General features: G+C 40.6%; 2 protein-coding genes across 2 annotated transcripts; one reads left to right on the top strand and one right to left on the bottom strand.

Annotated features, from left to right (window-relative positions):
- Nucleotides 1-11840: 11840 nt before the first annotated feature.
- On the top strand, nt 11841-46829 carry LOC122751366 (tumor necrosis factor receptor superfamily member 14-like). Its single transcript, XM_043998374.1, has 6 exons — nt 11841-11945; nt 14601-14709; nt 26007-26162; nt 37925-38015; nt 45605-45764; nt 46741-46829. The coding sequence occupies exons 1-5, from the start codon at nt 11922-11924 to the stop codon at nt 45729-45731; spliced, it is 507 nt and encodes a 168-aa protein (XP_043854309.1). The 5' UTR covers nt 11841-11921; the 3' UTR covers nt 45732-45764; nt 46741-46829.
- Nucleotides 46830-52448: 5619 nt separating this feature from the next.
- LOC122751367 (cell division cycle-associated protein 3-like) lies at nt 52449-55334 on the bottom strand. The gene is given in 3 exon segments (XM_043998377.1): nt 52449-52504; nt 52507-52846; nt 54948-55334. Coding segments are annotated over 3 exon segments (762 nt in total). The 5' UTR covers nt 55314-55334.
- Nucleotides 55335-72089: the final 16755 nt, after the last annotated feature.

The raw sequence follows: 72089 nt of genomic DNA, 5'->3' as shown, positions 1-72089 counted from the left end.
CCTAGACAACAGGTAATCTGATATAGGTTATATATATATATACAACTAATAACATTAATCCTATTTCTGCATTGGTCATGTTATAAGAGAAAAAATCAAAGCACTGATGAAAAACCTCAAAATAGAAAAAAACAACAGCACCAAAAACAAAAGAAATAGTATGGTTCATTCAGCATCTATACTCTGCAGTTCTTTTTTTTTTTTTTCCCTTGGATTTGGAGATCCTCTTCCATCACGAGTTTCCTGGAACTCTTCTGTACCATTGCATTGGTGAGAAGAATATAGTCCATCACAGTAGATCAACACTCAATGTTGATGATACTGTGTACAATGTTCTTCTGGTTCTGCTCATCTCACTCATCATCAGCCCACTCAAGACCCTCCAGGTTTCTCTGAACTCCTCCTGCTCATCATTTCTTACAGCACAATAGTATTCCATTACATTCATATACCACAACTTGTCCAGCCAATTCCCAATTGATGGGCACCCCCTCAACTTCCAATTCCTTGCCACTACATAAAGAGCAGCTATAAATATTTTTGTACATGTGGGTCCCTTTACCCCTTCCATGATTTCTTTGGGAAAAAGACCCAAAAGTGGTATTGCTGGGTCAAAGGGTATGCACAGCTTTATCACCCTTTGGGCATAATTCCAAATTGCTCTCCAGAATGGTTGGATCAGTTCACAGCTCCACCAACAATGCATTAGTGTTCCAATTTTCCCACAGCTTCTCCAACATTTATTATTTTCCTTTTTTGTCATTTTAACCAATCTGATAGGTGTCAGGTGGTACCTCAGAGTTGTTTTAATTTGCATCTCTCTAATCATTAGAGATTTAGAGCATTTTTTCATATGGGAATAGATAGCTTTGGTTTCTTCATCAGAAAACTGCCTGTTCATATCCTTTGACCATTTCTCAATTGGAGAATGACTTGGATTCTTATAAATTTGATTTAGTTCCGTATATATTTTAGAGATGAGGCCTTTATCAGAAGTACTGGCCACAAAAATTTTTTCCCAGCTTTCTGCCTCCCTTCTAATTTTGGATGCATTGCTTCTGTTTGTACAAAAATTTTTTAATTTAATGTAAAATCATCCATTTTGCATTCTAAAATATACTCTATGTCTTGTTTGGTCATAAACTATTTTCCTTTCCAAAGGTCTGATAGGTACACTATTCCTTTCTCTCCTAATTTACCTATGGTATCACCTCTTATGTCTAAATCATGTATCCATTTTGACCTTATTTTAGTATAAGGTGTCAGATGTTGGTCTAGGCCTAATTTCTGCCATACTATCTTCCAGTTTTCCCAGCAGTTTTTGGCAAATACTGAGTTCTTATCCCAGAAGCTGGAGTCTTTGGGTTTATCAAACACTACATTTCTAGTGTCATTTACTACTGCATTTCCTGAGCCTATCCTATTCCATTGATCTACCACTCTATTTTTTAGCCAATACCAGATAGTTTTGATGACTGCCGCTTTATAGTAAAGCTCCAGGTTTGGTACTGCTAACCCACTTTCCTGTGAATTTTTTTTCATTATTTCCCTGGATATTCTTGATTTTTTGTTTTTCCAGATGAATTTTGTTATTATTTTTTCTAGCTCTATAAAATAATTTTTAGGTAGTCTGATTGGTATGGCACTGAATAAGTAAATTAATTTAGGCAGTATTGTCATTTTTACTATATTAGCTCTGCCTATCCATGAGCAATTGATATCTTTCCAATTATTTAGATCTGATTTGATTTGTGTGAAGAGTGTTTGGTAGTTGTGTACATAGAGTTCCTGGGTTTGTCTTGGAAAGTAGACTCCCAAGTATTTTATATTATCTACTGTTACTTTAAATGGAATTTCTCTTTCTATCTCTTGCTGCTGGACTTTGTTGGTCATGTATAGAAATGCTGATGATTTATGTGGATTTATTTTATATCCTGCTACTTTGCTAAAGTTGTTAATTGTTTCAAGTAATTTTTGACTTGATTCTCTAGGATTCTTTAAGTATACCATCATATCATCTGCAAAGAGTGATAGTTTTGTTTCCTCCTTGCCTATTCTAATTCCTTTAATTCCTTTATCTTCTCTGATTGCTAATACTAACATTTCTAGTACAATATTAAATAATAGGGGTGATAATGGACATCCCTGTTTCACCCCTGATCTTATTGGGAAGGCCTCTAATTGATCTCCATTGCATATAATACTTGCTGATGGCTTTAGGTAGATACTGTTTATTATTTTAAGGAAAGCTCCCCCTATTCCTAAATTCTCCAGTGTTTTTATTAGGAATGGGTGTTGTATTTTATCAAAAGCTTTCTCTGCATCTATTGAGATAATCATATGATTTTGGTTGGTTTTCTTATTGATGTGGTTGATTATGTTAATAGTTTTCCTAATGTTGAACCAGCCCTGCATTCCTGGTATAAATCCCACCTGGTCATAGTGTATTATCCTGGTGATCACTTGCTGTAATCTCCTTGCTAATATCTTATTTAAGATTTTAGCATCAATATTCATTAGGGAAATTGGTCTACAATTTTCTTTCTCTGTTTTTGCTCTGCCTGGTTTTGGTATCACCACCATATCTGTGTCATAAAACGAATTTGGTAGAACTCCTTCTTCACCTATTTTTCCAAATAATTTGTATAATATTGGAATGAATTGTTCTTTAAATGTTTGGTAACATTCACCCATAAACCCATCTGGCCCTGGGGATTTTTTCTTAGGGAGTTTATTAACGGCTTGTTCAATTTCTTTTTCTAATATGGGTTTATTTAAGGATTTTATTTCTTCTTCCGTTAACCTGGGCAGTTTGGATTTTTGTAAATATTCGTCCATTTCATTTAGATTGTCAAATTTATTGGCATACAGTTGGGGAAAATAATTCCTAATTATTGATTTAATTTCTACTTCATTGGTGGTAACATCACCCTTTTCATTTTTGATACTGGTAATTTGGTTTTCTTCTTTCTTTTTTTTAATCAAATTAACCAATATTTTATCTATTTTATTGTTTTTTTCATAAAACCAGCTCTTAGTTTTATTGATTAATTCTATAGGTTTTTGCTTTCAATCTTATTAATTTCTCCTTTGATTTTCAGGATCTCTAATTTAGTATCTAATGGGGGATTTCTAATTTGTTCTTTTTCTAGCTTTTTTAAGTTGCATGCCCAATTCATTAATCTCCTCTTTCTCTTTTTTATTCATGTAAGCATTTAGAGCTATAAATTTTCCCCTAAGCACTGCTTTGGCTGCATCCCATAGATTTTGGTATGTTGTCTCATTATTGTCATTCTCTTGGATATAGTTATTGATTGTTTCTATGATTTGTTGTTTGGCCCATGCATTCTTTAGAATGAAATTATTCAGTTTCCAATCAACATTCATTTTACTTTTCCCTGGCTCTTACTTACATGTAATTTTTATTGCATAATGATCTGAGAAGGATGCATTTACTATTTCTGCCTTTCTACCTTTGACAATGATGTTTTTGTGCCCTAATACATGGTCAATTTTTGAAAATGTGCCATGTACTGCTGAGAAAAAGGGATATTCCTTTCTATCCCTATTCAATTTTCTCCAGACATCTATCATGTCTAACTCTTCTAGTAATCTATTCACCTCTTTCATTTCTTTCTTATTTATTTTTTGACTAGATTTATTTAATTCTGAGAGGGGGAGATTCAGATCCCCCACTAGTATAGTATTACTGTATAATTCCTCTTGTAACTCATTTAACTTCTCCTCTAAGAACTTGGATGCTATACCACTTGGCGCATACATATTTAATATTGATATTACTTCATTATCTATAGTACCTTTAAGCAAGATGTAATTTCCTTCCTTATCTCTTTTAATGAGATCTATTTTTGCCTGCACTTTGTCTGAGATAAGGATTACTACCCCTGCTTTTTTTACTTTAGCTGAAGTATAATATATTCTGCTCCAGCCTTTTACCTTTACTCTGTGTGTATCTCTCTGCTTCAAATGTGTTTCTTGTAAACAGCATATTGTAGGATTCTGGTTTTTAATCCACTCTGCAATTCACTTCCGTTTTATAGCAGAGTTCATCCCATTTACATTCACAGTTATTATTACTGACTGTATATTCCCCTCCATTCTATTTACCCCCTTTGTACTTTTTCCCCCTTCTTTCACCCTATTCCTCCTCACCGATGTTTTACTTCTTACCCCTGCCTCCCCCAATCTGCCCTCCCTTTTTATCACCCCCCTCTCTTTTCTTTACCCTTTTCTCCCTTGCTTTTGTCCTCCCTTCTATCAGTCCCCCCCTTTCCCTTCCCCTTTTGCTTCCCTAAAGAAAGAGTTAAGTTTCTTTATCCCAGTGAATGTATATGTTATTCCCTCTTTGAATCAAATCTAATGAGAATAGGGTTGAAACAATGTTCACCCCTCCTTTCTTTCCCTCTATTGTAATAGGTGTTTTTTTTCACCTCTTTATATGATATAATTCATCCCATTCCACCTCCCCTTTCCTCTCCTCCCCATAGATTCCCTTTTTAACCCCTTAATTCTTTTTTGTATCATCACCTTAAAGACAATTATATTTATACCCTCTGTGTAAAGTCCTTCTCTCTGCCCAAATACATTTACAATTCTTAAGAGTTATGAGTATTATCTTCCTGTGTAGGGATATAAACAGTTTAACCTAATAGAGTAACCTTCCCCCCCATTTACCTTTTTAAACTTCTCTTGAGTCTTGTATGTTGAGATCAAATTTTCTATTCAGTCTTTTCACCAGGAAAGATTGAAAGTCCCCAATGTCATTAAATGTCCATCTTTTCCCCTGAAAGAGAATGCCCATTTTTGCTGGGAAATAGATTCTTGGCTGCAATCCAAGCTCCTTTGCCTTCCGGAATATCATATTCCAAGCCTTGTGGTCCTTTAATGTTGAAGCTGCCAGGTCCTGAGCAATGCTGACTGTGGCTCCATGATATTTAAATTGATTCTTTCTGGCTGCTTGGAGTATTTTCTCCTTCACCTGATAATTCTGGAATTTGGCTACAATATTCCTTGGAGTTTTCCTTTTGGGGTCTCTTTCAGGAGGTGATCTGTGAATTCTTTCAATGATGATTTTATCTTCTGATTCTATGATATCAGGGCAGTTCTCCTTAATAATTTCCTGGAGTATGGTGTCTAGATTCTTTTTCTGGTCATGGCTTTCAGGCAGTCCAATGATTCTCAAATTCTCTCTCCTTGATCTGTTTTCCAGATCAGTTGTCTTTCCAATGAGGTATTTCACATTTTCTTCTATTTTTTCATTCTTTTGATTCTGCTTGACTGATTCCTGGTGTCTCATGGATTCCTTATCTTCCAACTGACCAATTTTAATTTTTAAGGCATTGTTTTCTTCAGTGAGATTATGCACCTTTTTTTTCTATTTGGTTAACTGAATTTTTTAAGGCAGTGTTTTCTTCAATGAGATTATGCACCTTTTTTTTCCACTTGGCCAAATGAATTTTTTAAGGCATTGTTTTCTTCAGTGAAATTATGCACTTTTTTTTCCATTTGGCCAGTCAACCTTTGTGCTTCCTTTTCCAAGCTGTTGATTCTTTTTTCTTAGTTTTCTTGTTTTGCTTTCATTTCTCTCCCCATTTTTTCTTCTACCTCTCTCAATTGATTTTTAATATCCTTTTTGAGCTCTTCCAGGAAGGCTTTTTGTTCTTGAGACCAATTTACCTTCCCTCATGAGGCTTCACATGTAGGCAATTTGAGGGTATTGTCCTCATCTGAGTTTGTGTTGGCTTCTTCCCTATTGATATAGAAGCTTTCAATGGAGAGGGCTTTTTTTTTGCTTCTTACTCATTATTGCAGCTTATTTATTTATTTTTTAAGTTGAGTTGAGGTCTGCTCTGGGGGCACCAGGGTCCCTGTTTTGGGCTTCTTGTGCAGGGGTATAGGTGCCGTGTGACCAGCTTTTTACTCTGAGGCCTATATAGTGTGTGCAGTTCGCCCCCCTGCACTTCCTGTCTGAGTGCGCTCAGCCAGGCGCCTGATCCCGGCATCTGATCCGGCCTGCCCGTTCGTGGCCCTCCCGGCTGGTGCAGATAGGTTTTTCCACTGTCCTTCTTGGCCACCAGATTTTTGAGCCAGGTTCAAGGATCCTCAGTTGTTCGGCTGTGGCCCGCAGCTCCTGCTGACTTGCCCCGATCCCCTCGGCGCTGGGTTGCTGCCCTGAGCTGGGCCTCCCTTTTGCTCGAGTCAGACTGACCTTTTCCTGAAGTCTTCTAAATGATCTCTAGTTGGAAGACTGTGTCTCTCTGTCCCTTTGCAGGTTCTTTGGTTTCAGAATCTGTCCAGAGACTTGATTTAATGTTCTTTTTGAGGGAACAGAAGGAGAGCTCAGGCAGCTTGCTGCTTCCTCTCTGCCATCTTGGCTCTGCCCCCTTTCCAGGCTGATTTTAAAAGGGGGTATCCTTGAGTGATGCATTTGGGGAAACTGTTTCTTCAACCCTCTTCTTACTGGAAGGGGAGAGTCAGAAGTAGGTGGGAAAACAGGGAGTTAACATACCAGTGCAGCTAGAGAAAGGGTTGTCTAACAGAGCTCTGTCCTAGGGTGCTGGATTTAAAGTCTTCCAAATTTAAAGAGCATTGATTTTAGAGAGTAAAAACAATACTCTTGGGGCAGCTAGGTGGCATAGTGGATAGAGTACCAGTCCTGGATTCAGGAGGACCTGAGTTCAAATCTGGCCTCAGACCCTTGACACTTACTACCTGTGTGACCCTGGGCAGGTCATTTTTTTTTTTTTCAGCAACAAACATTTATTTTATTTTCCAGTTACATGTAAGGGTAGTTTTCAACATTCATTTTCATAAGATTTAGAGTTCCAAATTTTTCTCCCTCCCTCCCTCCCTCTCCTCCCCCCTCCACAAGATCGAAATCAGGCTATATATGTACGATCCACAAGTGTTCTTTTTATCAGTTCTTTCTATAGGGGTGCATAGTAAGCTTCCTCATTAGTTCCTTGGGATTGTCTTGAATCATTGCACTGCTGAGAGTAGTTAAGTCATTCACCAATGCTCACTGAACAATACTGCTGTCACTATGCACAATGTCCTCCCAGCTCTGCTCACTTCACTATACAACAATGTTCTTTAGTCTTTCCAGGTTTTTCAGGGATCATCCTGTTTGTCATTTCCTGTAGCACAAGTCCATTCCCCTACAATCATATAACACAGCTTTTCCCATCATTCCTCAATTGATGGACATTTCCTTGATTCTCAATTTTTAGCCTCCACCAAGAGTTGCTATAAATATTTTTTGTACAATTTCCCCCCTTTTCTATTTTTCATGTTTCCTATTGTTAACTGTTTCCCTCCCATCCTATTCCCTTCCTCATGATATTTATTCTATTATCCATCTTCTTTCATCCTATCACTCTTCAAAAGGGATTTGCTTCTGTCTCTCCCCTCCCCCACTCTGCCCTTCCTTCTTTTGCCCCTCTCTTTATCCCCTTCCCCTCCTATTTTCCTGCAGGTTTAGAGAGATTACTCCACTCAATTGAATGTGTACATTATTCCCTCCTTGAGACAATTCTTATGAGATTGAGGGCTTTGAGCCAATTCTGATGAGTGTTAGGCTCATTTACTGCCCAGATTAAACAGATTACTACACCTAGTTGGGTGTGTCTGTTAGTCCCTCATTGAGGCAGCTCTGATGAGTTTAAGATCTTTGAGCCTTTTCTGATGAGTATAAAATTCATTTACTTGGGCAGGTCATTCAACCCCAATTGCCTCACCAAAACAAACAAACAAACAAACAAAAAACCCCAATACTCTAAGCTCCTAAATACAGTAGGATTCAGCAATAGGCTAATGAGAATAATTAAAAGAAGAAGCCACCAGGTGATGGGGTTGCCATGCCCTGGTCGAGTTTGTAGTAAGTTTTTCTAGTTTCCCTTCACTTTCCAGGGGGCACCAGATTTCCATCAGTCTTACCCTATATGCTGTTGGCATGTATGCAGAATGCCACACTATCCCTCAACTCATCACTTCCCCCTCCCTCCATCAAGCTTACTACCTAGATCCAAGATCACAGTCTTGGTTCAGTGGGGGAAGGAAGGAGAATTGTGTACATTTATGGGAGTATATTTCCCCCACAGAAAATTGGCCTGCCCTTGTTCTGCCCTGCCACCAGTGTTCCCAAGGGATACCCCCACTATAGTCAGACCCCAAGGTCTAGACCAGAGCTTCTTCACCTGGGGTCCACAGACCTCCAAGGGGTCCATGAAATAAATCTTAGGGGGTTCGTGACTCTGAATACAGAAAAAATGTGGTGTTGTTACTGAGTCATGTCTGCCTCTTCATGACTCCATGGATCACAGCACCCCAGCCCCTTCTATCCTGCACTAGCTCTCAAAGTCTGTCCAAGTTCATTGTCATTGTTTCCATGAGAAAAAAAATCACATTTTTATTTTCACTAACCTTTCATTTCTTTGGAATCCTTTATACTTTAGTGTATTTAAAAGCATGATTTTCAGCAAGGGTCCCCAGGCTTTTCCAGATTGCCAAAGGGGTCCATGATGCCCAAAAGGTGCAGGAGGCCTGCCCTAAACCTTGTCCTCCCCTCATCAAATGGGCAGGGCCCAGGCCTCAGGTTCAGCTGGGTGAGTCTAGTGTTAAGGCTAAAATTCTAGCTAAACTGTCTAAAATATCCAATGAGTGGTTGCCAATAAATTATAAGCTTTAGCAAGAGTTAGACTTTTAAGCATTTATTAAGGAGAATAAGAATTTGGTGAAGAGAAAGAGAAAGGCCTAGATTCCTATCTATTAAAGGGAGAAAGCATTCCTAGCTCCGCTCTCTGCCAGAGTCCACCGGAAAGAGAGTGAGTCCGAGTGCCAGGCTCCCCCTTCTCCCTCCCACAAGCAAACGTCACTTCCTGACACCAAAGATACGTCTCTGAGGTCTTGTCCTCAGAGACGTTCACCTCATGGCGGAGCTTTTCTACAGTAAGTCTCCAGCAGGCGGCATCATTCCAATCGTTACACTAGTTAAGAGAGTAATAAAATTACCTGCCATGGTGACCCTTCTGGGATGCACCTAATACAAAGCAGGGATGGAAGAGGGCATATCAGGCTCCCTGCAGAGGCAGCAGAAAACTGTCAGGCCAAGACACACCTTTAGATCCCCTTCATGTGGCACCACGTAATTATGTCAGAATTGTTTGGTAGGTGGCATGGAAGTTCTGGGATGCTTCAATCTGGGGGTATGATTTCTTTGTGACTGGAAGATAAGTCAGGGCCTGAATCACCATTTACCTCAAATGACAAAAATGAGAGCCATCAGGAGACTGTCAACCTGGGAATCAGACCAGGGTTCTGGCTGTGTGGCCCTTGTAAAATTGCTATCTACAAGGGGCTAAAATTCTAGCTAGATGGTCTAAAAATCTAGTGAGTGGTCACCATAAATTATAAGCTTTAGCAAGAGTTTAGACTTTTAAGTATTTATTAAAGAGCATTAGGATCTAATGATCAGAGAGGAAGGTAAAAATCTAACTATTTCTAAGAGACCCCAGCATCCAACCTACCATAGTGAGGTCAGGAACCAAAAAGACCCAGTGCTTCCTTCCTTCTTCCAGAAGCCTCTTCTCCAATAGGAAACAGGGCTGTACATACACACACAGAGTTCCAAGCTAATTGGCTGGTAGCTCTGATTGACAAGTCCCAGAGGCGGCTCTACAGAGACAAGTTCCTGGGTGCTGGCCGGCCAGCTTTTGGATGTTAAAGTCGAATGTCTCCCCTCAGGCCAGAGCTCAAAATGTTCCTCCCATCAGGGGCATCATTCCAACTCTCACGCCATAAACAAGTCTTATAAACTCTCAGTGGCTTCACCTTTAAATATGAGCTAGAAGGGGCATCAGGGGCCAGAAATTTAGCCCTCCCCATTTCTAGATGATGAAGCTGAAGGCCAGAGAGGGAAGAGATCTGCCCAGGGCCAATGAGAGAGGAAGTGTAAGAGCCAGGATGGTAATTATCATCTTTCTAGCCTCTGATGGAGGGAGGGAGAAAGAGAGAGATAATTATAATGGGAAATAAAGGTGGTGTAAAAATAAACCAGGTTGGGGCAGCTAGGTGGCGCAGTAGATAAAGCACCAGCCCTGGACTCAGGAGGACCTGAGTTCAAATCCAACCTCAAACACTTGACACTTGCTAGCTGTGTGACCCTGGGCAAGTCACTTAACCCTTATTGCCCTGCAAAAACAAACAAACAAAACCAAACAAACAAAAAAACCAACAATTTTTTTTTAAAGCAGGTCAATATTATATGTTCTATATTTGAAAATATGAAAATTAGATGTTGGATTAAACAGATCCCTGGGCCACAAGGAGAGGAGCCCTTGTCTGCTTTGCAAGCTAGATTTTGGCCCCCTGATCATCTCCCATTCTTTGTCTTCCTCATTTTGATTAGGCTGTGCTGTGGTCCTGAGACCTTGTCCATTTTGGGCGGTCCCTGAGTCCTATCAGAAAAAATGTGTATTCTTCTAAGAGATAGTTCAATTAAAAAAACAAATAATAAAGCCAGGTAGGTGTATGTGTACTGGAGGCAATTGTTTTTTAAAAAAGTGTAAACTGAGAAATGTATTTTTTTCCCTTTGTTTTTGCAAAGTGTGCTTAGAGGCTAATTTGGAAGTGGACACTTTTCCTTTCTTATAGTGGTACCAAGGGGCAGACCCCAGGCTCTGCTGAGCTCTGGTCTGATCAAGGGGGCACAGTAATCAGAGCCCTAGCTTTGAAGGCAAGAAGCCTCTGGGTTCAGATTCCCCTTCTAACCCTTACCAACTGTGTGACAGAGGACCAGTCACTTAACCTCTCTGGGCCTCAATGTCCTCATTTGTAAAATAAGAGAGTTGTACTAGGTGATCTCAAAGGTCCCTTGTAATTCTAGAGCTGTGATGCTACCACCCCTGTAGACTACCATCCCCTAAGGAAAGCCCCCTTTGGTGGCTACTCCCTTTGGATTGTGGTGGGTAATGGAGGGAGGAAGAAGGGATGACTGGTTCAGGCCCGAGCTTGTTGGACCTGCCTGTGCTGGGTTTAGTCTGGGCTTCCCCTCCACATTGCCCTATGCATGTCAACTGAATGGAATCCAGAGGCAGCCAGTGCTGCTTCCTGGGCCTTGTCTGACAGTACTAAAGTTCTCAGAAATGGAACCAGGGCAGCAGGAAGAGGATTAGTTTGGCAGGCAGAGGGCTCAGACTGAAAAGTCTGTCTCTGTGTCTTTTTCTCTGTAGGCCCTTGGGCAAGTCACCTTAGCTGCCTCCCCCAGACCCCCTTACAGTGTGAGCCCTTTGTGAGCAGGAACCTCTTTTGCTTTTCTATCTCCAGCCCTTATCCCAAAGCCTGGCACAGTTTTGTTGTTCAGTCATTTTCAGTGGTGTCTGACTGTTTTTGATACCATTTGGATTTTTTTTGGCAGAGATACTAGAGTGGTTTGCCATTTCCTTCTCCAACTAATGTTACAGATGAGCAAACTGAGGCAAACAGGGTGAAATGACTTGCCTAGGGTCACACAGGTAGTAAGGATCTAAGGCTAGATTTGAACTCAGGTCCTCCTGACTCCAGGGCCAGTGCTCTATCCACTGTACCATATGACTGCCCTTATGCCTAACCTTTCCTTGGGCTAAAGAAATTAGGCGTATTTTCAACTTTTCAGTTATCAACAGATTGTTTACTAGCTTACAAATTTATTCTTATTATTTCTACATTTTTAAGGTGTGGCTTCATCCTAGGCTGAGATTGGTTGTTCATTTTTGGGCAGTGCTTCATTTTTTCATTTTCCCTGCCCACATATTTGCATAGTTACATAATAGCTTGCAGTTTCACTTGCCATCTTCTTGGTCAAAGAACAAACCAGATACATCTTCTCTGGAGCAAGGGACTTGGCGAGACTGAGATACACGAAGATGGGAAAGATGAACTTCTTGCAGGTATGAGTCTGGTCCTGCCCTCAGACCATGACCCTCATCCATCTCCGAGAGAAAGAGAAAGAGATTGAGAGAGACAGAGAGAGACAGAGAGAGACTGCTGTAGTCTATATTCCAGAAGTCAGGGAGGAGGATTCAGAATAACATGTGAGTCACCCTGTTCTCTCTAATTTCCATTTCAATAATCTTCCCAGTTCCCTCCTCCTCCCTTTACCCAGCCTTTCCCTTCTATTCCTCTCTTCCCAATTCCTTGACACTCAGTGCCCTCTTCCCTCATTCCTCCGTCCCCAGTTCCTTCCCACCCTCTCCATGCCCTGGGCTAGAGACAAAAGGAATCTAAACTCCAGATTCCCTTCTCTAGAATTTAGTGGTGGATGGAGGGGGACTAGACTAGAGGGGGTGGAGGAAATTAGAAACACACCTGAGGAGAGGGAGGGAGAGGGTATGGCAGCTGGAAATCACCTGTGAAGGGATCTTTGGGGCTAGAGAGGCCAACCAAATATGAATGAAAAACCTGAGAAATAGAGTTTCTGAGTAGTTAATAATCGATTTATTAATTAGGCCAGTAACCAAAGACAAAACCATGGAGATCCTTGAATGCTTAAATACCTTTGGAAAAGGGAGTGCCCCCAACCAGGGAAAATCAACCCTGATTGATGAACAATTAATGAGGGACTAATCTACTGGGGCTAGTCCCTGAATGAGGAAATAAAAGGAAAAAAACCTTAATCCACACAACTAGTAAGTGTCAAGCACCTGAGGTCGAATTTGAACTCAGGTCCTCCTGAATCCAGGGCTGGTGCAAAATAATTGATTATTAACGTAATAGAAAAACAATTACTTCTCTCAAAGTCCTTCATTTTGTTGTTTAGTTGTTTCAGTCATGTCTGACTCTTTGTTGACCTCATTGAGGAAAAGGTCTCCTCTTCCCACCCCCTATCCCCTCCAGCAGGCAGGGTCACGTGATTCCTGGAAACTCTGGGCTGGTCACAATTGGATCTGCTCCTGAGCTGTGTCCATGTGGGGGAAGGAGTTGAAGAGTTGTCCCTATATCCCCTCCCCCATTGACTGAGGTGTGCTGCATTTCAATTAGCTTGTTTTTGGTGATTGTAACCCCAGAGTAATCCGGAATGGTGGCATAAAAGGGGAAGGTCCAGTCGTGTTAGGGATTAGGGGATAAAAAGCCCTGCAAGCCTCCATTTTGTGGTTCACTCCATGAGGGGTGGCCCAATCTCACGAGGTTGACAATAAATGAGCCTTTGACACATCACCAAAGCTGAGTTCCAGAAGTTATTGGAATGATACTTCTCACACAGACACACAGCAGGTGCTTAATAAGTACTTGTTGACTTTTCCTTACCTCTTTGAGGAGGAGCTTTCTTATCTCACAGTAAAGGGGGAAGATTAGAAATGAGGGGCTCTCTGGGGCAGCTAGGTGGTGCAGTGGATAGAGCACTGGCCCTGGATTCAGGAGGACCTGAGTTCAAATCTGACCTCAGACACTTGATACTTACTAGCTGTGTGACCCTGGGCAAGTCACTTAACCCTCATGGACTTAACCCTCATTGCCCTGAAAAAAAAAAAGAAATGAGGGGTTCTTGACTGTTTTGGGGGTGGGCATGGATGCCTTTGGCAGATCAGTGAGGTTTTTGACTCATTGCAATATAAAATAAAAGAAGGAAAGAAACACTAAATGCCTAGTTTGTGCCAAACACTGTGCTAAGCATTTGGCCTCATTTTATATCCTCTGCCCTTCAGCCCCTCCTTTCCCCACTTCCCTGGAGAGAAACCATTTTAGGTGGAGGACATTAGAAAAGCAACCAGGCCAGATGAGGCAATAATTCCCCTGTAGACCCATCCAGCAGGGCTTTCTTCTCCCTTGTACCTTCTCTATGGCCTCAGGTTCTGATCAAGCTTCTGGGAGTCAATCCTGCAATATCACTCGGAGAGGGGCAGAGAGGATGCAGTCAGGAAGTCCTGAATTTGAATCCTGCCTCACACATTTACTAGGTTATCCTTCCAGCATTGATTTCCCTACTTGTAAAATGAGTAAAATGATAATAGCTCCTTCGCAGAGTTGTGGTAAGACTCAAATGAGAAGTGTGCAAAGCTCTCTGGAAACCTTTAAAGTGCTTCATTAAGTGTGAATTAATCATGATGAAATTATTTCTTATCTGCATCCATGCCCCTCTCTCCTATGCCCACCTCCTCATCTCCCCCACCCCCAGCTTTCCCAGGTTTGTGCTTTTCAAAGTTACAGACTGGTTAGATTCTCTTTCTTAGAGATTAAACCACAGGACTCCAGGTCTAGAGCTGAAAGGGATCTTGGAAGCCAATCTCCTCATTTTACAGATGAGGAAACTGAGACCAAGAAAGGTTAAATGACATGTCCAGGGTAGCACAGTTTGTAAGTACTTGAGGCAGGATTCCAACTCAAAACCTCTGGCTCCCATCCCCTGTGCTTTCTCCATTATACTGTGCTGTCTCTCAACCCCCTCGTTTTACATATGGGGAAACTGAGGCCCCAAGGGGGTAAGTGGATATCCCAAGGTTGTCTAGCCAGTGAGTGACAGGGTCAAGCTGAGGGCTCAGTTTTCCTGACACCCAGACCCATGCTTTTCCCTTTGCGCTTATTACCTCTTTCTTTCTTTGTCCAAGATGTTCAGAATGTTGATGATTACTCAGCCTATCTGCTTCATGCAGGCTCTGGAGTGTCTGGCTGGTGAGTACGAGGTGGATGGGCAGTGCTGCCCCACCTGCCATCCAGGTACGTCAAAGAGTTTCTTTCTCTGGGACAAATCACTCTCTTGCCCTGCTAAATGCCTCCTATCCCAGGCTCTCTTTCTTCATGGATCCATTCAAATTCCAGAACCATTGAATCTCAGAGCTTGTTGTTGTTGTTTGTCCTTCATTCTTGATGAGGACCATGACATAGGGGTGATGACATGGCTTGCACCGAACTGGATTTAAGTGAGGGAGGGCTGTGCAAAGTGACCGGCCTCACTCTGTCCTCCAGAACCACCCGGGTCCAGTGGCAAGCTATATATCAGGACAACTGGAGATGGCCCCAGATGTTTAAGGCATTTGGGGTCAAGTGACTTGCCCAAGGTCACTAAGCTAGTAAGTTTCTGAGGCTGGATTTGAACTCAGGTCTTCCTGACTCCAGGCCTGGTGCTCTTTTCACCATGCCACCTTAGCTGCTCAGATTAAGTCTTTCAAATTGAGAGTTTATCTTGTATTTAATCGTCTGCTGTGCCCTGTTAAGGGCTGTTAAGAGATCCCCTGAACTTGTCTTTTTGAGTTTCCATATTTTCCAGAAACACTGGACCCAGAGCATATAGGAGGCCCTTATTATGTCAAGGACAAAGCTCCCCCCTAAGCTGACATTATTTCTTGTTGCACCCCAAGCTGGATTCCCTGTGTGTCCTGGGGAGACAAGACAGGCACCAGCCAGTGTGTGCAAGGCTGGGATAATGCTTGTGTAGCTGCGGTCCTTTGCAGATAAAAGGACCCTCCTATCTTCATAGTCTGAAGGAGACTTTTGCTATCACCTTGCTCCTCCCTGTGGGGAGTGGTCTCATCCTTTTTCCCCACTTTTACTGCACCATCCCCCCTCCCACGTCATGCTCGTTCCTGCTATCCCCTTCTGCTATTACAAAAAAGTACATTTCTGTAAAGACTGGGAACCCATTGGGTACCACCTGCATGTTCATTTCTCTTGTAATTAGCCTGGGTTTCACACAAGTCTCATGATGTCCTTGCCTGTTGATAGTGCTTAGGAACGCTATTCAGGATAAACTGTAAGGCTCACAACCTTTGATCCTGCCTCTTGTAACTCCACCTTCACCGGTGTCCCACCAACTCACTCTCTCCTTCTTGGAATTTCCCTGATCCCCCATAGCAGTGACCACTGAGGGCATCCCATAGAGGGTCTAAGGTTCCATACATGTATTGACCTACATTTAGTGTATGTCACAGTGGGATGGGGTTTTAGGGACCAGTTTGTGTGACCTTGTCCCAGTCATTTAGTTTACTCATCTATAAAACTAGAGGGTAGGACTAGGTGACTTCTAACATTCTTTTGTCTTCCAAGGTTGGAATCCCATGTTCTGGCGTCTCTCTTAGCTCTAACATTCTTGGTTCTGAGGTCCTTCCCAAATCTGACATTCTCTGTTCAAAGGGACCTTCTGCCACATTCTGTGTTCTAAGATTGCCATCCCACCTCTGAATCCTATGTTCTGAGGTCCCTTCTAACTCTAAATTCTGTGTTTTGAGGTCCTTTCTAGTCCTGGCATTCTATGTCCTGGAGTCCTTTTTAATTCTGGCATTCTAAATTCTTGTTCTGAGGTCCCCTTCAGTTTGACAGTCTGGGTTTCATGGCTCCTTGGGATGAAGTGTGAATGCGTACCATCCAAATTTTCATAGTAAACCATAGAGAACAATCCTAAGTTTCATAGATGGCCTTGGGAGCTTCCTGGGCCTAACCTAGGGTGTGCATATGGTGGTGTCAGAGGTGGTACTGGGGGAGAGGGGGCTGAAGTGGAGGGGCTCCTGCAGGGAGGGGTCCTGTGCCTTGTTCTGGATGCTGAGTCTTTGATACCATTAGGTTTTAGGGTTAAGAAGACATGCAGTATAATGAGAGGAACCATGTGTGTGTCTTGTGATCCTGGGACCTACACAGCACACCACAGTGGGCTAAAGGAGTGTCTCCAGTGTAAAGTCTGTCACCCTGGTAAGAAGCTCTTTAACGGCCTTAGGGTCAGCCAGGATCCTGGGTCTAACCCCAAAACTACTGTCCCCTGGGCTTTGACCTGAGTCCTCTAGTTTCCCTGGGGAAAGGGGAGCTGGGTCCAGAGAAAGTCATCAGTTTTGGACCTACCCAGACAAAATTGGGTAGGGGGGGGGGGACTCAACAACCCAGAGAGCTGGAATTAGAACAGGTTAGGAAAAGAGGCAGTGAGAGTGCTGTACTGGGAGTTGGGAGATCTGGGTTCCACTCCAGGCTTTTCCTGTGTGACCTTGGAGAAGTCATGTCCATTCTTTGGACCTCATTTGCTTATCTATAACATGAGGAGCTTGGGCTAGTTCCTAAGGGTATAGGGCATGGTATTTACCTCCTAGGAAACCCAAGGTATTTAATTCACACTCTCATACAACCCTACAACATAGACTATGCAAGCTGGAAGGTGATGTGGGATGGAATTTGGGGTCAAATTTATTATGAGTCATCCAAAAGAATTACAAGACTCAGTGACTCAGTTTTATTGCAATACTGTGAATGACCACAGGGAGAGAACCAGAAAAGTAGAACTGTATCTCTCAAATAGTGAAAAGAAAGACAGTTATATTTATAGTATGGATAAATTGATTATCAGTCTCATTATAATAATCTCCACCTTGGGGAGGTACAGTGGAGGGATTATTCTGCTTTGGAGTTCCTGGGGTCCTAAGCCAACCCCCAAGATGGGTACCTTTTCAGTGGAGGTGTGTTTTTGAGGTTTACATGTCATAAGGTGAATCTGGGGACAAATTTGGCCTTTTCTGTGCATGTCTCTTTCTGGTTCCTATGACTAGTTTCAAAACATATTAATTTTTTTTTTATTTCTGGTCTGTTTCTATAGTCTGTCAATTTCTTTATTGTCTTCAGGTCTCCATGGCCTAGCTCCCTCTGTTCCTGTTATGGGTACTGATTTATGTGGGTTCAATAACCTAGCATCCTGACTTGTAAGTTACCCATTAACTGGGGTCTGACTCCCTCTTAGAGCTCATATCTGAATTAGAGCTTGGGTCCTAGGTTTTTCTGTTAACCCCTTTTTGCCTCTTACATCAGAAGGGACCCTCGGAACAAAATACTTAAAATGTCTAGTATTCTGAAGAGACTTATCAGAAGACCCAGTCTTCAGAAACTTGAGAAAGAGGCTAAGTTAGTCCCCAGGACCCTGACAGCTCCTTAAATGTGCCCATCTATATCTTCCTAATATTAGGCCACAGGGCTAGAAGGGTGGTCTCATTACCTGGTGTTTCCTCTTGACTGCCCAAAACCTCTCCCTGTAACCCCCAGCTAGGCTTGTAGACCCCAGAAATACTGTAGCATTTCAAATTATCATTCCATCCTTCTTCTAACTTCTGATGTTTCCCTGTCACTAGTTGCCTGCCAGGGAGGAATTATGCCAAGCAATTAATTCACACTACATTGTGGATAACTGCTAATGTTGCCTTTTATTAGAGTATTTAAAAAATAAGTTCTTGTTTACCCCAAGGAACGAATTTCCAAAGATGAATTTTCACCCATAGTGATAGGAGGATGGTTTTCAAAAAGAAAGGACAATTCCTCCCTAGGATCACTTTCCTCCTAAAGTCTGGCTGGTTCAGGGCTACTTCAAACTGGGGAAGGGGATATGTATTCCTGTTGCTGGGGACATGGGCAGAAGGAAGGCAGGTGAATGCTGGGTGATGGAGCTGGTCCTGCTGCCCACCTCATCCACTTTGGCTCTCAGTATTCTGCAACTTGGGTTTCTCTATTTGAGTAGACTGTTTTGTATAACTTGAAAATCTTAAACATATCAGATCTCTTGACATTGTAAATACTGGAGGGGCAGCTAGGTGGCACAGTGGATAAAGCACCGGCCCTGGATTCAGGAGTTCCTGAGTTCAAATCCAGCCTCAGACACTTGACACTTACTGGCTGTGTGACCCTGGGCAAGTCACTTAACCCCCATTGCCTTGCCAAAAAACCCCCAAAAAACCAAACAAAAAAAAATAGTAAAGTACTGGGGACTCTCCTTGTTCTCCTTGCTCCTCCCAGTGACTGTCCATGTGCTTCTCTCAGGGTCTTTCCCCTCCTTAGGAAAGGGATCACAAGATAACAGATCCAGAGTTGGAAAGGATCATAGAAGCCATCTCAACCAGGACCCTCATTTTACTGAAGAAACTGACCCCAGAGAAATGACCTGTCCAAGGTCAAAAGGCAGCACATAGCAAACTCAGGATTTGATCTCAGGCCTCAAGACTACAAGTTAAGCACTTGCTCACAGCTTTTCATCTGTCCCTCCTCCAGTCTCAGACACATTCCTTTTCAGAGTCTGAAAAAGTTTTCACCCCAAATATTGACACCAGGTAATGCAGTGGGAAGCATCCTATATGAGAAATCAGAGAACCTGGATTCAAATCCTTCCTCTGCCCTTTATGATGTTGGGCAAGCCAACAGTAAATATTCCTTAAGCACCTATTAAGTGTCAAACACTGTGCTAAATGCTAGGGATACCAAAAGAGGCTCTTGTGAAACTCACAATCTAATGGGGGAGAGAACCTGATATAGATATAAACATGATATAGACAGGATAAACTGGAGATAATATCAGGGGCAGGCACTAGCATTAAGGGAAATCAAGAAAAGGTGACTGATCTTTCTGGGCTTCCATCTGCTTATCTTTTAAATTAGAAGCTTATTACTAGCTCTGTTACCCTGGACAAGTCACTTAACCCTCATTGCCTCACAGAAATAAAATGAAATGAGAGGTTTAGATGCAATAACAAAGCAGGTTCCTTCCAGATCTAAATCTATTCTTTATGCACTTGGCTAGGAGATTTGGGCTTTGGTAGGTAAGTGGTACAGTGGAGACAATGCTAGGTGTGGTGTCAGGAAGACCAAAGTTCAAAACTGACTTCAGGTGCTTCTACCTGTGTGACCTTGGGCATCACTTACCCTCAGTCTGACTCAGTTACCTGAGTTGTAAAACAGGAACAGTAACAGTATCTGCCTCCCAGGCTTGTGGTGCAGATCAGATCAGATGATAGTTGTAAAGCTCTTAGCACAGTATTTGGTATCTGGAAGATGATTATCTACTTGAGAGCCAATGTGGCTTCAGAAAGGTTCATGGATGGGTCAATATGGTGTTTACTTCCCAACCACCCCAGGAGGAATGCCAGGAGTAGGACAGAGGTCTGTATAAAATGTTAATGGATCAGAACAAGGCCCTTGATATTGTGTCATTTGAAAATATATGGGGGTACCAAAAAAAAAAGAAAGAAAAGAAAATATATGCGGGTGTCTGTTTCTGTTCTAGGTTTTAGGGAACTTAGCTGGGGTTTCTATTATATTGCTACTTATAAATTAGAGGCTATATCACCAGTCTTTGACATTAAGCATTTATTAAAACATATTAAATGTTAGTAAAGAGAGAGCACATGGCTCCAAAAGTTCAGAAGCTCTGAATTACCTAGGAGAGAGAGAAGAGAACTCAGGGGAGAGAAGAGAGTTCAGGAGAAAGAAGAGAGTGCTTCCCCCTTGTGCCAAGGGTTTTTATCTTCTCTCAGGTAGAAGTAGGTCACTGCACATTGATCCAAATTAATTGGATGGTAACATGCAAGTCCATTGATTGGCATGACTTGAGGGTGGTAGCCTAGATGAGTTAACTTCCTTTAGGTAGTCAGGAAGGTCAATTTACATTTCCTTTGCAATTCTCCTGACTCTGGGCTGGCCTTAAAAGAAGTCAGGCAAGGCTCCCTCAAGTGGGAGGCCTCTAGGACCCCCTAAACCCATTCTTTTCTTTTTTTTTCCAAAACCCATTGTTTTCTCAAAATATTGTCTGTTGTGAAGGGCTCATGGAGACATGTCAAAATTTGGTTGCCAAAAGAAGTTTATCAGTATTGTACATCAGGTTCTGGATAATGAATGATGTACTCTTGCTTTCCCAGTCACCAATGGAGTAAAGGAAGGCTATGTACTTTCTCCCATTATTTTTAGCATGAATTTTCAGCAATGTAACACCTTCAAGGAGAATGAATATGGCATCAATGTTAGCTACCACACTGATGCTAAGTTATTTAACCTGAAAAGGCTACAAGCCAAGACTCAAGTGTAGGGAGAGGTGTTACAAGATTTTTTCTTCACAGATGATTGTGCACTCAGTGCAGTCTCTGAAGCTGAGATGCAACAGAGTATGGATTCATTTTCTGCTGCTTGTACTAATTTTGCCCTAACAATTAAAACCAAGAAATCATAGGTTTTCCACCACAGGGGATGGGGCAGGCCTGTGATTTTATTTGCCTAGGGGAGAAAACTCCTTCTATCAAGGCATGTGGGAAACTTTTCTCTAACTCTTAGTCTTAGAGCATCTGTCCAGGATCTCTCAGCCACAAAGGATCTGGGGCAGTATTTGAGTCCAAAGGTGGATGGGCTACTTCAGGGTGCTCCCTCACTGGAGCTTTGCCACCACAGGCTAGGTGACTTTTTAGCTAAATTATTGGGGTTTTTCTAAAATATTGCTACTTATAAATTAATGGCTATTGCACCTGTTTTGGCAGTAAGTATCATTAAAGCATTTTAAATATTAGTAAAGAATTGACTGCATGGTATTTAACACAAGCAGAACCCCCCCCCCCCACCCCAGCACCATTTTGTCTCTACATTACCTATACTGGCCTAAGAGGAGAGTGCTCACCTATGGGTCAGCTTCCAGAGCCTAGAGTGAAAGCCAAGAATGGTGCTAGCCTCAGGGTCTGAGACTTTTTCCTCTTTTCCATAGAGGCAGCTCCTTACACATTGATCAAAGCTGGTTATCTAGCATCATTCTGTTCCATTGGATGACATGACCTGAGGGTGGTCCATATTAAAATGAGTTCTACCTCAATGACATCAGGGTCTAATGGGAGACCCCTGAGGGGCAAATGCGCATTCAGATAGGTGTGGTTTAATCCCTTCAGTCCACTGAACTAGACAAAGAGTTTATCTTCATTTCTGTTGTACTCCCTTAAACAGGATTAAAACTCACCCCTATTGACTTCTGAAGTGTGTGTGTGTGTGTGTGTGTGTGGTGGGGGGGGGGGAGAAAAAGCTAAAACTGGGTCCCCAAGAAATTTGTTAATAATTATTTTGTAAATAATTATTTTCTTACAGTGACCATTGGTTGGGAGTGGTATACAAGGGATATTTGTTTACAAATCAAACTAGACAGCCTCTGAGATGTTGCTGCTGCCCTCCAGGATCTCCTAGTCTAGGTAGAGAGAGAAAAAGCAAAATAAAAGATGGTCAGCACTTAAGGTCCTGTGAAATGGGCTGTCATCAGGAACCATGTATTTCCCCTCCCAAGTCATCCTGGACTCTTTCCCTCCATATCCAATTTATGTATAAGCCTTGTTGATTTCATCTTTGCAACATCTCTCAAAAATTCCCCCTTCTCTCCTCTGACACTGCATCCTCCCTGCTGCAGAACCTCTTTGCCTCACACTTGGATTATTGCAATAGATATTTTAGGGTGGGGATGTCTGTCTGCCTCATGACTCTGTCTGATGTAGGATGGAATTTGGGTCAAACTCATAGCCTTAGATGAACATTGTAAAAAAAAATGTTGCTACTTTGATTTGTAGTGGAACGGTTAAAAGTCAGGAATTAATTGTAATGTGTAACATTTTTGAAGAAAAATGATCTCTAGTCAAGTGTGACTTGTGTTTGCACTGCTGCTTTCTTTCTCTCCCCCCCCCCATCTCAGGTGCTGGCTGGCTGTTCAGCACTGGAACAGAGTGGTGGGTGAGAGAGAGAATGTTTAGAAAATCTTAAGAAACTGTCCAGAGTATTTTAAATTATTGGTAAAAGCACATAGAAAGAAAACTGTGCCTTTTTGTACTGACTGTTCAAAGAATTTGGAATCTTGAGGGAAAAAAAGGGGGTGTATATTTTAGATACACTGCCACTTTAAGTGCTTACCTGCCATTTCAAGGTTTGTGAATTCTGGAAGAAACCAAAGAGTAATTGAGTTTGATTAAAAAATGCTGTTAGAATACTGCTAAGTTTTAAAGTTACTTTTAAATTGGTGTATGTGTGTTAAAATTAAAAACAAAGCAATTGATAGTTTTAACAAAAATAGGTATAGTTGTTGTTTCCTCTAAAAGAGAGAAAAGCACTGGTATTAGACTGGTAAATTGTTACACAGAAAAAGACCTTCTAGACTTTTTTTTAAATTTGTAAACTTGCCAGAAAAGAGCTTGTTACAATGAATGGTTTTGCTGAGGATTTATAAGGTTTCTTATTGTATAGAAGTAATTTCTAATATTGATCTTTACACCAGGCAAAGTTTAAACCTGAGAAGAAGGAAAGAAAAACCAAGCAACATGTGTGTCTGTCCTGGTAAATCTTTTTTGCTCATTGTAATTTCATGAGAGTAGAGGTTTGCTATTTAAGATAAAATATTTTGGGACAGAAATTTATATTGTTTTGAGTTTTGAATTCAGGTATGATTGTTCAGATGGTTAAGCCAGTAATCCAAGTACTGGAGAGAAAGCTACATATCAATGCCATAATAGGGTATGTGCTGCTTATAGGTGGAGGTATCTGGGAAAAAGCTGAGAGAACAATTTTGGACTCAATCTAAGGTAGGCTCTTTTTGGCTCATTGAGTTCCTACTGAACAGGAAATGTTTTCCCACCTGGCTATCCCTGAATTTGGCTATCACTGTATGACTTGTAGTCACTTGTAACTTTTACCTGAAATCAAACAGAGCTAAGGATGTTTTATTCTTGCCTTATAATTATGTCCCTGCTTTTTCTTTTATAGCAGATTTCTATAATCAGAGCAAGTAGTCAGTAGAAGAAATGAACACAATGCAAGTATATAAGATCTTACTATTTTCAGTTTAAATGTGTGGTCCCTTGATAATGTCAAACAACAAGGTATATTAATATTTAGGTTTTCCATCTGCCTGCAAATGCTTACATGGTATTATGATAAAGTTAAATTAACTGGATATTTTACTGGTTTAGAAGAAAGTGAAATTCCTCCCCATTTAGATGAGAGGGAGGATGGCAACTAGGATTTTTCCTTTCCTTATTCGAGAGATACCTTTCCACTTTTCTGGTTCTCTCCCTGTGGTCACCCACAGTATTGCAATAAAACTTGGGAAACTGAATCACTGAGTCTTATAATTCTTTTGAGATGACTCACGATCAATTTGATCCTTAATTTTAGCCCACATCATCTGGTGCCGCATGTGAGGAGAAATTTTAGTCTGAGACTCAAACTCTTTTTCTTTTTTTGAGATCTTGCTAAGGTAAGTTTGTGATTTGCCTTTGACACATATGCTAGGTTTTTGCTCCTTTGGGAGATCAGCTGGCTCACCAACAGAGCGGGGATATTTTCTCATGGGTCCGGATAAAGAGATTTGTCCCAGGGGATTTCCCTTTGATCAAGCAATTATTGGTCAAGAGATCTCCTAGTGTGAGAAAATAATGGGATTTGGCAGATACTCAAAGTATCACCTAGAGATTAATCTAAACTGATTGAATTAAGTGAGAGTGATTGACTTTGCTGATTAGTCTACTTCAAGTTAATTAGATTGTAACCACACCTGGCTAGCCCTTAAGAAAGTATTGTTATCAGATGGTAAGGACTTTGAACTCAACTCAAGACCACCTTCAAGTCCAGTGAACCAATGGATTTAGATGATGCCTACCAATCAGCTTGAAGCAGTGTGTAAGGACTGCCTCTGCTCCAGACCTATAAAAAGCTTCCACACTCAGTTTGTTGGGGAGTTCGTGATTGAAGCAGGCTTATGGCAGAGGACTTGAGGAAGAACCAGACCAAGATGGAACTCTATGCTAGGTAGGCCTTTTCTTAACTCCATGTGTTCTCTTTTTTCTAATACCTAGTATGCTTTAATAAATGCTGAATGCCCAAAGACTGGTGCAAAAGTTTCTAATTTAACGTGACCATACATTAGATTTTTTAGACATCACAGTTAGATTTTAAACATCACACTATTGAAACTCAAAAATCTGGGGGACACCCTGCATAGAGTTTTGCTGATTGATGGACATGCATGTGGATGTAGGTGCGGTGTCGGTAATTTCCAGGAGGTTATGAATGGGTCAGGAAATTTTGACAAATTGGAAAAAGGGAGTAAGAAGAAAAATTGGATGAAGCTAAAAAGAAACAAATGACTTCAAGAGAAAGGAGAATTAAGGTACAAATTGGGACAAGTCTGATTGCACTGACCTGGAAAAGAAAATTATGTGGGATGGAATTTGGGTCAAATTGATCATTACAACACTCAGTGACTCAGTTTCATAAGGTTTATTGCAATACTGCGAGTGACCACAGAGATAGAACCAGAATAGTGGAAAGGTATCTCTTGAATGAGGAAAGGAAAGACATATTTATAGTATTGATAAATTGATTATCAGTCTCATTATAATAATCTCCACCTTAGGGAGGTACAGGGGAGGGCTTATCCTAATTTGGAGTTCCTGGGGTCCTAAGCCAACCCCCAAGATGGGTATCTTTTTCTGTGGAGGTGTGTTTTTGGGGTTTACACCTCATATGCTGAATCTGGGGACAAATTTGGCCTTTCCTTCACATGTCTCTTTCTGGTTCCCATGACTAGTTTCAAAGCATCTTCATTTACCATTTATTTCTAGTCTAAATTTCTATGGGCTATCATTTTGTCATTGTTATATGACCTGCCCCTTTTATGTTCCTGTTATGGGTACTGATTACTATGGGTAAAAGAACTTAGCATCCTGACTTGTAAGTTATCCTTTAATTGGGGTCTGAATCCCTCTTAGAGCTCATATCTGAATTAGAGCTTGGGTCTTAAGTTTGTCTATTAACCCCTTTTTGCCTCCTACATCACTTCCAGTCCTATTACACTCTACATACTCTTCCCACATACTCTATGATCCAGTGACACTGGTCTCCTTGCTCTTCCCAACTGGGCATTTTCCCTAGCCATCCTTCATGCCTAGAATTCTATCTGTCCTCATCTCTATCTCATGGCTTTGCTGGCTTCCTTCAAATCCTAGCTAAAATCCCACCTTCTTCCGAGGAGATAATCCTATGCCCCCTTAAATCTAGTGCCTTTCCTCTACTGATCATCTCCAATTTGCCATGTATGGACCTTGTTTGTATGTACTCATTTGCATGCTGTCTCTCCCATTAGACTGTGAGCTCTTTGAAAGCAGGGACTCTCTGTTGCCTTTCTTTGTAATGTTTGCCCTAAACATAGTAGGTCCTGAATAAATGTTGACTGAGTGACTGACCTAATCTCTCCTTCCTCTTGTTCTTTCTTTCAGCATTTGGCTTTCTAACCAGAAGGGAATGTTCATCTACATCCAACACTGTGTGTGGCTGTGCTCCAGGCTATTTCTGCACTGAAATGAAAGATGATGACTGCCAGAAGTGTGTGGTTCACCGAGTCTGCAACCCTGGCCAATATGTAAAGTCTAGAGGTGAGCTTGCTCCATCATCACCCACCCAGGGACTCAGAACTATTATTTCTTCAGGCTTCTGCACTGGAGACCTGAGAAATCCCCAGCCCGCCCTCAGCTCTGGCTGCCTCCCTGAAGGCAGTTGTGGTACAGTGGGAAGATGGTTGGATGTGGTGTGAGAGGACATGGGCTCACATTCAACTTTCCTCTTACTGTCCATGTGATCCTGAGGTTACTTGGTGTCTCTATCCCTCAGTTCCTTCATATGTAAAATTGGACATTGGATAATATCAAGTCTTCTAAAACTTTTTCCTCTTGATACCCTTTTTTTGCATGTGAAATTTTTTACATGAACCTGGGTATATAAGTATATAAAAAAGTTATATATAACTTTTGACTGTTGATAGATTTTTCATGACCCCCACATTCAGTTATGTGATTCCATATGGGGTCATGTTAAAGGGCTAAAATTCTAGCTAGTCTGTCTAAAATATCTAATGAGTGGTCGCCAATAAATTATAAGCTTTAGCAAGAGTTAGGCTTTTAAGCATTTATTAAGGAGAAAAAGAATTTGGTAAAGAGAGAGAGAAAGGCCTACATTCATCTATCTATTAAAGGGAGAGCACATTTCTAGCTCCCTTCTCCACCAGAGTTCCCAGGAAAGAGAGAGAGTCAGAGCGCCAGACTTCCCCCTTCTTCCTCCCACAAGCAAATGTCACTTCCTGACTCCAAAGAAAAGACTCCTGGTCTTACCCTCAAAGACCTTCACTTCATGGCGAAGCTTTTCTACAGTAAGTCTCCGCCAGGTGGCGTCATTCCAATTGTTACAGTCCCTGCTTTGTTTCTTCAAGAAACGGGGTGTTTCCTTGATGAAACAGTAAAAAATAACAGAATATAATAACCCATGCTAACTAACAATATGTTAATAACAATATAGAAAAAGGAGAGAGGAAAGTTTTGTTCAGAGGGGTGGTTTTTTTTTTGTCCTCATGAATTGGTGCTTTGACATTGGTCTTGCAAAGGGAGGGCCTCTGCAGAGAGTACATGTTACAGATGGTTTCATTTAAAGTCTCTGAAAGTCTTTTCTCAGTTGTCCTCTAGGTGTAGTTGTGGAATGGAAGTCTTTTCAGGGGTTGATGTGTGGATGCTGGTAATAAGCCAGGAAAATTTCCTACAAAATTGAGCTTAACACAACTTTAAAATAGCTTTGTCAATAATCAAATCAAACAAAGAAATTTCTCAAAAACATGTCTAAGGGAATTCAGAATTTTAGTTGTTACACATGAAACATATAATAAAGCAAAAATTGAAACATTCTTTAAAATTAATATTACTATAGTCCCCCCTTATGGAGGGTAAATCGAGAAGACAATTGCTGTGATATTAATTTTTTAAAATAATTTTTATCTTTGTTTCATCACTTTTTGCATCATCTTCCTAATTATCCTCATGCCATTATGAAAAATTTAAAAATCTAATATAATTGGTAACAGATGTCAAGGCCAAATTCAACACTATTATTTATCATGACACCTGAGATAATTATGGGGGTTACCATAAAAGAACAGAGAAATGATGGGATATGAGCATTCCCACATTTGAGCAAAATAGGTGGATGGAATATATGTCCATGCCATTGAACATATTGGAGGAAATTGAGTCAGACTTAATCAGATGCATGGGATTGAGATGTCCATGGCATCAGGTATATAGGAGGGGGCATAGAAGCCAGGAGAAGAATGAGATGGGTGGGATCAAAACTTCCAGCCATCTGTATAGTATTGTGAGGAAAAATAAAATAAAATAATAAACCAAGAGAATCCAACCTCAACATTTGTCAAAAGCCGTTCCCTCGGCCATACATTGACTTCATGCATGTCTCCCTTCATGTGACAGTTCAATGTCTGCTCTTGCATGTATTCCTCTTGTTAGTGGATGGCATCTTGGCCAACTGGCATCTGATAACTCAGACTAAAGGTAATTAATGTCTTAAATGATAAGTTCCCATAATCCAAGTCCCATATGGATTTTAAAACTGAGGATAATGAATGATTGCAAAAATGTCAACGTACCTTGACTCAGAATATAATATACAATTATGCAACAATTTCAAATAATGCCTTTTTTTTTACTTAGTATACAATTACTTTTATGAAAAATTGGAACATATTTAAATACAAGTTAAAGCACAACACAATCTCAAAGAAAACTTTTTTTTAAAAAAGAAAACTTTTACAAATATTCCCCTCTTTTTTTTGAATATGCTTATCAAAAATAATACTTCTAGAATCAATTTACACTTGCCATGGCAACCAATTTGCCAGGGAAATGCTTTAAAGAGTTTGATCAAATAATCAGTTGAGAGAAAAAAATAACAAAAACAAACAACTCAGAATATGGGAGCACAATACTCCTAGAATTAACACTGTATTATGAAATCAAAACCATCTTGCATTGTTTCAAAATTAGATAGATGGATGGATAGAAGAAAATACACATGGAAGAATAAAAGGCAATGAAATTCAAACTAGGGAAATCTAAATGAATATGAACTTAATATTAATGAGAGTATTATAAAATATAAACTTGATCACATGACTATAAAAAGCTTTTACAAATATTCTCCTTGTTTTAAAAACTAAGTATAAAACACAATCTCAAAAGCATGAAAAATCTCTGAAAATAAACCCATACCATTAATTTCAAAATATAGATGTAATAGCATAGAAATCCTATGTAACCTCTGAACTGATACTATTACTCTGAGTGAATTTAGAACACTTTTGATTCCGATATCTAAAATCCCCAATACTCATATCGAAACCTTGCTGCTTACTTCTACATTTCTGTAAAATATGTACTCTTCCATGGCAAAAGAAGCGGAGTCTTGAACTATGATTGTCATTCTTATTCAGCTTAAGTTTTTCTTCTTTAACCCCTCTGTATTGTCTGTCGGTCCTTTCATAATACAAATGCTTTAGAAGGTTACTAATTAAAAACAAAAGCAGAATAGCAAAATTATGAACAAAATGAGCTAATCTGGAACTTAAAGGGCTTTCTAAGTTTGAGTCAGAAGCACATCCAAGCTGGGGAAGGGTTGAGCCTGAAGCTGCAAGTGCAGGTAGAAAAAGCTGCACATGCGCATTAGATCTCTGGACTTCCAGGGCAGGGGAATCAAGGGGCTTGGCCAAGGGAGGGGTAGAAGGTGGGGTCTGTAGAGGAGGGGAGGGACCAGGGCAATTTGAATCAGACTTGATTTTGAACTCAGGCCTTGGTTCCCCTTCTGCCACTGCTAGGAGATTAAAAGCTTCTAGAGAAGCCTCCAGTCATGCAAAATTAGAGCAACAATTAGTGTTAGAATTTGGAAAAGCTGCAGAAATAAGAGGCTTCTCTGAAAAAGCATGACTGGGAGAGGGGGGATATTTATATTGCCTTGTGTGAGCACCTTGCTGGCTCTTCTAACAAAAATTAAAATAAAACATTCACAAAACCAAAGCATTAACATGATCTTATCCCCCATTTTTCTGGTTAAACAGACTAAAATCAAAAATAGGGTAATTAGGGAGTTTAAAAGGTCCATTTGAAAAAAATTAAAGGGAAAACAGCCGGTACTTAGCAGTTTAAAGGGACAGGGTATGGGAAATTTCTTACCCAACCAGAAGATCAGAAGATGGAGGTTTCAGCTTTCCTCTTTGTGGTCAGCCATCTGTTAAGGGCTAAAATTCTAGCTAAACTATCTAAAATATCTAATGAGTGGTCGCCAATAAATTATAAGTTTTAGCAAGAGTTAGGCTTTTAAGCATTTATTAAGGAGAATAAGAATTTGGTAAATAGAGAGAGAAAGGCTTAGATTCATCTATCTATCCAAGGGAGAGTTCATTTCTAGGTCTCCTCTCTGCCAGAGTCCTGAGGAAAAAGAGTCAGAGTGCCAGGTTGCCCTCTTCTTCCTCCCACAAGCAAACGTCACTTCCTGATGCCAAAGAAAAGACTCCTGGTCTTGCCCTCAAAGACCTTCACTTCATGGTGGAGCTTTTCTACAGTAAGTCTCCAACAGGTGGTGTCATTCCAATCGTTACAGTCATGACCCACAGTTTAAGAAGCTAGGGACTATATGACCTCTGAGGTCACTTCCAGATAGAAATTTATGATTCCATGATAATGAAGTCTAGTTTCAGGCCCTCTGTCTTATCTTCATGGACTTCAGACAATCTGGGGGCAAATCTGGAATTAGGCAGAGCAGGGCAAAGACAACCAAGGCCTTGCCACTGGTGTCCCCCTTCCAGTATGCTTTGGTGGCAATCTGAATCTTTGTCTGTTTTATCTTTCTAAGGGAGATATTTTTTTTTTTTGCGGGGCAATGGGGGTTAAGTGACTTGCCCAGGGCCACACAGCTAGTAAGTGTCAAGTGTCTGAGGCCAGATTTGAACTCAGGTACTCCTGAATCCAGGGCCGGTGCTTTATCCACTGCACCACCTAGCCGCCCCCGATATTTTTTTTAATAGACAGAAAATTTATTTTCTCTCCTTCTTCCCTTCTTTCCCCCACTGGAGAAGAAAAAGAAAAATCAAAGTCTTTATAGCACATTTTATAGAGGGTGGAGCAAAAGTCACAATGTTTTAATAACTTTTTAAAAATTATTTTTATTTTTTACCATCTACATGATTTGATTTTTTACACATAGTGTAAATCCATTTCCTATATGTAATATATAAATGTATAATGCTATAGTATGTAAATAAAAATAAAAAATAAGTTATTAAATATTGAAATCCCTTTGTGACTTTTGGCCTATCCTGTATATAGTCAAACAAAGCACATTCATGCATTGGTAATGTCCAAAGATAATATACATCTCCATTGGTACCTTGATTCCATTACCTCTCCTCCAAAAGGTGAGTAGCATGTTTAAACATGAGTCCTCTGGAATTGCGGTTGGTTATTCCATTGATCTGAGTTCTTAAGTCTTGCTAAGTTGTTTTTCTTTACAATGTTGTTACTGTATAAGTTGTTGTCCTTGTTATGCTCACTTCACTATGCATCAGTTCATACAAGTTTTCCTATATTTCACTGAAATCATACATTTTATCATTTCTTATGGTGCAATATTATCCCCTTATATTCTTGTACCTTACTTTGTTCAGCCATTTCCCTAATGAGTAAACACATCCTTAATTTCTAATTCTTTGTGTACAGAAAAATGTATCCATAAATATAGGTCCTTTTCCTCTTTCTTTGATCCCTTTAGGGGTGTAGGATCAGCAGCCATATCAAAGGGTCAAAAATGATGCACCACTTAATAACTTTTGGGATATACTTCCAAATAGTTTTTCAGAATGTCTGGACCAAAGGCATGAGCTCAACCATATTGTCAACATCTAGAAATAGGTCATGATAGAGTTATTTCTAAATAGTAGGGATCATTTCAGTGTGCAGAAGGCTGTGGAGATATTTACTTATTTCTTTTTTTTCTCTTTTAGAATTTTATTTCTTTCCAAATTACATATAAAAACAAATTTTGACATCAATTTTTAAAAACTTTGTGTTCTAACTTCTCTTCCTCCCTCCCTCCCCACCAAAGAACTCAAACAATTCAATATAAGTTATACATGAGTAATCATGCAAAACATCTTCATATTAGCCAGGTTGTGAAAGAAAGAAGACAAAGACAAACCTTTAGATTAAGGAACTATCAAAAAGAAATTATTCTTCAATCTGTCTTAGATACCATCAGTTCTTTCTCCAAAGATGGATTGCAATTTTCATAAGTCTTTTGGAGTTTTCTTGGATTGCAATTTTCATAAGTCTTTCAGAGTTTTCTTGGATCATTGCATTGCTGAAAATAAGCAAGTCATTCATAGCAGATCATCATACACTATTGCTGCTATTTTGTATGCAGTGCATTTCACTCTGCATCAGTTCATGTAGGTCTTTGCAGGTTTTTCTGATATCATCCTGCTCATCATTTTTTGTTTCTGATAAAGTAACTAACAAAAAATGTTTCAATCTGTATTAAAATCTCTTCAGTTCTCTCACTGTAGATGGGTTGCATTTTTCATAAGTCTTTCAGAGTTATCTTGGATCATTGCATTGCTGAAAATAACCAAGTCATTTATAGCAGATCATCTCACAATATTATTGTTATTTTGTATACAGTAGATTTCACTTTGTATAAGCTCATGCAGGTCCTTCCAGGTCTTTCTCCATTTTTAATAGTCAACTACATTTATACAGTACTTTAAAGAGAGATTTCCTTACAATGAACCCATGAGGATGACTATTGCAAAAACAGTAATAGATAACTTTTATATAGTACTTTAAACTTGACAAAGAATTTTCTTCACAATAGCCCAGCAAAGTAAGCACCATACATTTTGCCATCATCATCATCAACCATCAATTAACCATCATCCATCAATCCTCCTTATCATCAATCAGTCCTCATCATCAAGCATTGTCAACATTCCTCATCTTCCACCAATCATCAATCCATAAATCCATCCTCATCCTCATCATCCTCTTACATTACTCTTGCCTCTCCTTCAAAAATTTTTTCAGTTACTATTAACTGTTTCCCTCCATCGTATTCCATTTCAATGATATTTACTCTATTTTCTATTTTCTTTTACCCTATCCCTCCTCAAAAGTGTTTTGCTTCTGACTTCCCCCTCCCCCAATCTGCTCTCCCTTCTTTCACCCCTCCCTCCTTATCCCCTTCCTCTCCTACTTTCCTGCAGGGTTAGATAAATTACTCCACCCAATTTCATGTGTATGTTATTCCCTCATTGAGCCAACTCTGATGAGATTAAGGTCTTTGAGCTAATTCTGATGAGCCTTAGTTTATTCACTTCCCCACTCTTCCTCTGTCTCTCCACCCACTGCATAAGTCCTTTCCTGCTTCTTTCATATGAGGTTTCACCCCATTCTACCTCTCTCTTTTCCCCCTTCCCCAGTGCTTTTTTCTCCCCCTTCATTTTTACCCTAACAAAGTCATCATGTGGCAGCTAGGTTACACAGTGGACAAAGTACCCATCTTGGACCCAGGAGGACCGAAGCCCAAATCTGGCCTCAGACACAAGACACTCACCAACCCCAACTGCCCCCCTCCCCCCAAAAAAGATAAACAAAAAATAAATGCTTTACAGATACCATCCCTTTATAATTATTGACCACCTGAGCCTTCTGTGTAAATTTATTCCTATCATTTGCCCTAATACTCAGAAAGCTCTTGGGATTTAGACATATCATTTCCCCATGTAGGAATGTAAACAGTTTAACTTTTTAACATCTCTCATGATTTCTTTTTCCTGTTTCCCTTTTTTATGCTTTTCTAGGGTATTGCATTTGGAAGTCAAATTTTCTATTCGGTTCAGGTCTTTTCATCACAAGTCCTCTTTTTCATTGGAGTCCCACTTTTCCCATGAAAGATTATACTCAGTCTTTCTGCATAGGTGATTTTTGGTTGTAATCCCAATTCCTTTGCCCTCTGGAATATCATATTCCATGCCCTCTGATCCTTTAATGTAGAAAGTGCTTGATCCTGTGCTATCCTTACTGTGCCTCCACAGTATTTGAATTGTTTCTTTCTGGCTGCTTGCAATATTTTCTCCTGACCTGGGAACTCTGGAATTTGGCTATAATATTCTTGGAAGTTTTCGTTTTGGGATCTCTTTCAGGAAGTGATAGGTGGATTCTTTCAGTTTCTATTTTACCTTCTGTTTCTAGAATATCAGGGCAATTTTCCCTGACAATCTCTTATTTTGATCATGGTTTTCAGAGTACAATAATTTTCAAATTATCTCTCCTGGATCTATTTTCCAGGTCCGCTGTTTTTCCAAGGAGATATTTCATATTGCCCTCTATTTTTTTTATTCATTTGATTTGCTTTACTGTGTCTTGGTTTCTCATAAAGTCACTAGCTTCTGTTTGTTCAATCCTAATTCTTAGGCAATTATTTTCTTCTGAGAGCTTTTGTATCTCCTTTTCCATTTGGCTTTTCATGATGTTGACTTTTTTCTCATGACTTTCCTGCATCACTCTCATTTCTCTTTCCATTTTTTCCTCTACCTCTCTTACTTTATTTTCAAAGTTCTTTTTGAGTGCCTCTATGGCCTGAAGACCAATTCATATTTTTCTTGGAAGCTTTGGATGTAGGAGCCCTGATGTTATTATCCTCCTCTCAGGGTGCATCTTGATCTTCCTTGTTGCTAAAGAAACTTTCTATGGTTTGCAAATTTCTCTGCTTGCTCATCTTGCCTGTCTTTTACTTGACTTTTATCTCCTTCTTAACATGGGGCCCTGCTTCAGGCTACACTGTCCCAAGCTTCAGGGGGTCCCAGGTGGTACAGTTTAAGGAGGGGCAGGTTCTTTACTTGCCTGGCCTATACTCTGGTCTGTTTACAACCCCAGGCTAATTAACCATGCAGCAAAACTTTGTGTGCTGTGGTTATTTACTCTGATGAGCTTGTGACCCTCCCCAACCTGGGACTTCACCACTCAAGTTTTCTTCCTGGTTCCCCAATGGAGTAGGACAGCCAAATTTCTTCTTAGCTCCCACAGACACCCCTGTAGATACCCCCCTCCCACTCCAGCCAGCCATTAGGCCCTCTCACCAGACTGTGAGCTAAGTTCCTAAAGATGCCAGTGCTGCAGATGATTCAGATGCTCGGGGGTAAGTTTCTCTGCTGCAGCCTGCCTGGGGTTGGATCTGCATTACTGTGATCACGGGGTTGGACTCCACTTACAGCCTAATACAATAGCCCCCTCCTGCTGAACTTCTAAGCTGTCTTTGGCTGGAAAAAAGCTCAGCTCATGTTTTTGTGGGTTCTGATGCTCCAGGGGTTATCTTATGGCTGTATTTGGAAGGGTTTTTTTGAGTAATTGTGTTGTGAGCTCTGAGCGTTTAATGCCTTTCCTCTGCTCTCTTGGCTCTGCCCCTACTTATTTTTTTCTGTGTCACAACCCCACTATGGATTTTGAATTTCCAAAGGCCTACCTTAGATCTCATTAGGATTCCCATTATAAAGCAGGAACCATACACTAGGCATCTGTGTCATCTCAACAGCCTCTTATCTACTTTATGGCATTAACCTACATATCTTTTCCAACTAGGACTTGTCTTGGAATCCAGAGACAGGATGAGGGGCCTAAACATTGCCTTCTTCCTCTTGGCAAAAAGGTGATAGACAAGAGGTACAGAATGAGACATTTTCAGACATAACCAATGTGTTGGTTTATTTTACTTGACTATACATATCTATTAGAGGATAAAAGGGTGGGAATGGGAGAGATGAAGGGGAGGAGTATGACTTAGTGGTAGAGATGCAAAAATGGAATAGCATAAACAAAATACTTAAAATACACAGAAGAAAAAATTTGAAAAGGATACACACATAAGTTAAGTTTGTCACTACCTTGTAAATGTACATTCTTTTTTGTTCTTTATATGTTGAAATATTTGGTTGATGTTTGATAAGTTCATAATAATAAGGAAAACATTTAAAGTTTAAAAAAAAAGGAATGTCTGGACTAAGTCATAGCTCAACCTGCAGTACATCAATATGCCTGTTTTCCCACCATCCCTCCAGCATTTGCCATTTTACTTTTTTTATCAACCATGACAATCTGATGGATATAAGGTAGAACCTGAGAGTTGATTTAATTTTACTTTCTCTAATTGTTAGAGATTTAGAGCATTTAAAAATATAGCTATTGATAGCTTGGATTTCATCCTTTGAAAACTGCTTATTCCTATCCTTTGACCATTTGTCATTTGGAGAACGGTTCTTATTATTATACATTAGAATCAGATCTACATATATTTTAGAAATTAAACTTTTATCAGAGAAACTTATTGCACAGACTTTCCACCACCTCCTCCAAAGTTACCTGCTTCCCTCCTAATTTTAGCTGTATTGGTTTTGTTTGTGCAAAATCTTTTAAATTTTACATAATGAAAACTATTCATTATTTTTCTTCTGTGATCATCCCTCTCCCTTGTTTGATCATAAACTCTTCCCCTATCCACTAATCTGATTGGTAATTTCTTCATTGTTCCTCTTATTGGTTTATGATGTACCTCTGGGTTCTTGAAGGTGATTCCTAAAGAGTTCAAATTCTGCTGAGTTGGCGGCTTCTAAAATAGAATCAGGGCATCTGGTTTTCTGGAAGTCTATTTCCTGAGGACCTGCCAAGTTAAATACAGAGGGACTTGGCCTCATATCGGCTTTAGGGTATGGATGTTTCATATACAAATCTGAAAGGCCAATCTGTTAAAACAGAGGGAGAGGGGCAGCTAGGTGACGCAGTGGATAAAGCACTGGCTCTGGATTCAGGAGGATCTGAGTTCAAATCCAGCCTCAGACACTTGACACTTACTAGCTGTGTGACCCTGGGCAAGTCACTTAACCCTCACTGGCCCGCAAAAAAACCCAAAACCAAAACAAAACAAAACAAAAAAAAACAGAGGGAGGATCACAACCTGCACTCATAGAGAGAGGACCCAAGATGCCCAAATCAAATATCCTTCAAAATGTAAAGCAGTAACTTGTGTGGCCAAGTAAGTCACTTACTTGACCTCTATGGACCTTAGTTTCCTCACCTTGTAAAATGAGACAGTAGGACTTGATGATCTCCCAGGTCCCTTCTTCCTCTAAAACCATAATCCTGTAAGTAGGCAGAATCATTTGTATAGTTTCAGATAACTAAAATAATAATAAGTAAATAAGTATTTACATAGCACTACTATGCACTAGACACTGGGCTCAGTGCTTTACAAATATTACCTGGAAGTCAGGTGCTATCATTATCCCACTTTTTCAATTGGGGATAAAGGCAAACAGAGGTTTAATGACTTGCCCAGGGTCATATAGCTAATAAGTGTCTGAAGCTGGATTTGAGCTAAAATTTCCCTACCTCCATGCATGGCCTTCTATCCACTGAGCTGTCTACCTTCTATACCTCATCCTCAATCTCCAGCTTCTTTACAGAAGTGGGGGCTATGGGTATAGAACTCTATACATAATGTTACACTTTCTTGATATGTTCATTCATTTGTTGGACTGTTTTTCTTTCCCTTTTAAAGAGTCTACTTTATAAGAGATGGCTTTCTGGGTAAGATAAGGCCATAAGGGCTATGCTGGAGTCAGCCTGAACTGCTATCCCAAAAGCTGATTGTTAAATTTTCAATGTGAAGGGCAGCTAGGTGGTTCAGTGGATAAAGCATCAGTCCTGGATTCAGGAGTACCTGAGTTCAAATCTGGCCTCAGACACTTGACACTTACTAGCTGTGTGACGCTGGGCAAGTCACTTAACCCTCATTGCTCCAAAAAAAAAAAATTCAGTGTGAGCACTGGCACCTCAGAAATGGGAAAACAATATAAATTGGTCTGAATTTATTGTTCTGTTAATTGCCTAGATTTAAGAAAGTGATGGGAAAAAATTTAGTACTGTTTGCATAACATAAAAAATATAAATATATCTTCTGTGTTCCATTCCCTCCCATCTATCCCCACCTGCCAAAGAGTTGGTTGTCAAAAATTCACTAGTAAGGATAAAGAAACATTGGTTAATGTATGATACACAAAAACAAAATATATTTTTAAAAGTAAATTTTTTGCCACAGTCCTAGGGAGTGTATCATAGAGTTGTCCCCAATACTCTTTGCTCTGATATAACTTCCAGGTAAGGGACCAACCAACCCAGGGACACAGTTCTAGCAGCCATGTTTTGCTCTGATTCTATTACTATGCTGAGCACCAAATTTACCATGTCTCATTCTCTTTTAGGTACAGAGAGAAAAAACACCATCTGTGAAAGGTGCCCAGCAGGAACATTTAACTCAAATGGGACCCTTGGTCATTGTCTGCCATGGACCAAGTAGGTAGAGCACACTCTCTAGGACTTGGTAGTTCATTATTTTTGCTTGTTCATTTGTTTTTGTTTTTGTTTTGGTGGGGCAATGAGGGTCAAGTGACTTGCTAGGATCACACAGCCAATAAATGTCAGGTGTCTGAGGCCAGATCTGAACTCAAGTCCTCCTGAATTCAGGGTCCGCACTTTATCCACTGCACCACCTCACTGCCCCATTTACAATGTTTTAAATACCAATTTTGACCTTAATGAATACCAAATAAAACAAATGGTTACATACAGAAATCAGAACAGAGAGAGAGAGAGAAAGAGAGAGAGAGAGAGAGAGAGAGAGAGAGAGAGAGAGAGAGAGATGTCCATAGGGGACTGCAGGTAAGTTAGCTGGTTGATTGATTGTTGTCCCTTGTTCTGGAAGAGGACCAAAATGACGTCTCTATGTTAGGGTCAAATTGCAGTGTGTCCAACTGTGGCTGACCCAGCCAATATAAACTCAGAATGCTCTACCACAGGTTGGGCACAAATAATCCGTGTGAACATGTGGATTAGATTCTTTAACTTTGTGCATATCACATTTCTTTTGAGCTACCTCAATTTTACTTTTCTCATAGAGCATAGCACCTTCTCTGATGCCACGTAGAGTGGTCCTGTGCCAATATCTCCCATGTCATGCAATTTCAAAGTTCTTAAGAGAGACCTTGAGGGTTTTCTTATATTGGTTTTTCTGACCACCATGTGAGTGCTTGCCTTCTGTGAGTTCTCCATAAAATAGTCTTAGCCAAGTGTGCATTTGGCATTTGAACAATGTGGTTGGCCCAATGGAGTTGTGCTCTCTGCAGTAGAAATTGAATGCTTGGCAGTTTAGCTTGAGAACCTTAGTGTCTGGTATCTTATTATGCCAGGTGATCTTCAGAATCTTCCTAAGACAATTTAAATATAAGTGATTCAGTTTCCTGGCACGGTGCTGAGAGACTGTCCTGGTTTCATAGGAATACAACAATGAGGTCAGCACAACATCTCTGTAGACCTTCAATTCAGTAGTAAGTCTAATAGCCCTTCTCTCCCACACTTTCCTTTGGAGCTCTTCAAATCCTGCGCTAGCTCTGGCAAGAAGTGCATCAACCTAATTATCAGGGCATACATCCCTAGCAAGTACATTGTCAAGGTGAATGAACTTATCTATAGTATTCAGAACTTCTCTATTTACTATAACTGATAGTTCCACATGTGGATGGTGTGGTGTTGGCTGATGGAGCACCTTTGTTTTCTTGGTATTAACTGTTGGGCCAAAAGTATCACAAACAGCAGAGAACTGATCCATACTTTGTTGCATCTGAGCTTCAGAGGCTGCATTGAGTGCACAATCATCCATAAACCAAAAATCCTGCACAAATACTCCCTCCACTTTAGTCTTGGCTCGTAGCTTTTTCGTTGAAGAATTTACCATTAGTGTAGTAGCTGACCTTGATGCCTTGTTCGTCCTTATTGAAGACTTTTGAAAACATGGCAGAAAATATGCAAAAAAAGCATGGGAGCAAGCACACAGCCTTGCTTCACTCCACTGGTGACTGGAAAAGTGGGAGAGTATTGTCCATCATCCAGAACCTGGGCAAGCATACTGTTGTGAAATTGACATATAATACTGATGAACTTCTCTGGAGAACTACATTTTGACATAATTTTTCCATAATCCCTCATGACTGATAGTATACAAGTCTGTGGTGAGCTCAGCAAATGTTGTGTAAAGACCTCTGTTCTGTTCCTTGCATTTCTCCTGGAGTTGTTGTGCAACAAACACCATACCAACTGTTCCTCGATTCTTTCTGATGCCACACTGGCTCTCAGGTAGTTGACCATCTTCTAGGTGAAGGACCAGCCTATTAAGGAGGACTCTGGCAAGAATCTTGCCAGCAATGACTAAGAGATAGACCCCTCTCTGATTGTCACAGGACAATGGACATATCCTTGAATTCCTAGTAGATAACCTCTTCTTACTATATAAACCAAAAGATTTCAGTCAACTTTTATATGAGTAATGGATGCCTGGTGACTTCAATGCTAGAGTAGGCTCAGACTACCAGATATGGCAGGGTATCCTTGGGAGAAATGGAGTTGGAAGCAATAACAGCAAGGGTCACTGAAGACTTCTGCATCTCATGATCTTCTCATCACCAATACTGTCTTCCTTTTACCTAAATAAAATAAAACTTTGAGGATACACCCTCACAGCAAACATTGACATTTAATAGACTATATCATTATAAGGAGATGAGATAGACAGGATGTGAGAGGGATGAAGGCAATGTGTGGTGACCAGTGCTGGACTGACCATAGACTTATCCTCTCCAAGCTAAATATTTGCATAAAACAAAAGCAGCAGTCCTAAGGCAAAATGACTACCAGAAGACTTAATGTCAACAGATTAGAGCAGTTCTCTGAGAGGGAGTGGTTTGTTGCAGGTAAGTATATAACAACTAGATCTCTTGGAAATAAATATACATAGGACACACTTTTAAGTTTATTCTGCATCATTAACATTTTCATCATTTTCTTAAAACTAGACACTCAACAAAATAAGAAATCAAGCCCTAATTTGTAGTGTTTGCCAATTATGGAAGCATGAGTTTAACAGTTTAAAAACTGACTTAAAATTTGAGCTGATGCCAGCATACCTCTGAATGCACACGAAACTATGAATCTTTATTCTATTCATTTCCTTTTAGGCATAAAAGAAATTCAGCATGTAGCTTTCAAAGCTGTCCTGATCCTCTGTGTTTCCCTCTGGTCTTCTTCCTGTTAGATAGTGCCCATCGTTAAGGTTTTTATTTTTGTTAAACTGGACTAAAATCCATCAATCTGCGACTTCTCTCCATCACTCCAGGTTCTATCCTCTGTGGCCAGGTTGAGTGAATTTACTTCTATTCTACTTAACATCCCTTTAAATACTTGAGAAAACCTTCTGGCTTCATCAAGTCATCCTTCAGTAGCTCCTCTCATCCATGGTTTAGAACCTAGTTGCCTCAGTACCATGGAAAGGGCTTCAAAATCAAAAGAGTCTGGGTTTAGATTCCAAGGGGGCTACCCACTTGTCCTTGGACTAGGGAGATAATATTGAAAAGTGCTGGACATGGGAGATGCTATGTAAATGCTAGAAGTTACCATCAGTTATTTGAACTCTCTGTGTCCCATTTCCTGATCTATATATACATGAGGGGCCCAGCCAAAGGACCCCCTTAAGGCCCATCCAGCACAAAATATATGGTCCTATATTGCCCCCCTTTTGGAAGCTCTCCAGGTAACTGAGGAAATTCCTAAAATTTGGCACTGAACACAACTCTTCAATGTAGCCTAAGGCCGAACCTCCATGGCTGCTTTTCCAATTGCAGTGCTGACTCACATGGACTGTTCAGGGCACTCACACTCTATGACCTTTATAGGTGAACTGTTATCTAGTCCCTTCTTCCCAGAATAGTGACATGGTAGAGTGGAAAGGGCATTGCCTCTGTAGCCAAAGGACTTGGGTTCAGATCCTGCCTCTGATCTTTGCTTCCTTTGTGACCATGGATAAATCACTTTTATTCTTTGGGCCTGATTTTCCTCATTTTTATAACTAGAGGATTGGAATAGGTGCCTTCAGATGTTCCTTACAATGATGATGATGGAAATGATGATTGTGATGATGATGATAAATGGGCATCTAGATAGAATGCTGGGTATGGAGTCATGAAGACTCATCTTCCTGAATTAAAATCTGACACTCAGACACTAGCTGTGTTACCCTAGGAAAGTCACTTCACCCCACTTGCCTCACTTCCTTCATCTGTAAAATGAGCTGGAGAAGGAAATGGCAAACCAGTCACAAATGGGGTCACAAAGAGTTAAACATGACTGAAATGACTAAACAGCAGCAACAAAAATTATTTAATAAATAAAAATTATAATTCTTGAAAGGGACATTGGGAAGAGAGGTACCAGGCTAGAATTCTATCTGCTCCCTTAAATAGTATTAGTTTTGGGAATAAAATTAGGTTCAAAGTAACTTCTGATCACTTTATTATTTTTTAGGAGGAAGGGGAATCCCAGTAAAAATGACATTAATGTAGTCTTAAAGACCCCAAGTGGAGACAGAGAATGAGAGAGAGAGACAGAGACACACAGAAAAAGAGAGATTGAGAAACCTCAGGCTCACCTATGGTGTTGGTTGTCAGGTGGCTTAAAGGAAGGAAGACCAGACATCTCTAGCCTTTTCTCCCACCTACCCTTTTCCAAGGTAGACATTTTTTCCAGGAGCAGGAGCAGGAACAGGAAATTGGGGCCAGATATAACTTTGTTCTTCTCAGAGAGAAGGTATACCATGGTGGAATTATAAATATCTTTTCCTTTAAATATTATTAGCCATGGGGATATGATTCGGTTCAATCTAATTTCTGATTGCTTTTTCTGTTTTTTTAGGGGGTTAAGGAAAACTGCCAAGCTCTCTTTCCAAAGCCTGACCCCCTTCCCACCTAATACCATTCCACAAGGAGCACACATGACAAAAAAAAAGAAACCTACTGATCTAAATTGTAGCAAAAGAGATCAGAAAAGATATACATATGAGAACATATATTTAATCAGATTATAGAGAGGAAGGAACTTTTCCACTGGAAGTAAGATAACTCAACTCAACCCAGAGAAAGCTTACCGAAGGGGAAATTCCCCCAAAGTCTCTAGTGTAGCAAGCTGGGCATGAGGACATGGTGGAGGCTGCTGGCTGCTCTCATGTTTCCCAGAGACTTTTCCATCAGCAACCTGAATTGGGATTGGCTTCTTCCATCTTCCCTCTTGAAGCTAGAAGTCAGAAGCAATTTGATACTTGAAGAGTTCCTCAAGAAGTTTGAGGAGTCCTGAAGAGGACTGATCAAGGTGTAGCACTTTCACCAACTCTGCTTGGCCAACTCCTGTGGAGAAAGTCTCCTACTAATGGGCATTGGGACAGGGATTACAATAACAACAGCAACAATAGCACTTTCTAGGTATTATCTCATCTAACCCTCATAACCACACTAGGAAGTAGGTACTATTATATTCATTTCACAGATGAAGAAATTGAGACAAACAGGGGGTAAGTGACTTGTTTAGGGTCACACAGCTAGGAAATGTCTGAAGTAAGATTTGAATTCCCATATTCCAGTCTCTAGGTCCAGGTTCTCTCCAACCCTGTCAACAGGACTATCTAGCTATCTCTGGCTCCATGATCTTTTTTTTTTTTTTGGGGGGGGGGAGCAGCGGGTCAATGAGAGTTAAGTGACTTGCCCAGAGTCACACAGCTAGTAAGTGTCAAGTGTCTGTGGCTGGATTTGAACTTGGGTCCTCCTGAATCCAGGGCCAGTGCTTTATGCATTGCACCACCCTGCTGTACCTCCATGATATTTTTTATCTAATTTCTTGTAGTTTAATGGTAAGACATCAATTCCATTCAGTCCTATTAATTTCCATCTTGTTGTTAGGGTGGGCAGTGGGGGATAGAAGGTTTGCCTTGGGATAGGGAAGCCTCCAGTTCTGTCTCTTAGCCCAAGTAAGCTCTGTCTCCTCAGCAGCTCACACCCTCTCAGTGCCTTGGCCAACAATCTAAGGCTCTCTGTCCCTGACAATTCCTGTATCAGGGGAAGGCATTTCCACACAAAGGAATTCCCCAAACTGGTGAAATTGCAGTTCTGGGCCCCTCAAAAACAAAAAAAAAAACCAACAACATTATCTCATGGTTCTAATGTGTCTAAATATTTTTGGATCCTGACTCTGGACACACTGGCTTTCTAGCCAATCCAATGTGGATGCTCTCCCTCTGTTCATTTTGTGTAACCTAGGAATCTGGGAGGTGTGCACCTCTGCCTTTGTCCACATTGTTAATGAAGGCACAACTGGCCCTACTTCTCTCCTTCTGTTTCGGATACTTTGCTCCTCTTGCTGTAAGCTTCTTTGGCTGCTGAGTTGCATGGCTGACTGCACGTGGGAGAGGAGTGGGATCACTCAGGTTTGCTGGGTTGATGGGAATAAATTTTCAATGACACATGTCCTCATCTATCTTCCTAGTTGTATTGCACAGGGTTTACTTGAAGAAAAGCTGGGCACTGACACCACTGATGCAGTGTGTTTACTGAGGAAGGGTCCTCGAATCGTATACATTTACATCTTTATTCCCTTCATCATCATCATTACCATCATGTTGGGGGTGATAGTATTTGTTAGAAGGAAAAAGGACCAAGAAAGAGGTAAGCAGAGACATAAAGAGGGTGGAGCAGAGGGATCTTTACCTCAGGCCATTACCTTTAGAGGACTCTGACCAAAATTGGAATCCTTTAGGACTTTAGAAAGAATATATTTTAGGACCTCAATCAAACATTCATTCAGTGACTCTAGAGAAATGGCAGCTGGAAGGCAGAGGAGGGCTTTCCCCTGTCCCCAGCTTTCCTCCTCACTTCCCCTGCCCTTCCCCACTTAACTGAGTATATGGATCTTCCAAATGCCAATTATTATAAATAAGTTATACAACACCCAGGCCCTCTGCCTAGGCTGATAGAACAGAACCCTGGGAATCCTGCCTTTGGGAGTTGGGCACAAGTATTGAGAAACACGGAGAGTCACTTGCCTTTCTTAGCTTTAGAGGATCAAAGTGTGGTTGTAGGCACAAAGATTTCAGCTGGAAAGGGTTGAGAGATCATCTAATTAGATCTTTTTTATTTTACATAGACATAACCTGAGACCTAGAGCCATTAGGTGGCAGCTGGGTGACTCCACAGTACATAAAGTTCTGAGCCTGGAGTCAGCAAGATTTGAGTTCAAATACAGACTTAGACCCTTACTAGCTTAAGTGACCTTGGACAAGTCACAACCCTATTTGCCTCAGTTTCCTCATCTGTAAAGTGAGCTGGAGAAGGAAATGGCAAACCACTCCAGTATCTTTGCCAAGAAAAACCCAAATGGGGTCACAAAGAATTGGACAGAACTGAGAAATAATTAAACAACAACAACAAAAATATGTCAGGACAAATGGTGAATGCTGGAGATACAAGAACCCTCAGTCCCTGCCCTCAAAGGGCTCACATTCTAATGAAGGAGACAAGGGCAGACCACCATGTATACAAGGTATTTAGTGGTCAATGAAAGGTTCTCTCAGGGGAAAGCATTTGTATTAGGGGGGCTGGGAAAGACTTCTTGCAGAAGGTGGAATGTTTGCCTCTTAAATGAAGGCAGAAGGAAGCAGGGGGAGCATTCCAGGCTTGACGGCACCTAGTGAAGAGAAACTCCTTGTGTATCCCTGTTGGAATCTAAGATCCTTGAGGGGAGAGATCAGTTTATTCTTTTACTTGTCATCCTAGAACCTTTTACAGTGCCTGGAACATAGTAGGCACCAAATAAGTACATGTTGATTAATTGATTTCCAAAAGTCACACAGGGAATGTCAGAAGCATCATATGAACCCAGATCTTTTTGACTCTGAGCTCAGGGCTCTATCCATTGCTCCCTGTATAGATGTGCCTGGAATTCTCTTTATCCATTCATTATATGTCTGCAAAATGTATCTACCTGGCTTCCTGACACTCTTCTTTGTATTTCAGCTTACAAGGAAACAAGGATGAAATGCTTTTGCCAAACCGAGGGAGTGAACAGTTTTTTCTGCTAATGTTGCTGCCTGGGCGACCCCTAGCTCTTCTAGCTGAGAATATCACTTCCAGACAACTTTGATTCATAACACTAAGCCCTGAATGTGTCAACTTGGTGAGTGATCCCTGAATCTATCTTTCCATTAAATAGGAGACACCCTTCCATTAAAAACAGAAAAATTACAGACACCACATTTTAGGAAGGACTTTGATGAGAAGAAGGTGGCTGAGATGGTGATGGGCCTCAAGTTCCTCCCATTTGAGATTTGAATGAAAACTCTTGGCATGTTTAGCCTGGAGAAGGGAGGGAGCAAGAGGGTCATCTGTCATTTGGCATAAAGTCAGGAAAAGATTCCTCAGCATTTGAGCTGTGGTCAAATAGATAGATTTGCCTCAGCAGGGTGCCACTTCTTGGCTGGATGTCCTCAAATGGAAGGTGGAGAACTGAGCTGAGAGGGGATTCTTGCTCAGTTGTGGGTTGGGGTAGTTGGCCTCTAAGGTCCCCTCCTGCTATAAATCTATGGTCATATAATAGGGAAAAGTCATGGGAAGGTGTGGGATTGAAGTGTACCTATGTAAGGTGATTGTTTGATCCTGGATAGGTCATTTTCTTTTTCTAAGTTTCAGATTTCTCCTGTGATATGTAAGGCCTGGATCAGTGAGTATATAGTTATCACTTCCACATCACAGGGGTTAGGGGCACAGTGGCACAGTGCCCCCACCCCCACAAACTGGAAAATCCACGTAAAATTTTTTGTCCCTCCCTTCATACCACAGAAGAAATCTGAACTATTATGATATTAAAAGATAAAATATATTGAAATTATACAATACTGTATGTACATATATTTTCTGTGTCATCTGCTGGTGTTCACACGTAGTTTGTGGCTTATACAAAACTCCCCCCAAATTTCAATGTAATATTTTATTATGACCCTCAATATATAGAAACTGCAATGGGAAAAGTCACAATAGGAAAGGGATAACTGGATTTCAACACACACAGACACATACACAAATAGGCCTGAAATTGGGAACAGACTCAAACTCACTACTTTTTGTTTCTCTATCTATATTTTCCTATGTTTCAGGGTGACACATCCTACCCTGGAAAGATCTGTGAAACCATTGTGACCAATTGATTAGTGACCAAGTTGCTTTTGTAGGAGCCTAGACAACAAAAAGAATCAGTTCCAGTAAGGGAAAGAATGTCCAAGAGTCAGGACAATCAAAAACATTGATTATGCTATTGGGAATGCAGTGAAACCCCAAGGTCAAGTCATTCTCTCTGTCATTGGGACAAAGCTCTCCCCCAGAAATGGTAGCCATTTCTTGCTGAGACTTCCTCCCATTTTTGCAGCCAAAAGCATTCCATATGGCAAATGATATTTAAGGGAGGCCCAAAGTTTCACCACCTACATCCAATTCGGATGTCCTATCCCAGAGCAGAGCCCTGCAGGTGAGGCAACAGAACCTAAGTTCTGAGAGGTTAAATGAAAAATACTGAAATAGCTATATGTGACTGAAATGAACAGTCTCCTTTCCAAAGACTAGCATGAAGAAGGTGGCTGGCCACCTGGTGGTTTATATAAAGTTTATTTCACATATGTTGCATATATATTTATTTATTATTGTCGTTGAGTTCTTCAATCGTGTCTCTTTGTGACCCCACTTGGGGTTTTCTTGGCAGAGAAAATGTAGTGGTTTGCTTTTTCCTTCACCAGTTGCTTTTACAGAAGAGGAAACGGAGGCCAACAGGATTAAGTGACCTGCCCAGGGTCATAGTTTTTCCAATTAATCATAACTTTAAACTAATTTAGAGGAAAAGTTGAGCTCAAGAACATAGAAAGGTTGCTTGAGCAATCATACAAAATGAAGTCATAATGCAGAATGGTATCAATATTAAATGATATAGAATCAATTTAATTACCTTATTCTTTGCATCCTCTCTCATTGTGCCACCCAAGGTTAGGTTACTCATGTCAATATATATGTGCAGGGAGAGGGGCATCTTAGTGCACAGAGTGTGTGGGTGGGAGGGGCTAGAGTCAGGAGTACCTCAGTTGTTTTTCAGTGAGATATTTCAGTCTATTTTTTCAATTTTTGGTTTTGTTTTATTGTTTCTTGATTTCTTATAAACTTATTGACTTTCATTTGCTCAATTCTAATTTTACAGGAATTATTTTCTTCAGTAGGTTTTTATACTTCCTTTTCCATTTAGCAAATTCTACTTTTTAAGGAGTTTTTTTCTTCAATGTTTTTTGGTGCCTCTTTTTTCATTTGGCCAACTCTGCTCTTCAAGGTGTTCTTCTCATTGGGTTTTTGTACCTGTTTTACCATTTGGCCTTGTCTGTTTTTATTTATACGTTGTGTGTGTGTGTGTGTGTGTGTGTGTGTGTGTGTGTGTGTGTGTGTGTGTGTGTGGCAATTGGGGTTAAGTGACTTTCCCAGAGTCACACAGCTAGTAAGTGTTAAGTGTCTGAGGCTGGATTTGAACTCAGGCCCTCTTGAATCCAGGGCCAGTGCTCTATCCCCTGCACCACCTAGCGGCCCCATGTCTGGTTTTTAAGATGCTATTTTCAGCTTTTTTTGGTGCCTCTTTTACAAAGATGTTGATTGATTTTTTTGTGATTTTCTTGCATCACTCTCATTTCTCTTCCCAATTTTTCTTCTACCTCTCTTATTTGATTTTCAAAATCCTTTTCGAGGTCTTCCATGACCTGAGACCGATTCATCTTTTCTTTGGTGGCTTTGGAGATAGGAATTTTGACTTTATCTTCTTCTAAATGTGTGTTTTAATCTTCCTTGTCACTGTCTGCTGTTTCTGTTTTGTGTGGAAATTCATTCCACTCACACTGTATGCTACAATTTGTAAAGCATTTTGGCAGAAATTCTGTTTAGACTAATTAACAGTCATTCAAATAAGAGACCTTTTGGCTTTCTTTACTAATGACTAGAAGGGGCGGGCCTGGAGTAGACAGGGAAGACTTCAAATAAGATCACACCTCCAACTAGTCTCAATGGGTAGAGAAAATGTCATCTAGGGCAATCAGTTCCATCAACTTCCAGGAAGGGAGAAAGGAAAAAGCCTCCTCAGCCAAATTGCTTATTATACATTGCCACCTGCTGGTCATTCTTTTTTTTTTTTTTTAATTTTTATTTTTTTGGTGAGGCAATGGGGGTTAAGTGACTTGCCCAGGGTCACACAACTAGTAAGTGTTAAGTGTCTGAGGCCAGATTTGAACTCAGGTACTCCTGAATCCAGGGCCAGTGCTTTATCCACTGTGCCATCTAGCTGCCCCCTGGTCATTCTAATATACTATTTAGTATACTACAGTTGTTGGTTGTTTGTCCTTTCTCAAAGAGAACCATAACATTGGGAGGTGATGTCAAGAATTGCAGAGAATTGGATTTAAGTGAGGGAGAGCTGTGCAAAGTCACTAGCTTCACTCTCTCCTCCAGAGCCATGTGGGTCTGGAGATGGCCCACTCTGGATGCAATGGGAGACCTTGGCCTTTTTAAGCTAAGGTCTTTCCTAGGTCTCAGTAAAAAATGAAGAAAGATAGAGACAGAGAGAGGAGGGAGGCAGGAAGGAAGGGAAGAAGGAAAGAGGAAGGGAGGGAGGAAGGAGGGAGGGAGGGACGGACGGAGGAAGGAAGGAAGGAAGGAAGGAAGGAAAGAAGGAAGTATAAATGTGTGTCAACTTACTTGGAAAGTTTTCAGGTTTTTTTGGTTTTTATTCCTTTTCAATTAGTGGGGGCAGGGGAGAGGTAGAAAAGAAGAAGAGGGAGGGAAGGTAGGGTATTGTTTGTGCTGGACTTGCTAGCTGTTAAAGTTCCTTCCAACTCTCAAACATGGTGATCCGTGAATGTTTTTTTTCATCCTCTCTGCTATTGGGCAAGGTGGATGGCTTGAGCTCAGGCGTTCTGAGGTCTAAAGGCAGTTGGGTGTCCAGCACCAATATTGCAATCCAGCACTGAGTCCAGTACCAATAATGTAAGCCCTGAATGCATAAGACCATTGAGCTACTTGAGGAAGGGCAAGTCAGCCCAGGTCAAAAAGCCAGCTGGTCAAAGCTTCCAAGATGTTTGGTAATGGGATCATTGTTGTTCATTTGTTTCAGTAATGCCTGACTTTCATGACCCCATTTGGAGGTTTTTTTGTTTTGTTTTGTTTTTTGGTGAGGCAATGGGGGTTAAGTGACTTGCCCAGGGTCACACAGCTAGTAAGTGTTAAGTGTCTGAGGCCAGATTTGAACTCAGGTACTCCTGAATTCAGGGCTGGTGCTTTATCCACTGCACCATCGAGCTGCCCTTAACAATAAGTTCTTTTTTTTTTTTTTTGGTGACATTTGGCATTTTCTTGCCAAAGATAATGGAGTGGTTTGCCATTTCCTTCTCCAGCTCATTTTACAGATCAGAACTCTGAAGCAAACAGGGTAAAGTGAATTGCCTAAGGTCACACAGTTAGAAAGTGTCTGAGGCTGGATTTGTACTCACAAAGATGAGTGTTCCTGACCTAGAGTCAGGAACACTCTTTATACTCTGCCATCTAGCTGCCCTGGTAGTAGGATTAACAATTGCATTTCAAGTCTGGTCAAGATGGGGAGACCAAGTTCAAAACAAACAAACAAATGAACAACAACAAAATTCAAACTCTCAACAAATAACACCAGTTAATAAAAATAATGCACATTAATCATGTTATCTATATGTATGTATGTGTATATATACATATGTATGCATGCATATACATATGTATCAATGTGAATACTGAGTCCAACTTCCTTCTATTAGTAGGTAGCATGTTTCAACTTAAGTCCTATGAAGTCATGGTTGTTCATTGCATGGACCAGAGTTCTCAAGTCTTTCAAAGTCGTCTTTACAATGCTGTTATTGTAGAAATTGTTCTTCTGGTCATGATTACTTCACCCTGCATCTGTTGGTTCATAAACATTCATTAAGCTCCTTCTATGTGCCAGGCATTGGGCTAAGTGCTGGGGATGCAGAAAGATACAAGACAGTCACTTCCCTCAAGGAAATTGTAACTTAATGGAGGAGACTACAAGCCAACAATTATTTAAAAAAAAAAAAGTTGTCCACAGGATAAATAAGAAATAATTAGGGGAAGGAAGGCCCTGGACTGAAGAGGGGTTGAGAAGGGCTTCCTGTCAAAGATGGGATTTTAGTTTCCGTTAAAGAAGTCAGAGAAGCCAAAAGGAAGACATGAGCAGGGAGAGCATTCTAGGCATGGGGGACAGCCAGGGGAAATGCCTGGAACTGAGACAGGAAGTGTCCTTTTTGTGGAACACCACCGAAGCTAGTGTCAGTGGATTGACAGGGAGTAAAATGTTAAGTAGCTGGAAAGGTTGGGGTAGGGGAAAGTGGCTATTTTATGAAGGACTGAGGATCACACAGAGGATTTTATACTTGATCCTGGAGGTGATTATGAACCAATGGAGTTTACTGAGTAGGGCTTGATGGGGTCAGACCTACCCTATAGGAAAATTACTTTGTTGGCTGAATGAAGGTTGGACTGGAGTGGGGAGAGACTTGGAGCAGGCCGACCTCCCCTCCCCCCAGGAGCTATCGCAGTAGTCCAGGGGATCACAATGCCAGAGGAGAGAAGGGGGCATATTGGAGAGATGCTGCAGTGGTGGAATCTTGGTAAGAGGTTGGATGTGGGAGGCTGGGGACAGTGAAGAGTTGAGGATAACACCGAGATTTTCCATAGGTAACAAACTTGCTATCATCTTTAATTTAAAAAAAAAATTTCATTTGTTTCCAATTATATGAAGAATTTTTAACCTTTTTACAATTTTGAGTTCCAAATTCTTTCGCTGTCTCCTTACTCTGCCCATTATTGAGAAGACAAGTGTGAGAAATGAGTATTTCTCCCTTATATTTAGTAACTAATTATTGTATTAGGACTGTTTTTCCCCCTTTTTACCTCCTCATCCAGAAAGACCATTCAGGAATGGTCTCCCTTTCAGTCAACCTACACCAAATATATTGATAAACCAATTCATTGGGAGCTCTATTCCCTGTGACTATTTTTATTTTTATTTATTTATTTAATTATTTTTGTGGGTCAATGAGGGTTAAGTGACTTGCCTAGGGTCACACAGCTAGTAAGTGACAAGTGTCTGAGGCCAGATTTGAATTTAGGTCCTTCCGAATCCAGGGCCGGTGCTTTATCCACTGCACCACCAAGGTGCCCCTCTATGACTAATTTTAAATCCCTCAGTATTCAATAATTGAAAGAACCATATTTAGACCACAAAGGTTTCCTTGAGAAAGTAAAATAAGTTTTATATCAGAAGTAATAGAGTTTAATAAGCAGCTTCTTTTTTATTCTTGCTTTGACCGGTAACGTGCCTTAATCCCAATCTATAAGAATCATTTCTAAGGGAGTTACTTTGGAAACATATTTCTTTTTTTTAACTTTTCCAACATTTTCTTTATATAAAATATAATATATTAGAAATAATATAATACAATATATTATATTAATATATTATACATTATATTAATATATTATATAATATAATATATTATAATATATAAAAGAATTCATACAGACATCAAATACATACTGTACAAGTGAGGATGAGGGAATTATCTGGGAAACTGAGATACGGAGAGCATGGAGATAATAGTTGACAAGACCTGCTCTCTTCTTCATAGTTGATTACTTCAGTTTTGTGGGGAGGCAAGATGAATGAATGGATCAATTTCTGGGCTATTAAGGGAGGAGATAATATGAAGCAGCCAAGTTCAGGAATAGCGAGAATTAGGTTCTAGTTCTCCACCAAAGGACAATGCTGATTCTCTTTGTTATGTCACTGATCCCAGATTGTCTAGTGATCTTCAGAGGGTGTCCAGTTCCCAGAATAACTCCTTCTTTCTGGTCTCCCAAATTCTCACTCAGCACTGTGAACCATTTACTCTGCCAAGGCATCAGGGTAGCAGGGGAATTATCATCCTGCAGGGTGGTGAGGGGAGATCTCCCTAGGACCTTGGCATCAGGTTTCCTTCTAAGGGGTCTAGAACCTGAGAAACAAGGAGCCTCAGAGCCTCTTAAGAACTTGTCAGGGTCCTGGCTGGTTGTTTGAAGTGCTGGCAGCTGTTCTGTCACTTCTATGGTGTTTGTCTGTTTGCAGAAAACCTCAGTTTGGCGCAGGGAGGCTGGTAGTACCTGGCAAATGTGGTAAAAAAAAGTGAAAGTTTTTTAAACAGTTGGTTAGCGATAACTGAAAGACACCAGTTTTTTGAAGGACCACCCTTTCGGGGAGGAGACCATGACAAACTGCCAGTCTGTCTGCTAAGCACTACACTTCAGAAGCTACCAGAATTTTTCTTTTTTTTTTTTTTACTCTTTCTTTTTGAGAGAACCATGAGTTGTAATGAGTTTTTTTTTTCTCCTTTCTCTTTTATGGTATTCTGTTTAACTAAAAAAGAGGGTTATTGAACCCTATTGCTTGATACCTCACTGAAAACATTGAATATTGAATCTTGCTAATTGAAGTCTTATTTCTTTTTGATAAATTAATCACCACTTTAAGTATCTGCTACTGTTATAATAGAGAATTCATGTATAAGATGATGTGGTTTACTTGCTAAAAGAAGATTATGTAATAATATCTAATATAATCAGCTATTTACATTCATTTATTATTTATATGTCATTATACTCTGGGTATGGTTTGGAATTATTATATATATATCACTAATATATTCTCAGTTATGCAGAATAGCACGCATTTTTACCATCATACTGTCTTTGGTGAAATTAATATGAGATTTTGGAAGTATGGAAACTTATCATTTCAGAGACTAACTTGCTGTGAACTCTGATGCAGGCCCTGGAGAGAATAAATGTACAACAAAAGGAGAGACAGGTATACATAAGTCCATGGTTTGCTTATGATGGTGACTATGTAGAGCACAATTACTAGGCACAGTCCAGTTTCATCCTCTCTCCCTCCTAATTTAATCTAACTTAACTGAACTTATTTTTCTTTTTGTCTCACTCAGTCGAACTCACCTGTGACCTAGCACAATCACTGGCTGTCTCAGAACCATGAGATATGGTATGATACTCTTTCCATAACATTTTCAGGTGTCATGAACACATACTAAATTTGGCTTTGATCCAGACACATGGTGGTAAAAAGTGTTACAGATTGCATAACTACCTCAACCCTCTATTAGAAGTCTAAGGATATAAAGGAGGGAATGTAATGGAATTTATTAATTTGATCATTGACAATGCTATGCTAAGGTTTAGTAAAAATGCAGCAATTCAAACAGTTAAAGAAGAGAATCCAGCTTTCCAGACCAGAGTCCAGAATCCAGTTTTTCCAGACCAGAATCCAGTTTTCTCCTGACGACATCTTACCACTTCAAGAAGACAAGAGAACTCAGAGACTTTATATGAACTGTTTTGTTTTGTTAGTTTTTACTATCTCCTTTCTGTTATAATATACAACATCTATAACATGTACTCCCTGCAGAGGCCTTCCCTTTGCAAGACCAATGTCAAAGCGTCAGTTCATGAGGACAAAAAAAAACCCCGCCCTTCTGGACAAAACTTTCCTCTCTTCCTTTTCTATATTGTTATTAACATATTGTTAGTTAGCATAGGTTATTATATTCTGTTATTTTTGACTGTTTCATCAAGGAAATGTCCCGTTTCTTGAGGAAACAAAGCTGTTATTTTTTTACTGTTCCATCAAGGAAACATTCCGTTTCTTGAGGAAACAAAGGGAGAAAATGTGGTAAAAAACTGAAAGTTTTTTAACAGTCAGTTAGCGATAACTGAAAGACGCCAGTTTTTTGAAGGACCACCCTTTTGGGGAGGAGACCGTGACGAACCGCCAGTCTGTCTGCTAAGCACTCCACTTCCGGGGTGCGAGCTTAAAAGGCAAGAAGAGAACAGAAGTGATGTCTTTTTCTGCTCTCCTCGCCCGCTGGCTTGCTCTACACACACAGACACTGACTCAGGTTCGACTCAGCTCGGTTCTCCATAACAGCACGTGCTTGACGTGATTCTCAACCTCAGAGGTGGCCTTGGGTTTTTGGTGAGTTCTATACGGAATATAGACTAAGCTTAGATCTAAGACTACTTATTTGTATTTCTACTTTCCTATCTCTCTAATCAACATCACCTTGTAATTCCCAAACAATAAAAGCCCTAACTAAAGATCAGAGGCTTCTTCCACTTACTGGTCTGGGAGATAAATAAGGGAAAGGTTAAAGGGGAGTTTAATGCTCTTGTATCCAATTTTAAATCTCACACATTCAAAGGACACTGGAGTATCCAGAGACAAGTCCTTCTTGGGCTGTGATGATAGGGCCAGCTCAATGGAATGCTGCGTTACCAGCTGGTTTGGAGGGTCTTCTGTGTTGATTTTCATCGGTGTTTGGATATTGCCAAATGTGGGAGAATGGGGATCTGAGTCCTGAAGTTGCTCTAGATCCTTGGTCCCCACTTTCTGCTGCTGTTCCGAGGCAGAGGGACTTAGTTGTGGTGAGCTCTCCACCTTGATGGGGCTGCACAGAAGGCCTGAGCTGGGAGAATGAGGGTCTGTTACATGCGCCAGGTGCTTGTTGCATGGTGCAGGACAGGCTGGGGTGGCCCAGACGCTCTTGACCAAGCCCATCCTCACAGCTCTGCCAGCCAGTTGCCCACGAGGGTGGGAGGATGGGAGAACCTGCAAGGAGAAAGGGGCCGCTCAGGGCTCTGATACCTTCCCAGCTGCTTCACCCCTGAGCCAAAAGCACGGGGAGTTGACTTTTGATTTCTGACTGTCTTGGTTCCCCAGAGTGGAAACTTCAACGCCGTCTAGACAGAGGGTACTGACGGAGAAAGAGGGATGGAGGGAGGTGCCTCCCAAGCTCTGGGAGTTCTCTCACTTTCTGGGTTCAGGGTTTTCTTGTGGATCTCTGGAAACATATTTCTTACTATGTTTGCCCCCCATTTATGTGTGTGTGTGTGTGTGTATAAATTTTAATTAATTAAAATTGCCATTTCTACACAGACAACCTAATAATCTTCTTATGAACTCATTCTGTAAAAGGATCTGGGCCTGGCTAGTTAAGACAAAAAGCACTAAATCTCTCAGTAGGCCTTTTCACTTATCTCCAAGTCTGTGCTTAGAAGGCTAAATATTACAGTTTGAGAATGAAATTCCCCCAAAACTTTGACAGAAACAGGCATAAAAAGACATGAAAACTTAGAAAGAGACAGGCATGTATGCAAAATGTCAAAAATAGGGACAGACATACAGACACAGATTCTTACCCAGGAGGTTGATTGAAAAACAAAATCAGAAGTTTCAGTTTTCAGGTTGCCCTTAATGAGGTTGCCAAACAGTGTTTTATAAATTAATTACTAAAGCTATAGAGATCAATTTGGGGGAAGCATATTACTAATTTATTAATATTATATACCAGTAAAGAATTGAGCACAGGTCTCCTTGACTTCTCATAGTCTTGGGTCAAGTGGTAGAGAAAGTAGAGAAAGAGTTTCACCATAGCAGTTAGCTTGAGCAAGAGAAAAGCATTCAAAGACTCAAAAGACCTAGAAGCAAGAGAGACCTCCAAGAGAGTGCTTGCCAGAGAGCATGTGGACTTTTCCAAGAGTTTTTACCCTCTTTTGGTAGAGGTGGGTCATTACACATTGATCAAAGCTATAGTTACTATCATTCTATTATATTGGTTAACAACTTGAAGGTGGTCTACATTAAAATGAACTCTACAGATGACATCAGGGAGAAGTTTGCAAAAGAAACCTATTGAAGTTGTGCAAGGTAAAGTCTATTATCTATACGTGGTTTGATCCCATCAGTGTTTCACTGAGCTAGACAAAAGAGTCTATCTCCATTTCCATTGTTCCCTTGTACTTATGCCAGATCAAGGAGAACAGTACTTTCTGTAGTAGGGGAAGAAAGGACTGAGAAACTGATCTCTGGGTTCCCCCATGAAATTCATTATTAATAATTATTTTCTCACAATAAAAAGAGGATAAAAACCTATCAAAGATGCCACAGGAGGTCTTCTGGGTCTTCTAGGTCTTTTAGGGTCTTCTGGGTATTCTGGGGCTGTTCATGGGTTTCCTTGAGAGTACATACCTAGGGGCAGCTAGGTGGCACTGTGAGTCAGCCCTGGAATCAGGAGGACCAGAGTTCAAATTCGGCCTCAGACACTTGACACTTACTAGTTGTATGACCCTGTACAAGTTACTTAACTTCAATTGCCTCACCAAAACAAAACAAAACAAAAGAGAGAGAGAGAGAGAGAGAGAGAGAGAGAGAGAGAGAGAGAACATGCTGTCTCTCTGGGAGACAGAATGGGTCATTTGGGCCATTTCTCCTGCTCACACTAATTGGAATGCTAAAGTTTTCTCCCTGTTAGGGAGACACATAGTCAATCCTTTACTAGTATATTAATAAATTGATAATATGCTTACCCAAAATGTGTATATATAGCATTAACAATTAATTTTTAAAAAACCCATAGCTTATGAGAAACAATTTTCACAGCCAGTGTTTCTGATAAAGGCCACATTTCTAAAATATATAGAAAAGTGAATCAAATTTTTAAGAATACAAAGTCATTTCAGGCAGCTAGGTGGTACAGTGGATAAAACAACAGGTCAGGATTCAGGAGGACCTGAGTTCAAATCAGGCCTCAGATACTTGACACTTACTAGCTGTGTGACCCTGGGCGAGTCACTTAACCCTCATTGCCCTGCCAAAAAAAAAAAAAAGAATACAAGTAATTTCAATCCTACCTAAGTTAATTTATTTATTTAGTGCAATACCAATCAAACTACCAAAAAATATTTTGCTGATCTAGAAAAAAATAACAAAATTCATCTGGAAAAGCCAAAGTTTAAGGATATCATGGGAACCAATGAAAAAATACAAAAGAAGGTACAAGATCTCAAAATCTCAAAATGTATTATACAGCTGTAATTATCAAAACAATCTGGTACTGGCTAAGAAATAAGAGGGGTGGATGAGTGGAAAAGAATAGGCACAAATTATATTTTAGCAAATGACTATAGTAATCTAGTATACGATAAACCCAAAGATCCAAGCTTTTGAAACAAAAACTCATTATTTGACAAAATCTTCTGGGAAAACTGAAAAAATAGTATAGCAGAAACTAGGTATATACCAACCTCTCACACCATATACTAAGATAATGTCAAAATGGGTACATGATTTACACATAAAGGATGATACCATAAGCAAATTAAGAGAATATGGAATTGTTTATCAGTCAGATTTATGGAAAGAGGAAGAATTTAGGACCATAAAAGACATGGAGAGTAAAACAAAATATAACCTAATAATTTTGATTATATCAAATTAAAAAACTTTAGCACAAACAAAACCAATGTAACCAAGATTACAAGGGAAGAAGAAAACTAGCAAAGAATTTTTGAAACAAATATCCCTGAAAAAGGCCTCATTTCTCAATTATATAGAGAACTGAGTCAAATTTATAAAACTACAAGTCATTCCCCAATTGATAAATGGTCAAAGGCTATGAACAGACAGTTTTCAGATAAAGAAATCAAAGCTATGTATAATCATATGAAAAAATGTTCTAGATCATTACTGATCAGAGAAATGCAAATTAAAACAACTGTGAGGTATCACCTCACACCTATCAGAGTGCCAAATATAACAAAAACAGAAAATATTGGATGCTGGAGGGGAGGTGAGAAAGCTGGGATGCTAATTTGCTGTTGGAGTTGCGAAAAGATCCAACCATTCTGGAGAGCAGTTTGGAACTATGCCCAAGGGCTATGTGGAAATTTATTTTGATTTGGGGACCCTACCTTTGGGCTGAGATTAAAAAGCCTTAGGTTCAGGGGGGTTTTCTGTGTGAGGGGCTGGTGCTCCTCCCCTCTACTTCAGCTGAGCCAAAAAGCCCTGTGAGTTTTACGGGATTTCAGGTCAGAAGGCTGGGGGAAAAAGCCCCAGCTCCCTCTGCCCCGAGAGAATCTACCCCAGAGATCCTGGGCTGGTCCAGACTGGCCTCTGGTGTAGCCTGTGTGGAGGTCCCTGGGCACACAGCAGGGGGTATGGCCCCTGGAGCCCTGGGTGTGGTACTCACCACATTCCAGTGTCCCCCTCCCCCAGCCACAGTGGTAGGGCAGCTGGCAGATTAGCTTGGTGTGTGTGGGGGGCACAGGAAGCCTGAGATTTGAGGGGTTAGAAGGAACATATATACAGACAGTAGAGAAGACAGTAAAGGGGGATGGAGAAAAAGCTAAGAGCAAGGACAGACGCTGGAAGATTAAGAAGACAGTAAGAGAGGAGACAGACGGAGGAAGGAGCCATATGGAGTAAGGGGCTTTTCAGGGATTCATCACTACAGTAATGAGAGAGCAGTTAAAAAGTGAAGCAGGGGAGCCAGAGTGAAGGAGGGAAAGGTGAAAGTTGGAGAAAACTGGAGCATACCCTAAGGCAAGAGGCGGCAAAGGCCCTTATTGTATTAAAAGCAGACAGGTCGTATAATTTGCATTTCTTAACCCTTATCTCTTACATTTATTTTTATAAATAAATTCTGCTTTGATTATTTAATTAAGAGGCTTCTTAATAGTTTGCTTATCAATTTTGGTAGTGGAGCAGTGTGGTGGAACTTTATAAATGGCCCATATTAAATTAATAGCAGTCAGATAGCCAGCCAGTCATCAGTCCCCAGATCAGTGAAAAGTCTCCAGATTAGTCCTCCAGTCAGATTAGTACCTCCAAATTAGGCAAAATGGTTAAAATATTTTTACATTTGAATGTCGACTGCAGGAGGATTTACGGCCCAATTATAATTTTTCTAAACTTCTCATTTTCCATATACTTATAATTTTTATAAGTACCATTCTATAATTTTTTCAGACTAGATTAGTTAATGTTTTTTACAGCTGTACAACTGTGCATACCTATGAATCCAACAATACCACTGCTAATATGTTTTCCAAATTCGTTTCATAAAGTTATGGTGACAAGGAATCTCATTTAGACTTAGCTTTGTGTGAATTTAACAGGTTAGAGATAAGCAACAGAAATATAACTCAGAATTTCAGGTTCTGGGGGCAACCACCAAAAACTGAACTTGTGTCAATCTCACCCTAAGTTAAGTGGGGAAGGGCGGGGGAAGGGATGGGCAAGACTGGGGACTGGGGGAAGTCCTGCTCTGTCTTCCACCTGACATTTCCCTAGATTCACTGAATGAATGTATGCTTTATGTCATAAGATCTGTTGTTTCTGCAACACTAAATAACTCCAATTTTGATCAAAGCCTTCTAAATATGACCCTCTGGGGCAAAGTCCCCACCTCTCTGCTTACCTCCTTCTTAGTTATTTTTCTTTATACAAATAACACCACAGAAATGATGACAATGATGGAGAGAATGGTGATAATTGTGTTGAGAGTTACTATGCAGTGAGCACACTGCATCAGTAGTCTCGGTGCCATTTTTCTTCAAATAAACGCTGGGCAGTACAGCTAGGAAGACAGATGATGGCACACATCATTGAACATCAGCCCAGCAAAACTGAGTGATTCCACTCCTCCCTCAGTTATAGTCTTCCATTACAGAAAGAGGGACAGAGAATCCCAAACAGAGGGAGAGAAGCAGGACCAGCTGTGCCTTTAATAACATTCTGGATAAAGGCAGAGGTGCTCACCTCTCAGATTTAAAGATAACACAATAAGATGGGAGGGAGGGAATCCATGTTGGATTAGTTAGAAAGCCAGTGTGTCCAGAGTCAGGATCCAAAAAGATTTAGACAAATTAGAACCATGAGACAAGGCTGTTTTGTTTTCTTTTTGAGGGGCCCTGAACTACAATTTCACCAGTGTGTGGAATTCCCTGGTGGAGAAATTCCTTCCCCCGATGTAGGAATTGTCAGAAATGGAGAGCCTTAGATTGTAGGCTAAGACAGTGAGAGGGTGTGACCTGCCTCTAAGACAAAATTTACTATGTACAAGAGACAGATCTGGAGATTTCCGGACCCCAAGGCATTCCCTGTATCCCCCAGTGCTTAACCCAATAGTAAGATGGAAATTAATAGGACTGAATGGAATCAATGTCTTATAATTGGGCTAAAAAAATTAACTTCAAAAGATCATAAAGCCCAAGATGGCGAGGTGGCCCAGTAGACACCAGGGAACAGAGGGCTGGACCTAGAGTCTGGAACATGAAGGTTCAAATCTTGCTCCAGGGGGGCGGCTAGGTGGCGCAGTGGATAAAGCACCGGCCCTGGATTCAGGAGTACCTGAGTTCAAATCCGGCCTGAGACACTTCACACTTACTAGCTGTGTGACCCTGGGCAAGTCACTTAACCCCCATTGCCCCGCAAAAAACAAAAACAAAAACAAAAACAAAAACAAATCTTGCTCCAGACATTTCCTAGCTATGTGACCCTGAACAAGTCACTTCACCCCTGTTTACCTCAGTTTTTTTTTTTTTTAACAAAAATGAGGAAAATAATAGCACCTATTTCCTATTGGGGTTATGAGGATCAAATGAGATAATACCTAGAAAGTGCTTTTGTTGTTCTTATTGTAACCCTTGTCCCAATGCTCATTGATAGAAGGCTCTCTTCATATTGAAAGAGAGGAAGGTTGGCCAAACAGAATTGGTGGGAGAATTCCACCTCAATTAGTCTTTTCAGGACTCCTAAAGCTTAAAGTCTTCTTAGGGGACTCTTCAAGCATCAAATTGTTTCTGGCTTCCAGCTTCAAGAGGGAGATGGAAAAGGCCAACCCCAATTCAGGTTACTGAAGAAAAAGACTGGGAACACATCAGAGGAGTCATCAGCCTCCACCATGTCCTCATGTCCAGCTTGCTACACCAGAGACTTGGGGGAGTTCTTTCTCCTAATGGGAAATCTCCTTCTTCTGTATTATCTGGCATATATTATCCTATCTATATCTTCTATGATCTCTCTTTTGCTACAGTTTAGATCAGTGGGTTTCTTTGCTTTTTGCTATGTGTGGTCATTGTGGAATTAGTATTATGTGGGAAGGGGGTCAGGTTTTGAATGGAGAGCTTGGGGTTTCCCTTCCTCCTCCAAAATCAGACAAAGCAAGCAGAAATTAAATTGAAGCCAGTCATATCCCCTAGACTAATAATATTTAAAAGAACAGATATGTATGATTCTAGTCCAATACCCTTTCTCTCTGGGAAGAACAAAGTGGTCTCTGGTGCCAACCTCCTGCTCCTGTTATAGGCATTGAAGTATTTCTTGGAAAAGGGTAAGTGAGGGAAAAGGCTTGAGATGTCTAGTCTTCCTCCCTTTGGGTCACATGATAGCCCACACCACAGGTGGAACTTCGCTACATGTAGAAGATTCCCAATCTCCTCTCTCTGTCTCTGTCTCCACTTGGCATCTTTAAGACTACATTAATGTCATTAGTACTGGGGTTCCCCTTCCTCCTGAAAAATGAAAAAGTGATCAGAAGTTAGTTTGAACCTAATTATATTCCCCTAAACTAAGAATATTTAAGGGAATGTGTGTGTGTGTGTGTGTGTGTGTGTGTGTGTGTGTGTGTGTGTGGAGAGAGAGAAAGAGAAAGGTATTTTGGCTCTAGAGCCAGTGCCCTTTCCACTGTACCATGTCACCATCCTGGGAAAGAGATGGGACTAGATAATAATCTGAAAAGATAAATCTTGGAGTGTGAACACCCTGAATACTTTGTGTCAGTCAGCAGCACAACTGAAAAACCAGCCATGGTGGTTAAGCCTTAGACTCTATTGGAGGGATTAGAATAAAGGAAGTGCTGTAACATCAATCCATGGATACTGTCCTAGTTAGCCCACATCTGAAGAGTTGTGCTCAGTGCCATACGTTAGAACGTTCTTTTGGTTAGCTTCCACAAGAGGGCGCTATAGGACCACAGATTCCAAATTGGATGGGGCTTTGGGTTCCCTTGGCCAGGCCCCTTATTTATAGATGAAGAAATGGGGCACAGAGAGTTCAAACAATTGATAATAACCTCTAGCGTTTATGTAGCTTCTCCCTTGGCCAGCACCATTTCAATATTATCTCAGTGGTCCAAGGCCAATGGGTAGCCCCCATGCATTTGAATCCAGATTCTCTTGATTCTGAAGCCCCTTCCAAGATAGTAGGGTAACCAGGGATCCAAACCATGCATATGAGGAGCTATTGAAGGAGGTCGGAAGTTTTCTTAAGTATTGAAAGAGATGCTAAGTAGAAGAGAAACAAATTCATTCAGCCTCACCCCAGAGGGTAGAACCTGGAGTGGTGGAGAGAAATCACAGAAAGGCAGACTTTAGTTCAGTTTAAGAGAAAAAACTTAACAATGGGAACTATCCAACAGAAGGGAGATCAGAAGGGAAACACAGACAAGCAAAACAGCTTTGAAAGCAACATGTTGGATTTCTTTTATGCCTAAATACAAGCTGTGTATAGAATAGAAATTCATGATTTCACGAACGTTCAGAGGTGTCCTGGCATCAGCTCAAGCTGTAAGCCAGTTGTTAAATTGTTAAATTTGTGTTTCAGAAACTGGCAAATACTACAAATTAGGTCTTGGTTTGTTATTTTTGTGTGTCCAAACTTAAGAAATGATGAAGAACGTGCAGAATAAACTTAAAAGTGTGTTCTGTAGGGGCAGCTAGGTGGCACAGTGGATAGAGTTCCGGCCCTGGATTCAGAAGGACCTGAGTTCAAATCCAGCCTCAGACACTTAACACTTACTAGCTGTGTGACTCTGGGCAAGTCACTTAACCCCAGTTGCCTCACCAAAAAAAAAAATGTGTTCTGTGTATATTTATTTCCCAGAGATTCAGTTGTTAAATATTTACCTGCAGCCACCATGGACATTCCTTAATTTTTTTTTTCTGTTCTGCTTTGTGGTATGGAAACATTTGTTTTATTTAGTATTTGTGAAGGTCAGACTTTTTTCTTTAAAACATTAAATGGTCACGTTTCACACATAATGTTGTTTCTCTCTGTGCCTAAAAGAGGAGAAATGGGATATTTGGTGCTCAGCATAGCAATGGGCTCAGAGCACAACATGGATGCTAGAACTGTGTCCCTGGGTTGGTTGGTCCCTTCCCTGGAAGCTGTGTCAGAGCAAAGAGTTTTGGAGACACTCTGATATTCTCCCCAGGCCTGTGGCAAGAAATTTACTTTTTAGAAATATATTTTGGGGGCAGCTAGATGGCGCAGTGGATAGAGCACCGGCCCTGGAGTCAGGAGTACCTGAGTTCAAATCCAACCTCAGACACTTAATACTTAACTAGTTGTGTGACCCTGGGCAAGTCACTTAACCCTCATTGCCCTGCAAAAAAAAAATTACATATATATATATATATATATATATGTTTGTTTTTGTGTCTCATACATTGCCAAATATTTCTTTGACCTTACCAATAAATGTTTAACAACCAACTCTTTGGCAAGGGGGGGATGGAGGGGAGTGGAACACAGGAGATATATGTATGTGTTTTTTATGTTATGAAAACATTACTAAAATTTCCCCCATCACTTTCTTAAATCTTAACAATTAACAAAGCAATCAATTCAGCCCTGGTTTATACTGTTACCCCATTTCTGGGGTGCCAATGCTCACATTGAAAATTTAACAATCAGCTCTTGGGAGAGTAGTTCAGGCTGTACACGTTATGGCCTTGTCTTACCCAGAGAGCCATATCTTATAATGTAAAATCTTTAAAACGGAAAAAAAAATAGTCCAACAAACTAATGAACATATTAAATAAGTGTAGTGTTATATTTAATGTTCCATACCTATAGTCCTCACTTCTCTAAAGAAGCTGGAGATTGAGGATGTGGTATAGCAGATATGCAGTTCATTGAATCGAGCCTTGTGTATTGGGGTTAGGGAAATATTAGCTCAAATCCAATTTCAGACACTTATTAGCTATATGACCGTGGACAAGTTTGCCTTTTTCCCCTACCAAAAAAAAGGGAGAATGATAGCATCTTACTCCCAAGTAATATTTGTAAAGCATTGAGCCCAGTGTCTGGCACATAATAATGCTATGTAAATGCCAGTATACTTAATTCTATTTTAGTTATCTGAAACCATACAAATGAGTCTGCCAACTCACAGGATCATGGTTTTAGAGGAAGAAGGGACCTTGGAGATAGATCATTGAGTGCTACTGTCACATTTGACAGGTGAGGAAACTAAGGTAAAGAGAGGTCAAATAAGTGACTTACTTGGCCACACAATTTACTGCTTCAAATTTTGAAGGATCTTTGATTTGGGCAGCTTGGGTGCTCTCTCCATGAGTGCAGGTTGTGATCTCCCCTCTATTTTAGCAGATGGCCTTTCAGATTTGTATCTGAAACATCTATACCTTGAAGTCTATATGGGGCCAAGCCCCTCTGTACTTAACTAGGCATGTCCTCAGGAAATAGACTTCCAGAAAAGAAGCCTCCAACTCAGCAGAATTTGAACTTTTTGTGGATCATCTTCAAGAACCCACAGGTACCTTATAAAACAGTAAGAGGAGTAATGAAGAAATTACCAATCAGATTAGTGGATAGGGGAAGAGTTTATGACCAAACAAGAGAGAGGGATGATCACAGAAGAAGAAAATGATAATGTAAAATTTTAAAGATTTTGCACAGATAAAACCAATACAGCTAAAATTAAAAGGGAAGCAGGTAACTTTAGAGGGAGAAGTGAGAAATCTTTGCACCAAGTTTCTCCAATAAAAGTCTCATTTCCAAGATTTATACAGATCCAATTCTAATGTATAAGATTAAGAGCCATTCTCCAAATGATAAATGGTGAAAGGATAGGAATAAGCAGTTTTCAAAGGAAGAAATCCAAGCTATCAATAGCCATATTTTTTAAATGCCCTAAATCTCTAACAATTAGAGAAATTCAGATTAAAGCAACTCTAAGGTTCCACCTCATACCAATCAGATTGACAAGGCTCATAAAACAAAACAAAAAACAAAACAAACAGACAAAACCCAGAAAATGACAAATTTTGAAGAAACTGTGGGAAAACAGGCATATTGATGTATTGTTGGGGAGGGGGCTGTGACTTGGTCACATCCCTAAATGTAACTTGGAACTACACCCCAAAACTTATTAAGTGGTGGATCCTTTTTTATTTAAAAAAATGTTTCCTTTTATTTTTATTTTTATTTTTAGTGAGGCAATTGGGGTTAAGTGACTTGCCCAGGGTCACACAGCTAGTAAGTGTCTGAGGCTGGATTTGAACTCAGGTACTCCTGAATCCAGGGCCAGTGCTCTATCCACTGCACCACCTAGCTGCCCCCCCTTTTATTTTTGATATCACAATAATTTCCTAATGTACAACCCTCATAGGAGCTTTATAGCCCTTTGGGAATAGTTCCAAACTGCTCTCCAGAATGGTTGGATCAATTCACAGCTGGAGGATCCCTTTTGACCCACTGATACCACTACTGATCCTATACCTCCAAAGAGATTAAAGAAAGAGGAAAAATACCTATATTTACAAACATATTTATGGCTACATTTTTCTGTACACAAAGAATTAGAAATTAAGAATTTGTCTACTCATTGGGGAATGACTGAACAAATTATAGTACATAATGTAAGGGAGTACTTTTGCACCATAAGAAATGATAAAATGGACGATTTCAATGAAATATAGGAAAACTTGTATGAACTGATGCAGAGTGAAGTGGACACAACCAGGAGAACAACTTATACAGTAACAACAACATTGTAAAGACAAACAACTTAGAAAGACTTAAGAACTCAGATCAATGGAATAACCAACCACAATTCCAGAGGACATGTTTAAACATGCTACCTACCTTTTGGGGGAGAGGTAATGGACTCAAGGTACCAATGGAGATGTATATTCTCTTTGGACATGGCCAATGTATGAATGTAATTTATTTGACTATATACAGGGTGGGCCAAAAGTCATGAAGGGATTTCAATATTAAATAACTCATTTATTTTTAAATTTTGATTTATAATACTCTAGCATTATATATAATACAGATAAGAAATGGATTTACATTATGCGTGAAAAATGAAATCTTATAAATAGAAAAATATAAAAAACATAATTTTCAAAAAGTTATTAAAATGTCATGAATTTTGGCCTACCCAGTATAAAATTTTCTATAAAGGCTTTGGTTTTTCTTTTTCTTCTCTAGTGGGGAAGGGAAGGGGAGAAAGAGAGAAGATTTTTTTTTTTTGTCTATTAAAAAATATTTCCCTTAAAAAGAAAAAACAGAAAAAGATTCAGAATGCCACCAAAGCACACTGGAGAAGTACACCAGTGGGGAGGCCTTGGTTGACTTTGCCCAGCTCTGCCTAATTCCAGATTTGCCCGACTGTCTGAGGACCATAAAGATAAGACAAGGGAACTGAAATCAGACTTCATTATCATGGAATCATAAATTTCCATCTGGAAGAGACATCAGAGGTCATATAGTCCCTAGCTTCTTAAACTGTGGATCATGACCCCATATGGGGTCACATAATTGAATGGGGGAGAGCATAAAAAATCTATTAACAGTCAAAGGTTATGTATACTTATTTTATGTATTTCCTGGTTCACATAAAAAATTTCACATTCAAAAAGGGGTCGAAAGTGGAAAAAGTTTAAGAAGAGTTGATATAGTCCAATACCTTTGTTTTACAGATAAAGAAACTGAGGTCCAAGGTCAAATAACCTCAGGGTCAGAGGAACAGTAGGGGCAAAGATGAGTGTGAACCCAAGTCCTCTCACACCACATCCAACCATCCTACCACAGCTGCCTCTAGGGAAGCAGTCAGAGCTGAGGGAGGCTTGGGGATTTGCCTGAAGCTGGGTCCCTGGGTGGGTGATGATGGAGCAGGCTCACCTCTAAACTTCACATATTGGCCAAGGCTGCAGACTCGGTGAACCACACACTTGTGACAGTCATCACCTTTCATGTCAGCACAGAAATAGCCTGGAGCACAGCGACACACAGTGTTGGATGTAGATGAACATTCCCCTTCTGGTCAGAAAGCCAAGTGCTAAAAGAAAGAAGAAGAGGAAGAGGGAGACTTTAGGTCAGTCACTCAATCAACATTTGTTCAGGACCTATTACATTTAGGGCACACATTACAAAGAAAGGCAACAGAGAGCCCCTGCTTTCTAAGAGCTCACAGTCTAATGGGAGAGACAGCATGCAAATGAGTATGTATAAACAAGATCCATACCGGTCAAATTGGAGATGATTAATACAGGAAAGGCACTAAATTTAAGGGGGCATAGATTGGCTTCTTGGAGAAGGTAGGATTTTAGCTAGAGTTTGAAGGAAGCCAGGCAAGCCATGAGGTGGAGATGAGGACAAATGGAATTCCAAGCATGAAGGATGGCTAGGGAAAATTCCCAGCTTGGAAGAGCAAGGGTCTCCTTGTCTAAGTGTCACTGAATCACAGAGTATGTGGGGGAATGGGGGGAGAGGGTGTAAAGTGTAATAGGACTGGAAAAGTAGGAGGGGGCTAGGTTATAAAAGACTTTAAAGATTTGGGGTTTGATCTGAAAGGTGATAGAGAGCCACTGAAATTTATTGAGAAGGATGGTGACATGTTTAGACCTGTGCTTTAGGAAAATCACTTTGCTGGTTGAGTGGAGAATGGAATAGAGTGGACAGAGACATGAGTCAGAGAGACATCCCCACCCCAAAACATTTATTGCAGTAATCCAAGTGTGAGCCAAAGAAGGTCTGCAGCAGGGAGGATGCGGTGTCAGAGGAGAGAAGTGGGCATTTTTGAGAGATGTTGCAAAGATGAAATCGACAAGTCTTATACATAGATTGGATATGGAGGGGAAGAGATAGTAAAGAGTTCAGGATGACTTGGGAGGGGAAATACATGGTCCCTGATGACAGCTCACTGCACAGGACCTTAAGTGCTGACTACCTTTTATCTTGCTTTTTCTCTTTCTACCTAGACTGGGAGATCCTGGAGGGCAGCAGCAACATCTCAGAGGCTGTCTATTTTGACTGATTTGTAAACAAGAATCCCTTGTATACCACTCCCAACCAATGGTCACTGTGAGAAAATAATTATTGTTGGTTTTTTTTTTTTTAATTTTGTGGGGCAATGGGGGTTAAGTGACTTGCCCAGGGTCACACAGCTAGTAAGTGTCAAGTGTCTGAGGCCGGATTTGAACTCAGATACTCCTGAATCCAGGGCCGGTGCTTTATCCACTACGCCATCTAGCTGCCCGAGAAAATAATTATTAATAACAAACTTTTTAAGGACCCAGTATTGGCCTTTTCTCTCCGCCCTCCCCCCCCCCCACTTCAGAGGTCAATTTTTAGGAGGGAGTTTTAATCTTCTTTAAGGGACTCCAGCGAACTGAGGGGATTAAACCACACCTATCTGAATGCACCTTTGCCCCTCTGGGGGTCTCCCATTAGACCCTAATGTCACCGAGGTAGAGCTCATTTTAATATGGACTACCCTCAAGTCATGCCCATCAATGGAATTGAATGCTAGCCAATTAGCTTAGGTCACTGTGTAAGGAGCAGCTTCTGTGGAAAAGAGGAAAAAACCTGGGACCATGTGGCCAGCACCATTCTGGGCTTGCACTCGAGGCTCTGGGAGGCTGACACATTGGTGAACATTCTCCTCTTAGGCCAGTATAGGTAATGTAGAAACAAAATGGCACTGGGGTTTTTTCTGTTTGCGTTAAATGTCAAGTGGTCAATTCTTTACTAATATTTAATATACTTTAATGATATTTACTGCCAAAGCAGGTGCAATAGCCATTAATTTATAAGTAGTAATATTTTAGAAAACCCATCCTAGTTCCCCAATCATTTAGCTAAAAAGTCACCTAGCCTGTGGTGGCATAGCTCCAGTGAGGGAGCCCCCTGAGATAGCCCATCCAGCTTTGGACTCAAATACTGCCCCACATTTTTTGTGGCTGAGGGAACCTGAACAGATGCTCTAGGTTGCTTTAAGACTATGAGTTGTAGATAAGGTTCCCACATGCCTTGACAGAAGGAGTTTTCTCCCCTAGGCAAGTAAAGTCACAGGCCTGCCCCACCTGTGGTGGATAAACTATGATTTCTTGGTTTTAATCGTTAGGCCAAAACTAGAATAAGCAGCAGAAAATGGATCCATACTTTGCTGCATCTTAGCTTCAGAGACTACACTGAGTGCACAATCATCTGTGAAGAAAAAATCATGCACCACCTCTCCTTCCACTTGAGTCTTGGTTTGTGCCCTTTTCAGGCTAAATAATTTGCCATCAGTGTGGTAGCTGACATTGGTGCCACATTCATTCTTGTTGAAGGTGTACATTGCTGAAAAATCACGCTAAAAATAATGGGAGAAAGCACATGGCCTTGCTTTACTCCATTGGTGATTGGAAAAGCAAGAGTGCATCATCCATTATCCAGAACCTGATGTACAATACTGATGAACTTTTGGCAACCACATTTTTTTGTTTGTTTTTTGCAGGGCAATGAGGGTTAAGTGACTTGCCCAGGGTCACACAGATTGTAAGTGTCAAGTGTCTGAGGCCAGATTTGAACTCCAGTCCTCCTGAATCCAGAACTGGTGCTTTATCTACAGCACCACCTAGCTGTCCCCTAGCAACCAAATTTTTACATAAGTCTCCATAAGCCCTCACAACTGACAATAGGAAGGGCCTTGTTTAGATCCATGAGCATTGTGGACAGACTTCTGTCCTGCTCCTGGCATTCTTCCTGGGGTAGTTGCGAAGCAAACACCATATTTACCCTTCCATTGCCCTTTCTGAAGCCACACTGGCTAGCAGGTTGATAACCATCTTCCAGGTGCCAAACACTCTGCTAAGAGCTTTACAACTATCATCTGATCTGATCTGCACCACAAGCCTGGGAGGTAGATACTGTTATTGTCCCCATTTTATGGCTCAGGTAACTGAGTCAGACTGAGGGTCAGTGATGCCCAAGGTCACACAGCTAGAAGCACCTGAGGTCACGTTTGAATTTAGGTCTTCCTGACTCCAGACCCAGCACTCTCTCCACTGTACCACTAACACACCAGAGCCCAAATGCCCTCGCCAAGTGCATAGAGAAGAGATTTAGACCTGGAAGGGACCCTCTCATTTTAAAGATAAGCAGATGGAAGCCCAGAAAGGTTAGTCACCTTCTCCCAATTTCCCCTAATCCTAGTACCTCCCCCTGAGATTATCTCCAGTTTATCCTATTTATATCCTATTTATACAGAGTTGTTTCAGGTTCTCCCCCCACCAATAGATTGTGAGCTTTTGGTGTTCCCAGCACTTAGCATGGTGTTTGGCACATAATAGGTGCTTAATGAATATTTACTGACTGGCTTGCCCAACATCATAAAGGGTAAAGGAAGGATTTGAACCCAGTTTCTCTGACTTCTCATATAGGACTCTTCCCACTGCATCACTTGGTGTCAACATTGGGGGTGAAAACCTTTTCAGACTTTGAAAAGGGATGTGTCTGAGACTGGAGGAGAGGAAGATGAAAAGCTGTGAGCAAGTGCTTAACTTGTAGTCACAGGACCTGAGTTCAAATCCTGACTCTGCTATGTGCTCCCTTGTGACCTTGGACAGGTCATTTCTCTGTGAGCAGTTTCTTCACTAAAATGAAGGTCTTGGATAAGATAACTTCTATGGTCCTTTCCAACTCTGGATCTGGTATCTTGTGATCCCTTCCCTAGGGCCTAGGGAGGGGAAAGACCCTGAGGGAAGCACATGGACAGTCCCTGGGGGGAGCAAGAAGAAAAAGGAGACGCCCAGTACTTTACAATGTCAAGAGATTTGATATGTTTAAGATTTCCAAGTTATACAAAACAGTCTATTCAAATAGAGAAACCGAAGATCCAGAATACTGAGAGCCAAAGTGGATGAGGTAGGCAGCAGGACCAACTTCATCACCCATTATTCACCTGCTTTCCCTTTGCCCCATCCCCCCAGCAAAAGGAATATACACCGCCCCCCCCCTTGCCCAGCTTGAAGTAGTCCTACTAGTGACAGGGAAACATCAGAAGGTAGCAGAAGGATGGAATGATAATTTGAAATGCTACAGTATTTCTGGGGTCTACAAGCCTAGCTGGGGGTTACAGGGAGAGGTTTTGGGCAGTCAAGAGGAAACACCAGGTAATGAGACCACCCTTCTAGCCCTGTGGCCTAATATTAGGAAGATATAGATGGGCACATTTAAGGAGCTGTCAGGGTCCTGGGGACTAACTTAGCCTCTTTCTCAAGTTTCTGAAGACTGGGTCTTCTGATAAGTCTCTTCAGAATACTAGACATTTTAAGTATTCTGTTCCGAGGGTCCCTTCTGATGTAAGAGGCAAAAAGGGGTTAACAGAAAAACCTAAGACCCAAGCTCTAATTCAGATATGAGCTCTAAGAGGGAGTCAGACCCCAGTTAATGGGTAACTTACAAGTCAGGATGCTAGGT

Source organism: Dromiciops gliroides, chromosome 3 (assembly GCF_019393635.1).
Source record: "Dromiciops gliroides isolate mDroGli1 chromosome 3, mDroGli1.pri, whole genome shotgun sequence".
Classification (NCBI taxonomy): Eukaryota; Metazoa; Chordata; class Mammalia; order Microbiotheria; family Microbiotheriidae; genus Dromiciops; species Dromiciops gliroides.
This window is presented reverse-complemented; position numbering and strand designations above follow the sequence as displayed.

Coding starts and splice junctions, on each gene's coding strand:
- LOC122751366 (XM_043998374.1), top strand. CDS start 11,922: ATGGGAAAGATGAACTTCTTGCAG. Junction 14,710..26,006: donor CTGCCCCACCTGCCATCCAG/GTACGTCAAAGA, acceptor TCTTTCTTTCAG/CATTTGGCTTTCTAACCAGA. Junction 26,163..37,924: donor CCAATATGTAAAGTCTAGAG/GTGAGCTTGCTC, acceptor ATTCTCTTTTAG/GTACAGAGAGAAAAAACACC.